The 72,089-nt window shown below is 40.5% G+C and overlaps 4 protein-coding genes across 10 annotated transcripts in view; 2 read left to right on the forward strand and 2 right to left on the reverse strand.

Moving 5' to 3' along the window:
• The window catches only part of LOC115175512 (chromatin accessibility complex protein 1), a 5,205-nt gene extending 1,142 nt beyond the window's left edge, over positions 1–4,063 (forward strand). Inside the window, exons 2-3 of the mRNA XM_029734789.1 lie at positions 1,941–2,064; positions 2,382–4,063. Coding sequence (XP_029590649.1) covers positions 1,941–2,064; positions 2,382–2,461 — 204 coding nt within the window. The 3' untranslated portion in view covers positions 2,462–4,063. The remainder of the gene's footprint in view (positions 1–1,940; positions 2,065–2,381) is intronic.
• Positions 4,064–15,151: 11,088 nt separating this feature from the next.
• Positions 15,152–38,108, reverse strand: LOC115175513 (protein argonaute-2). 7 transcript variants are annotated; one of them, XM_029734791.1, is made up of 20 exons: positions 37,778–38,108; positions 36,131–36,178; positions 30,641–30,836; positions 27,615–27,735; positions 27,160–27,341; positions 26,671–26,807; positions 26,170–26,322; positions 25,851–25,938; positions 25,463–25,610; positions 25,127–25,246; positions 24,778–24,900; positions 23,524–23,657; positions 23,100–23,284; positions 22,684–22,843; positions 22,098–22,188; positions 21,304–21,510; positions 20,851–20,985; positions 20,643–20,744; positions 20,118–20,317; positions 15,152–19,903 (listed from the first exon to the last, which is right to left on the reverse strand). In XM_029734791.1, the coding sequence occupies exons 1-20, from the start codon at positions 37,800–37,802 to the stop codon at positions 19,795–19,797; spliced, it is 2,664 nt and encodes an 887-aa protein (XP_029590651.1). In that variant the 5' UTR covers positions 37,803–38,108; the 3' UTR covers positions 15,152–19,794. The 7 variants fall into 7 exon arrangements, with proteins under 7 accessions (XP_029590651.1, XP_029590653.1, XP_029590654.1 ...); XM_029734793.1 differs by having other exon boundaries at positions 23,524–23,660; positions 30,641–30,821; positions 37,778–38,107; XM_029734794.1 differs by having other exon boundaries at positions 21,316–21,510; positions 37,778–38,107.
• Positions 38,109–44,175: 6,067 nt separating this feature from the next.
• On the forward strand, positions 44,176–46,673 carry LOC115175514 (homeobox protein Dlx5a). The gene is made up of 3 exons (XM_029734798.1): positions 44,176–44,673; positions 45,061–45,245; positions 45,499–46,673. Exons 1-3 carry the CDS (start codon positions 44,316–44,318, stop codon positions 45,808–45,810), a joined length of 855 nt encoding a protein of 284 aa, XP_029590658.1. The 5' UTR covers positions 44,176–44,315; the 3' UTR covers positions 45,811–46,673.
• A 3,208-nt stretch (positions 46,674–49,881) lies between these two features.
• LOC115175515 (homeobox protein Dlx6a) lies at positions 49,882–52,605 on the reverse strand. The gene is made up of 3 exons (XM_029734799.1): positions 51,815–52,605; positions 50,971–51,164; positions 49,882–50,650 (listed from the first exon to the last, which is right to left on the reverse strand). Exons 1-3 carry the CDS (start codon positions 52,125–52,127, stop codon positions 50,408–50,410), a joined length of 750 nt encoding a protein of 249 aa, XP_029590659.1. The 5' UTR covers positions 52,128–52,605; the 3' UTR covers positions 49,882–50,407.
• Positions 52,606–72,089: the final 19,484 nt, after the last annotated feature.

A 72,089-nucleotide genomic window follows, 5' to 3' on the forward strand; every position in this document is an offset into this window, starting at 1 on the left:
ACTAGACCTCCCCTGCCTCTTTTTCCCTCCATTCCTCATCTCTATTCCAAGTATACATATCCTTATGATAATACTGCACTACTCCTGACATACAGTTAAAGTCAGAAGTTTACCTACACTTAATTGGAGTCATTAAAACTCGTTTTTCAACCACCCCATAAATTTCTTGTTAACAAACTATAGTTTTGGCAAGTCGGTTAGGACATTACTGTGTGCATAACAAGTAATTTTTCCAACATTTGTTTACAGACAGATTATTTCACTTATAATTCACTGTATCACAATTCCAGTGGGTCAGAAGTTTACATACACTCAATTAGTATTTGATAGCGTTGAACTTGGGTCAAATGTTTCGGGTAGCCTTCCACAAGCTTCCCACAATAAGTTGGGTGAATTTTGGCCCATTCCTCCTGACAGAGCTGGTGTAACTGAGTCAGGTTTGTAGGCCTCCTTGCTCGCACATGTTTTTTCAGTTCTGCCCACACATTTTCTATAGGATTGAGGTCAGGGCTTTGTGATGGCCACTCCAATACCTTGACTTTGTTGTCCAAATGCGGCCAAGCTTTTACTTCCTGACTGACGTCTTGAGATGTTGCTTCAATATATCCACATTTTCCTGCCTCATGATGCCATCTATTTTGTGAAGTGCACCAGTCCCTCCTGCAGCAAAGCACCCCCGCAACATGATGCTGCCACCCCCGTGCTTCACGGCTGGGATGGTGTTCTTCGGCTTGCAAGCCTCCCCCTTTTTCCTCCAAACATAACGATGGTCATTATGGCCAAACGGTTCTATTTTTGTTTCATCAGACCAGAGGACATTTCTCCAAAAAGTAAGATCTTTGTCCCCATGTGCAGTTGCAAACTGGAGTCTGGCTTTTTTTATGGCGGTTTTGGAGTAGTGGCTTCTTCCTTGCTGAGCGGCCTTTCAGGCTATGTCGATATAGGACTCGTTTTACTGTGGATATAGATACTTTTGTACCTGTTTCCTCCAGCATCTTCACAATATCCTTTGCTGCTGTTCTGGGATTGATTTGCACTTTTCGCACCAAAGTACGTTCATCTCTAGGAGACAGAACACGTCTCCTTCCTGAGCGGTATGACGGCTGCGTGGTCCCATGGTGTTTATACTTGCGTACAGATGAACGTGGTACCTTCATGCGTTTGGAAATTGCTCCCAAGGATGAACCAGACTTGTGGAGGTCTACAATTATTTTTCTGAGTTCTTGGCTGATTTTCTTTTGATGTTCCCATGATATCAAGCAAAGAGGCACTGAGTTTGAAGGTAGGCCTTGAAATACATCCACAGGTACACCTCCAATTGACTCATTATGACAATTAGCCTATCAGAAGCTTCTAAAGCCATGACACCATTTTCTGGAATTTTCCAAGCTGTTTAAAGGCACAGTCAACTTAGTGTATGTAAACTTCTGATCCACTGGAATTGTGATTCAGTGAAATAATCTGTCTGTAAACAATTGTTGGAAAAATTACTTGTCATGCACACAGATGTCCTAACCGACTTTCTAAAAATATAGTAAGTTAACAAGCCATTTGTGGAGTGGTTGAAAAAAATGAGTTTTAATGACGCCAACCTAAGTGTATGTAAACTTCCGACTTCTTCAACTGTATTTATATTCCAGACTCTGACGTTGCTCTTTCTAATATATATTTTTTAATTACATTTTGGGGATTTTCGTGTATTGTTGGGTATATTACTGCACTGTTGGAGGTAGAAAGCGTTTCGCTAGACTTGCGATAACATCTGTGGAATATGTGTAGGTGACCAATAAAATGTGATTTGCCCCTCAACTTACTTTACGTGGCTGTAGTGTAGCCTCCATCAGAGCCTTGTAAAGAGAAGACTGCCCTCCATCCTAATGGTGTCACTGGTAATGATAGGGAACTGTCCCATGTAATAAGTTGATTCATCTCTCTTTTAGGAACTGTTTGTTCAGCATCTAGCTCTGTCCTCATTCAACAATGGTTCAGGGAAAGACCAGACCCTCTTGTACAGTGATCTGGCCAATACTGTTGAGGAGAAAGAGACTTTTCAGTTTCTCACGGGTAAGAACTCTCTCACAGAACCTTCTTTACTATTATGTATTGATTTTTACAAAATAAATTCACTCTTTATGCGATGCACAATGCAGAGAACACTGGAATAATTATAATTGAATTACCATAGTGAATTATTGTAATGTTTGTCAATTAATCCCATAAGGGATGGGTTGGTGATTTGACAAAACATTTTTTTGAATGAAATGTTATTTAATACATTCGTCACCACCAGTTGACTGTCCTTCTCTTCTCTCTGAATGAACATGGGCGATCATGACACTGAAAAAGCTAATATTTGTATCTGTTCCGTATACCGTTTGCAGATATCCTACCAAAGAAGATCTTGGTTCGGGATTACCTGAAGCTTCTAGAAGAAAATCCAATTGAGGAAGCAGACAATTGAAGCAAAACCCCTTGAAGCAACAGTGGTTGTGTTGCTAGCATGGAGTCTGAATATTTTTCTCCAGCTCATTCCTGAAGTAGACCACATTCATACCACTTCCATTCAATGGCATTGTGTAGGCCTACATCTTGATCTCTGAGATTTACTACAGCATATTATGTTTACTACAATTAAGTTGCCTAGTCATCTGCATGCTGAGCATCCAGTTTTGGGTCAGAAAGAATCAGTATGTGAAATTACTACAGATAAAGCGTTAAAATCATATTTATATGTTGACCATGATACCCCCCCGTCACAGCAATAACCTGCTGCCAAAGAGAAACATTTCTGTACTCCCCCAGGGTTTGATACCAGCTGATGCAATTAGTGCACAGAGATGAGGGCTTTCATTTGTTTTGGGCATTATGTTTTACAGGAGACCTTGAAGCAAAGGGGGAACAGATCAGGTGCTTTTTTTTCAACAATGTCTTCCATACAAGCGACGCAGTTCTCAGGTCGAAATAAATTTGCCGCATTGGTTGTAGCCTTTTATAAAGAGGAACACCTATGCACAGCCTTTGCTAATGGTCTTTTATTCATATACCCAATGAAATCTGCAGAAATATAGACATGCAAACTGATTTCTTACAGCATTTGAATGGGGTATGTGACTAAGGAATATACAGACTTTAGATTTTTGCTGTGTTTAGTGTGATCTATTTTCTATATTACTCATAAGTACTTTCAGTCCTGGGTGGCTGCAGGCAGCACTTATTTAAATCTTCTCTTATTTTTTTTTTGTAACAGCTCCTCTCCGATTGCAATGTAAGTTATGCTACAGTAGGCATTGCCATATTTTTAGGTTTTTCATGTGAAATTGTCATACTGACTTACTACATTTATTGAATCAAAGTCTAAATATGCTACTGTGTGTCTTTGTGTCAAGAAACTACAAAGCAAGGTCCTGTAATATGCTGTCTCAAGAATGCACTGAACTAAGTAGCCTAACTGTCCAATTAAAACACAACTTCATATTCTGTTAACTCATACCCAAATAAATGTTGTTGACTCATCCTATACTCATATTTGTGGCCAAAGCATAAATTGAAGAAACCCCCCCCACAAAATCCCCCTCCTCAAACTCAATTGCATACTCCTGACATCCTCTCTTCTCGCCTCCTTCTCAAATTCCATTGGATGTGAAAGCCAGAGGTCCCGCCTCTCTGACCTTCTCCAATGGGTTTTGAGAAGTGTGCAATTGAGATTCTATTGTATCGCAAACAGAAGTCAACATTTTTGGGGGGTTTCCATTTCCTCAGTGGATGACGTCATCTTCAGGAGGATGAGCTGGCCAATCTACTTGCACCATTCTGTTGTTCGGGTACTTAACTTGATAACCGTTAAATAACATTTTTTTGAAGGAAAACAATCACTCATATTGTAATTATAGGTCATATTTAATAGAAATCAGGAAACACTGGACAGTTTAACAGCTATGAATATATTTTTTCTACAAGAGTGAAAAACAGCAATTTCGATCCCACCTAACTAATGATACTTGCCTTTTCTATGTTTTTGTACCATAGTTTAGTTTTATTAATAAATTAAATCCTCTTCATGCTACACAGACTATTCATCATTCCCTATTTGTGTTGAAATACTGTAGATACAAGTTTGCCTCTACAACAATGTTATGCCATACACTGAGTGTCACACACAGCTGTACTTCATTCAATAAAACATCTCTTTATGGTACAGGTCTGAAGCCTGGGAGAATAAACAGATTTTATTGCCATCAAAATACCCCTGATGCTGTAGGCTTTGCATACAGTTTGGATTTTAGGTACATGTGACACCTAATAGGAATGTGACGCTATGGAGGAATAAAAGGCAAAGAATACAGTACATATACAAAGAAAGTGCACCTCTTGCTTTGTACAGGGTTTCCTACCCTGAATCTGTATGCATTGTTAGTGGAATATATTACATGGTACGGTTCATTCAATGTAAAAAGCCTAAAGAACATATTCGCTGTGCCACTTGTTTTTCAAGTCCGAGTTGCATGATATAAAGACCACTCTAGGCTAGAGAACTGTTTCTCTAGGAGGGATGCCACGTGGTCTTTCCTGTTGATTGAGTCCTTTGTGTTGGCAATGTGCTCCTTTATACTAGAAACACAACATCAATCACAAAAGGTTCTTATAAACCTAAAAACGGGTTCCTAGTCCAACAATCCTTTTGCACAACGATGCACTCATGGAACTTCTAAATATTTACATCTGAGAGGTTACCAGCGGGATTGGTTCAAGCTGTATCGTACTAGAAAGATGTGGGGAGGACTGAAGATGTAGAAAATTTGCAATTATTCTGGTGACGTCTGGATAACCGTTTCCGCTCTGTTTTTGGACCCCTCTCCTCCGTGTGACAGGTCCTGAACATAAACTGTTCTCTGCTTCTGCACGGCAAGCGGGACCGGTTCATCAAGTTTGCCACCAGCAGACTCCTGAACAGCTTCTATACTATATTGATTGCTGCACTCTTGGGTTTAGAGCTTGCAAGAATGGCATTCCATTGTACTTGAGCACGTGGCATTAAAACTTGACTAGTGGCTGATCATACATGACTTCATACGCTAGGAATTCAACAATGCTGGTTTGGAGCAGAAAGCTCAATATTACCTTTCCTCTTTGTTTTCTTACTCCCCTACTCTGCTTGCACAAGCCCATAGAGGAAGTTCACTCAATCACCTTTGATCAACTAACTTCTACAACCATTTCATTTCTCAATAGTATTACCTTCCCTATAATAAAATAACAATCACTGTGGAAAAGTACCCAATTGTCATACTTGAGTAAAAGTAAAGATACCTTAATAGAAAATGGCTCATGTAAAAGTGAATGTCACCCAGTAAAATACTACTTGAGTAAAATTCTAAAAGTATGTGTAAAAGTAAATGTTTAATTTAAAATGCAAGCCAAACAGCACAATATTTGTTTTAATTTACAGATAGCCAGACATAATTTAGTGAGTCTGCCAGATCAGTGACAGTAGTGATGACAGCGCGTTCTCTTGATAAGTCCATGAATTGGACCATTTTGCTGTCCTGCTAAGCATTTGAAATGTCACGAGTACTTTTAGGTGTCAGAGGAAATGTATGGGAGTAAAAAGCACATTTTATTTAGGAATGTAGTGGAGTGAAAATAAGTGAAAAACAAAGTACAGATACCCCAAAAAACTACTTTAGAGGTACTTCAAAGTACTTTTACTTAGTTTATTTAAACCACTGGTAAAAGGGCATTAATATGACTGCTTGAATATTCCCTCTAGGAGCAAAGCCTAGAACAAGCCTACTACTATCCTGGTCCCGCCCGCGCCGGGCGCCAGGGGGAAACAGGACAGGCAGAACTCAGCTCGTTGTTCTACCCTGTAGCAACTACACCACGATGGAACTGTACCAGTCTTGTTCCCCAGCCGTGTTCTATTAGCCTGGCAAGTGAGGCTGCTGGGCTGAGGAGTAACGTAAAGGGCATCATTATTTATATAGGCCTAATAAGTGCAGCTAGAAACAAACAAGGCCAGCACTGAATCATTCATCCAGGAAAACATGAGCCCATTTCCAAACCACAGGACTCTTTGTTTTGGATATTGCATTAAGTTCACAGTAACTTTTATCTGTTCTTCAAGAACTCTCACCTACATTTTCCTGTGTATTCTTTCTGTGTGCTAGTAGGGTGGTCTAATTAAGCAATAAGGCCCGAGGTGGTGTAGTGTATGGCCAATATACCATGGCATAGGGCTGTTCTTAGGCACAACGCAACAGAGTGCCTGGATACAGCCCTTAGCTGTGGTATACTGGCCATATACCCCAAACCCCAGAGGTGCCTTATTGCTATTATAAACTTGTTACCAACATAATTAGAACAGCAAATTGTATTTGTTTGTTATACCCATGGTATACGGTCTGATATACCACAGCTTTCAGCCAATCAGCATTCAGGGCTCTAACCACCGGTTTATAATAGCAATGTTTGGCATGGTCCCACTGAGCAAAAACTGGCTGAATCAACGTTGTTTCCATGTCATTTCAACACAAATCAAAATATTTTATATTTGAGATTCTTCAAAGTAGCCACCCGTTCTTTGCCTTGACAGCTTAGCACACTCTTGGCATTCTCTCAACCAGCTGCACCTGGAATGCTTTAACAGTCCTGAAGGAGTTCCCACATATGCTGAGCACTTGTTGGCTGCTTTTCCTTCACTCTGCGGTCCAACTCATCTCAATTGGGTTAAGGTTGGGTGATTGTGAAGGCCAGGTCATCTGATGCACTTCATCACTCTCCTTCTTGGTCAAATATAAATATATAAAAATGTAAATGAGAACTTGTTCTCAACTTGCCTACCTGGTTAAATAAAGGTGAAATAAAAAATAGCATTTACACAGCCTGGAGGTATGTTGAGTCATTGTCCTGCTGAAAAAAAAATGATAGTGGGATTAAGCGCAAACCAGATGGGATGGCGTATCGCTGCAGAATGCTGTGGTAGCCATGCTGGTTAAGTGTGCCTTGAATCCAAAATAAATTCATGACAGTGTCACCAGCAAAACACCATCACACCTCCTCCTCCATGCTTCGCGGTGGAAACTACACGTGGCGATCATCCGTTCACTTACTCTGCATCTCACAAAGACACGGCGGTTGGAACCAAACATCTCAAATTTGGACTCAGACCAAAGAACAGATTCCCACCAGTCTAATGTCCATTGCTTGTGTTTCTTGGCCCAAGCAAGTCTCTTCTTATTGGTGTTCTTTAGTAGTGGTGGTTTCTTTGCCCATCCAACCTGACAGAGCTTGAGAGGATCTGCAGAGAATGGGAGAAACTCCCCACATACAGGTGTGCCAAGCTTGTAGCGCCATTCCCAAGTAGACTTGAGGCTGTAACCACTGCCAAAGGTGCTTCAACAAAGTACGGAGTCAAGGGTCTGAATACTTATGTAAACATATTTCAGTGAATGAATTTTCTAAAATTTCTCAACACCAATTTTTGGGTTAGGGAAAAAACTATTTAATCAATTTTAGAGTAAGGCTGTAACGTAAGAAAATGTTATAAAAGTCAAGGGGTCTGAATACTTTTCAAATGCACTAAATATATGTATATATATTTTTGGGGTGTTTATGAACCTCCACAGTCACACCATCGGTTTAGTGAGTTTTTGTCAGTAAAATTGAAAACAAGGGATGTCTTTGGAGAAGTCTACCACTGACGTAAGTAAATAAGAATGAGAGAAAGACTTGACAAAAACAAAAGATGGTGACATTTGATGTGGTATTACTGAATGAATAACTTGCAGAATCGATGATGATGTCCACCTATAAAGAGCCATAACTAGTTATTCAAAACATACATAATAGAGACTAGATTAAACCATTCACATTTTAAGCAAATTGTTATATGCATAGTAAAAGAAAAAGACGTAAAGTTTCTTCAAACCTTTTTATTAATTAATGCAATTTACAGTCAAGCCAAAGTGAACTACATCAAGTAATACGTATTCACATTATTTCCTAACAGGGTTTACAGCATAGCTTGTGTTTGTAATCATAATGGTTAACAAAGTAAAATGGAAATCAAAGCTCACTTACACTTTACGACAACAAGAACGAGGAGCTTAGCAGTGGATCCGAACAAATAAACCAGCAACAAAAAGACATCTCCATGATTGGAATGACAGCAAATTCAGTTTTGGCATGTGGTAAAAGAAAACAGAGAGAGACTGAAAATCTAAATGACAGGCGAGAAGGTTTGAGTTCACAGGACTGTGCAGGGCTGACTTTGCGAAGAGAAACTTTGGTCACTTTGCTCCTCCGTGGCTTACATCAACATTTAAAGAAACAAAAAAGATCCTCAATGACGGGTTAAAAAACGGCACCCTGAAAATTGTGTTTACTGTGAAAATAAGTAAAGACAGGACATTTTGGGCTTAAAAAAAAAAAGTAAATTGATAAGAATTTGAGGATGAATGTCTATGTAATAACAACAGAACAAATACATTCATCGAGTGACTGCATCTTTAGGACACTTACATTCATAGGAGGTAGATATATGACAATGGGGCATGACATGGTTTCAAGGTGTCTATGGGAATCAAGCTTTTTCGCAAGTTGTGGATTCTAGTGCATAATTTCGTACTTAAGGCCAAATATACTAGAAGAATGTACCCCATTTGAAGTTCTAAGGCTATCTTAAGACAAAGGTGTGGGAGAGTAGGATAGGGAGGAAAAACAGTTGCAGATACAGCCCTTTTATGGCAATACCTGAGTCAACAGTCATATTGAACAGCATTGCGTTCCCATAGTTTTGTTGATGGAAAAATGACATGAATTCTTCATTGACTGAACCCATTGTTTTAGGTTCTATGGACACTCACAGCATCCTAACAAAAGCAAAACGTGGTAACTATGTGTGGATGCAACTATTCAGATGATCAAATGTTTTGTTAACAATTGCATACAAGACACACAAATCACAACATTTTCTTTTGGCGTCAGGTTCAGAAAATACCCTTTCACTTCTGACAGTGAACATGCAGAACATCCTACAAGACCTATTGAGTCAGAAAGCAGGTTTTGCATGGCATATGCACAGCCTTGTGTGACAATCAAACCTCCCAGAGGGGGGATATTGACATTTTATTGGACAATAGAAAAAGATTAAATGAGAAGTCAATGCAGCATTTATCAGGCTTATGAGGTACTTCATGAATATATATCTTTCCTTTATTTTTTTAGAAAAGATCTTCCAAGTCATATTATTCCTTATAATTCCTATTGATGGCATAAAATACCTTTATTTATTTTCTGTCTGCCCAGCCTTAAGCTGCCTTGAAAGTGCAAAACACAAATACTGATCGTTCTATGCAGCATGTTCACTCAAGGTTGCATGATAATTCATGTAGAAAGTATTTTGTGGCTCTGAATCAAAATGTGTAAGCAACCCATATGAGGTGGAAAAGAGCTCTAAAAAAGGCACACAAAACGATAACAAAAACAGGATGGTTTTAGCTCAGATGACCATAATGACAGAAGAATTTGAATTACATTTCCATACAACCTTTATTTGCACCTTTCCATTGAGCTATCAGATTTTCTTGAGTGACTGAAATATCCCAGCAGGCTACATCAGTGTGTGTGTGTGTGTGTGTGTGTGTGTGTGTGTGTGTGTGTGTGTGTGTGTGTGTGTGTGTGTGTGTGTGTGTGTGTGTGTGTGTGTGTGTGTGTATGTATGTATGTATGTATGTATGTATGTATGTATGTATGTATGTATGTATGTATGTATGTATATATGTATATATATATATATATATATATATATATATATATATCTCATGTCACAATGTACAATACATTGATCAAAGTATAGTTCAAATTTTGATTCCCTTTGTAAAATATAGCATGCAAAAAGACATTATCTTCATCAAAAACATTACCAAATGTTGATAATTTGTAGCTTAATAGTTTATTTTTCTGGGTTATTGCGATACTGGATAAAATCACTTAGAGATGCAGATCATGTCAGACAGCTTTAACTGTGGACCATTTATGTTTGGTAGTGTAGGTTTGTTAAGTATATTCCTTTTATCAGACATCCACTTGCAATCTCTTAAACGCCGAATGAAAGATGCCACACTAGACAACAAGCCAAGGTTCATGTAGCTCATTAGGTGAGACTGACATACACCTTGACTAGGCCCCCTAATAAACCTAGTCAAGCAAATCACAACCCTAGTTTGGACTTCAGTAGTTATTGCTCTGCATACAACATCCCATTGACAAGCCTCTTTCTCGCCATCTGCAGCCCACTATTTCTATTTAATACTACCAAAAACCTATTGCAGGAATGTCGATTAATCGTCGATCTAAAAAGCCATTCCATTGGCACGCCAATATATCATTCAGTCATGACTACAGCTTATATTGCCACATGAACGAATCCCAACTCATTTTGTTAGTGTTCATCGGTTGTTTTTGTTATCACTACATTTAAAAAAAAGGGAGGACTCACATGCATGTAAGAACATTGAGACTTACTCCAATTACAAAATTTGGTCCCTTGAACTTCACATACTAAAACAAAGTTCATCCGTAAATGTTTCGTTTTTTAATGTAAAATAATAACGTCTATATAATACACAGTATTGACTTGTGTTGTTTGGTCAGTATAAATTCTCTTTGTTTTCGTCATAAATTAGGGATATACAACGCTAGCACCCGAGACCGTTCTGAGGTAGGTTACTAAAGCCCTGTTTCCACTGGCACTTCAAATTAGGGCCACATTCGAGCTCAAATGGAATTCTCAAATTCAAGCGGGGGTCGAGGAAAACCTGGGCCAGCGCAGTTTCACAACTGGTGCCAGCTCGATTAGAATGCTGACACCACGTTTAGCTAGCTTGTATGGGCTTGTTGCTGTTAGCTAGCACATGGACAAGCAGTACTGCAGTAGTCAGACATTACACAAATTACCACCATTGCTGTATCCTTTATTTTTACACTACAAAATACTTTTGAGAACAGTCAGCAATCGAATGCTGGCTACCTAACTTTAGCTTGCAACTCAAGAGTTGAAACAAGCTAGCAGGAATTTTTGCTGGCCAGGTCGTATTGAAAGCTAGCTACATATCAATCCTGTCATCTGGTTTGCTTGGTTAGCTAGCTAGCTAATAGCCAATACCATGGCAAGCAAGGTAGGAATTACGCTAACTGTTTAGATAGTTAGCTAACTTTAGCAAGCTAAATACATGACTGAGTCTGGCTGGCACTGGCAACGGTATGGGGTAATGTTAGTTACAGCACGGTGAGGGTGAATTGAACTCTTCAACATCGTGATAGCTAGCTAGCAATATTAGCAAAGCCAGCTATACATTGGCTACCTAGCAACATTACATAATTTATCATTTCTGGAGGCACAGGAAACTCAATTCGAGCTAGCCCACCAATGTCAGCCCACCCCAGGCTGACTTCAAAGTGCCAATGGAAACAGGGCTTTAGTTGGTATATAAAAAGCCAAGTCACTCTGAAGCCCTCTAAGCTTTTAGAAGGATACAAAAATACCCATGTCAGTCTTGCATGTTATATGCACGAAATTCCGCTATATGGCATTCGTTTGGAGAACCTTCATAGAGCTTCACCATTCTCTTTTTATATAGGATCTCTCAAGACAGCATCGCTGTGGGTTATAGGGGGTCAAGGGTAGTATGACAATCGTGGGCTCGGGCTTGGAAACAGCTCAACCAAAGAATACTCAATAAAAACAACAGTGCCACCTACTCAATGGGGAGAGAGGACTGAGACTTTTCTAGCTGGGCATGCTGAAGCCGTCACACAGAGGTTGTGGAAAGAAAATACATCTATCTAATCCTAAAAACAAAGCTATATTTCCAGCAAAAATGAAAAGCCAACTCGTCAACTTTTGCATCTATGACTTCAAGAGAACATTCTGTAGACCACTAACAGCTGCTCATGAAGCATCATGTCAGAGGTCATCTGTGTCATAAGAACTTTGACAAATTCCAAGAAAAAAAATAATAAATGTTGGTTGAGGCAGCATTAGTCTCTAGTGCCTTCAAATTCACTCTGGACCTTGATCCCCTCTAATCAGGGACTGATTTAGACTTGGGACACCAGGTGTGTGCAATTAATTATCAGGTAGAACAGAAAACCAACAGGCTCCAGACCTTGTAGGAGAGTTGAATACCCCTAATCTAGTGTGTACTGTGGTGGAATTACAAAACTAAGACAAGCAGAAGCCAAAATCACTAATATTACAGCACCTCACGAGAAACAAATTAGAAAAAAAACACGACGACTGCACCTGTGTGATACTTTATGTAGCCAAAACGTTATCGTTTTATAGAAGTCTAAATGTTCCCATGATATATCCGAAAGTGAACTAAGTTCAAAGATATTATTAAATGAGAAAGAAAACTTTTGCATTCTGATGACCAGCGATAAGATGTACAGTATGATATTGAATCTGAGTAATAAATGATGACTGAAGTGGAATGAATGATTTGACAATATGTGCCGTTAGCCTATGCTAAGGATAAGTAACTTAGGAAAACAAAGACTGACTTGACTACATCCCACTTTCAGGAGCCAATCGGTTTAAGGTTTGTGGATTGAAGTTAATGAGCATGCATAACAATTATTTTATACAACCATATTACAGGTGGATACATTTCTTAATGACACACACTGGCTTTAAGTACATAAATTGTAACCTTTCAGTTAAGAAAATAAGTTCTACTCTACTAAACCGGGATGGTATTTCAACTGTAGACCTTCAAGAGAAGACAGGAAAAGGCAAAGGGGATAGGCCTTTCTGTATATACAAGTCTGATTTTATATTTTCTAAAGGTTTCGTTTGCCCACAGTATACAATAGCGCAAACAGATACATGCATCTGTTGTCATTTACATCGTCTGCATCACCTCTGATGCAGGAGCCATTACTGTATTTGGATAAGACAGAAAAGTAATGGATCCATACTACTACACTCAGCCCAAAACAAAGCTATACAATCTCTTAAGCAAAAACGAATATGGGGTAAAGCTAAGCAATGAAGAAACTAAACCATCTCAAATACCTTTGAAAATGTCATCGACACACACAACTCAAATAAGCATGATAAAATGAGAATAGATCCAACGTTTATCTTTATGTATTAGGCTGAGACAAAATACCAAAATATCAATTATTATTCACAACCTTTAGTTATCAATATCTGTGTTCCTCAAATACTCATACTGACAGTACAAATCAGGTGGCAAATGCTCAACATTGATTTTTATCAAAAATATTGATATCAACATTGTATTATAATCAAAGACAGTCCAATAGGACTCGTTGTCCCAGCCTTATAAAGGAGAGCACCTCTTTCTGCAAGGGCCTGGGACTAGAATGTACGGTCAGAATGTACTGGTCAGTTCCAATGATCTATTGACGTGATATGTCTTAATTCTAGAAAACGCATCAACATACTTGTTAGTCAGTGACCACGTTTACATGCACACCAATATTCTGTTATTATTCGGGATACTCAAGTATTCAGTTTGAGTTGACAAACATATCCCGTTTACAATAACCCAAAATGTCTTACATTGATAGAATTAATGCATTAGTAATCTAGTTAACACCGGTAAAGTTGTCCATTTAGTTCAGGGACCTGGGAGAAAAAACGCAATCACTTCAAAAAGGTGGAAAGATTTGTACATTTTGCACAGGACCAATGTCATAAGATTGACCGGTTTTAAGGAAATGAAAAGCTGAGAAAACATTTAAACACGTTTCTGATAAGACTTGTTAGTCTTGGGTACATATGTGGTGCAAATACTGTCTGCTTGCAGTACAGTGTCAAAGATAACACATTACACGTGCAGTCACATTTTTGTCAAGAGATGCTGAAAGAAATCAAATTTCTCCACTCCTGTTCCCGAGACAAAATTAACATTTGTTCTATAATTTTACTGCAATAAATGCATCATTCTGCAGGAGTTACTATATTACTCTACATGCGAGAGGTTATAGGCCTACAGTCAGTGTCCATATTCCACTTACTATTCCATTTAACCTCTATGAACTTAAAATAAGGAATATTCCGTTTATTCATGGACACAGTGATACTTGTGAGCGGGATATCAAAAGGTGCATGTAAACAGCTTATCCCGAATAAGACCTTAAGCAGGATATGAATACTGTGTGCATGTAAATGTGGTCTTTTCCCCAGAAAAGCGCTAGGCGGAGGTCAATATGCATCTTGGGATTTCATGTAATAATTAAGAACCGGAGATGGTAGGTGCACAATTGAAAATGTTATTTTGCATCATTATTTACTTGGGCTTGCCATTGTTATGTTCACTCCATCTCAATCTAGCCACTAGTGTACTTCTTGGTACAACACCACACATAAACATACCCATGAACTATTGAGTTCCCTATGGCAATCATATCTCACTTGTGTACATTCCTGATTTGGCTCAAAAAGACTGTAAATAGCTATATAACTACAGGGAACGGCCAAAATAAAGAAAACACCAACGTAGCGTCTTAATAGGGCGTTGGGCCAGCACAGCTTCAATGCACCATGGCATAGATTCTACAAGTGTCTGGACCTCTATCGGAGGGATGTGACACCATTCTTCAAATTAGAAATTCCACCATTTGGTGTTGGAAAACGCTGTCTCAGGGACCGTCTCAGAATCTCCCATAAGTGTTCAATTGGGTTGAGATCTGGTGACAGACAGCCATGGCATATGGTTTACATAATTTTCATCAAACCATTCATGCCCTGTGGATGGAGGCATTGTCATCCTATGGAGGCATAGTCTTGGTAGGCAAAATAATGGCCTTCCCAGAATCTTTATATATGACCCTAAGCATGATGGGATGTTAATTGCTGATTTTACTCAGGAACCACACCCATGTGGAAGCAGCTGCTTTCACTATACCTTGTATCCCTCATTTACTCAAGTGGAGAGTTCTCTTCTGCATAGAAGTCATTTTTTTTCAGGCTGCCTATGTCCAAACAGTAAAAAGAAAAAGTTCAGTGTAAACAAACTGACTAAAACCAGATAAAGTATGCAGAAAACAGACCTAGGGCTTGGGTTAAATGCAGAAGATACATTTCAGTTGTACAACTGACTAGGTATCCCATACACACTTTTTTTATATATAATTTCTTTGAGAACCAACAATCACCAAAATAAAAAGCTACAGTCAAGGAGAATCTAAGATCCCCAAAATGATGCTTTCAGGAGTATTTGTCATGGCATGAGGCCCCCATTGATTGTGTTATGTTTGAGTCACTCGGATAGCATAAGCCATGGCAAAATGTGTAGAAATGCAGAAAATGTGCCTAAAACAGCAACATTTTGTCACTGCGGCCAACAGGAGGGCCTCTAACATTTCCGGTTGCCACGCAACCACCCAAGCCCCATTTTGACCCAGAAAAAAACCCTGAAATGTTACCATTATTTTGGCAGTTACATGTATGTTGACAAAAAAATATTAACGTTTGCAGATAACTCCTATATACTGATATCACACTAGTTCTGCCACATTCGTTGATGCATGTGATTTCTCTATGGAAGTCGTATTTCTGGCGACCATAAACGCAAGTAATACATATCTAACAACCAACTTGCAGAACACTTTCCACACACAAACTTTGGCATCAGACTATAGCTACACATTTACACAACCAGTACAATATACAAATCAGAATGTTCACAACTATCAGACGTCCACCCAGTATCCTAATACATGGTAAGATGTCAGTTTCATCTTTGTTACTTTGCATATGCTGTTGTCTCACTCACAACCTTCAAGCTTTTTCATGGCCATAGAAACAAAAGCGCAAAACAAATAAATGCATGAATAGCACCCTCTTCTGGGAGGAGTTTCAATCACAACCCAGTGGCAGTTATTTATCTGACAAAGACGTTAAAAGGCATTATTTTCAGTGAATCACCCACTGTATGCTGGTTGGCTGGGAGAATCCCTCTCAACAAATAGGCCTAGGTGTAACCATCTGAATGTCTGACTTCGAAGTGCACGTGTGTTTATCTGGGACCAGTTGTCAATGCAATGAGTTAATGGTCTCACCAGACAAACTAGCCTAGTATTAAACAAATGTAAGCATCATGATGAATCAAACCAGCTGATCTGATCTCTCATTCCGTCTGAGACAACACTAGTGACTCAACTAGACAACAGCTCCAAAAGTATTTTTTATTGTAGTGCAAAAAAGAACATTATTAAATGTTTTGAATATTTTCAGGAAAAGCAATGCTGTACAGGTCCGATATAATCTAAGGTGCTGTGTATAAATAGGTAACTTAAAACACATATAAGCAGTAAAAACAAGACCACATCTCCCAAGAAACAAGTTTAGGATGAACAAAGGGTGGGGCAGACTTCAGGTTGGGAAAACTGATGAAAAATGGTAGTATGAAACATTGAGCATTATCCACATTGAAAGGGAAATATTCACATTTCAATGGACAAGCACACATCTTGTATCATAGTTTCCATAGCAAAAAACATCAACTCAAGTTTTAGCAATAACATCAAGTCCACTTGACTACAACATGTTTCTGCCCTCTGTACGATTGACTGTAGCAAACAATAACCTGAATAAATGTGAAGCAGAGCTTAGACGATGCATTCCAAAACAAAAATGTCAATATTTCATTGAATAGCTACATTCAATGAACCCAATTAAAGCAACATGGGAGATGCCTTTCCATGTACCCCATGTGTACCTATGGGAGTACAGCAGTACGTGTTGCATATTCAGTATCAAGCTAATAGTTTAAAAAGACAGATGACATAGGCTACAATAGTAATCGTCAAATTGTGGGTGAGCAGCTATAATTGTTATTAGCCTTGGCTTTACCAACATGTTTCACAGCAGTCAGTTTGGTAACATACCATCCATCTCCAAGGATATGCAATGAAGTTATTGTGATATATTTTTGTATGTTTTGCATTGGTTGGTTTAAAACATTTTACCACAAATAAAAAGGTGCTAAATGAATGCTGTTCCATGGGCGCGAAAAAAAAAAAAAACAAGTCAAAAGCTTGGTTGGACCAACATAATTTCAGCTCAACACTAAAGATCATGTAGCTCTCTAACCACTTAGGGAAAAAAAGCTTTAGGATCGTGCACAAGAACTATGATTACAGAACGCAGGTTCACCAACTGTCACATGACAAACGTTCAAAATCATTCAATTTCGTGACAATGTAAGATTCAAATGATGCCTACCAGATATAATATCCTGTGTAATTATGAAGAAATGACCAGCAGTGTGACGTTACCATAACACTTGAACAGGTAACAAGAGGTAGAACACACAGCCATTTCAACACAATTGCACCAGACTCATAATGTACGTTCGAGTTTCCTGCTTGGATCGACCAATCAATGGAATTCATACCAAGTTCACTTCTATGAAAAGTGCATCCAAATTTACAAGTCACAAGACCAGCACCAAATAATAATATTGACATAACAGTAAATATCAAGTACTTGATTTCTAAGAATGCCCAGTCAGTCAGTCAGATTTCGGGTTTACTTTACAGGGAATTAGAAATGAAAGTAAAGTATATCGTTAATTGAGAAAGAAAAAAAAGTTGTTAAAAAATGCTTAATCTATTACCATATTACGGCAAGTGAAGTCCATGGCGGATTTAAGGTGACATTACAGTGAAGGAGAAAAAACGTCTAGCACCTGTAATTAAGCTGTCCTTTTGTGCGTCAATGTACAACATGTGTAATCTTGTTTGGCTAAGAAGAGAGATTGTAAAACAAAGTATATACCGAATTTGTACTAGCAAACATACAATACAAATGAAATACAATCCCTCATACCATTACAAAGGTATAGGGAAGAAGCACTACAAACGCTATTAAATGCACCAAGCAAAAAATAAATACATTTGAAAAAAAAGTTACTACTACTCTACAAATACCCTAAATTCATATTTGAGAAACATCACTGCTAAAAATCTCTTGTTTAAAAACAATGCATAGTTAGAAAAGAGAGGGATAAAAGCCAGCCCATCTAGGCTACATAAAGAATTCCCTGCTAAAATCGAATTATTCAGGAGAACAGAAAAGGGAATAAAAATAAATATACTAAAGATTAGTATAATTTCAGTTTTGGAAGGCATTACATTTTTTTTGCATGAAAGTTCTGCGTATACAAATAAAGCCAATTTGACTTAATTTAATTCAACTACATATGGGCCATTAAAAAATGCTTCTATTATAATTTTAACAACCTCTTCTAAAAGCTTATTCAAAATATACCTTATGTCCCTCAAGGCTATGCTACAAAGAACCACAATTAAAAAACAAAACTTTGCTTGACTACGAATAATTGCCCCCCTTTTTTGCTGAGCAGTAACGAAGAGAACATATCCATCTCCGGAATTATTTTCCGCCCAATAGAACCCCACCCCATTCTTCAGTCCCTAAGCTGTGTGACACTTGGAGCATAGGCTCACTCTACTGTACCGATTCATACACCAACGCCTGTACTACAAGAAGCCAGCAACACGACTTGCCCCCCAGCAGGGAGGAAACCATGATTGAAACCATTTTAAAAAGATCAAAACTACAGATAGGGTTAACATATCCAATTGCCTAAATCGAATGTGTGAGTCATCTACACACATTCGTTTTTTTATTTTTTATTAATTTTTTTAGAAAGACAACATGAAAATAAGGGGATACAAAAATGTAATTTGAAGAGACTTGACCTCCCCCCTAATGTAGATGTCTTAACATGTAACAAGGCTCAGAGAACATAAAAAGGTGTCTGTTGGGAACCAGTCCCATTCTATTTGTAAGTTTCTCTTGCAACACTGACCATAGATTGACAAAACGACTCAGTCCAAGTAAAAAAGGCAAGAGAGCAACAATTGCCGACAGTTTAGATTTCATATTATTAATTTGTATAGGTCTTGATTAAAAATAAGTGTGAACAGGTTCAACGTCAAATGAAAATCTAATGCTTGCTGTCATCAGATGCAGCATAAAAACGTGTGTTGGTCACCAGTGTTGACGGACAAATACTCTGCGGCTGGTACTGTACACAGGCCTGTTCAATTCATAGCTGTACATACAAATGAAAAGACAACATGTTAAGTACTTGTGTCCTGGTCAAAGTATCCATCTGGTCAGTGCACTTTGCTTTGATTGGCTGATAAATAATAAAGTTGTGAAGAGAAAGAATGATTATAAACCTTCCATCAGACCCTTATCTTCGATATGCCCACCTCCCTTTAACCCTATAAAAACAACTATGGAGAAAACGGTTTAGTGTGACCTTGTGTCTAGATTCTAAACAATCAAAGTGTGAGGATACTGCCCTCTAGTTTTTGATAGAAGTATTTCCTAATAAAAGTTTTTCCTTTGCTCAAACTCTGTAAACTACTAATTTACAAATACAAACAAAATGTACAACATGTCAAATAAATGTGTTCACCCCACCACAACTGATTTCTGAGGAATAATTGGACATATTACTGCCTAGTAATGACCAGGGTTAGGCCAGGGAGAGGGGAAGAAAGTGGTTTTGCATGTGTGGGTTTGAAAACACTTGTGGACATTTTGGAAAAGAAACCATTCCAATTTGTTTGGGATGACACTTATCATTCCCCCTTACTGGTGAGGAGAGACGATAGACGGCACGAACCCACTGATGCCCACACCTGACACAGTAAGGGGGTTAGATGGGAGGAGTGAAGGCTTCTTCCCTGTGGGGTCTGTCTCACCCCTGCCGACCCCGGTGCTCAGGCGAAGTACATTGTGCGCAGTGTGTCCTGGTGAATCTGAACTGCCTTGGCCAAGGCCTGCTGGTCACGCCCGTTGCTCTGTCCCGACGTGTGACTGCCCTCCGCACTGGAATGATCACAGGGGAAAGAGTTAGTGAATTCTTCAGTCTGAATTCTTTCAAAAATAAATACAAAAATAAATAAAAGACCTTCATCACCTTCTGGTAATCACTCATCTACCACAACTTGAATGGTGCAGTGATATGATGGAAATAACAGTTACTTTAATAGGGTATCAGAACAGGGCCATGGTCTACAGCAGACATGGTGATGTCTCTTACCTGTCGTGCTCCTTGTCCACCAGGTGGTAGCGGGCACGGAATGCCACCAGGTGGGCGTAGTAGGCCGGTGCTGGGATGGAAACGGAGCGGGTGCAGCGCACGTAGGTGTGGCACAGCTGGTAGGTGAGCACCTGCAGCTCGTCTGAGGTGAAATGGTTGTCGTCCCACAGAACGTGGTAGTGGGATGGCCGGCTGGTCCCCTGAGGGGAATTACAAATTATAGAAATGTTTATTGAAAATGGATTAGTCATTTACTTTTTGTCTCTACTATAACCAACATCTAGAAATTTGAAAAGATCCAACTATAAAAACGTTTAGAGCAGAGAAACTACAATTAGATTCTCTCAAAAGCACATAATATTAGTAAAGCTGGTGGTGGGTCCATTCTCCACGACCTAGCTCTATAGTGTCCTGGGTTGTGTCAGACATCGTACCCTATTCCCATATAGTGCACACAAAGTAGTACCCTATATAGGGAACAGGGTGCCATTTGGGAAGCACCCCTGGACGCTGGCTGGTTCCTACCTGAATGCCAGCATGGCTACACAGATAGAAGTCAAACTCCGATGGGTGAGTGATTTTGGTGTCCACTGTGGTGCCGGCAGGGATGTTGCCACTCTTACCAACCTGAACAAAACACATTAGGAATCATATAATATACCAATGGAGGCAATTAACATGCGTATTTCTTTTACAGTAGTAGTGGTCAGTATGAATTGGAGAGATTACGAACCCTCTCGTTTCTGTCCATGCAGAAAAGTCGAGTGTGGTGTCTCTTCTGCACCACCACGAAGGTGATACCAGGCTGGTAGTCTTTCTCCAGTTTGATGCAGGCCTCACGAATCGCCAGTAACTCATGTTGGAGCACCTGGATAAACCCCAAAACGACAGCATGTCCATTTATACCAGTTCAAAACAAGGAGTCAGAACGGTAACCAATAGAAACACAGCAGGGCAAACCAAATAGGAACAATTACAAATTAACTCCCAAACAACCAAAATATCTGATTTGATCTCAGTAAAAGACAAAGACCGGGCAGTCAGAATTAAATTGGAACAGTAACCAATAAACAGAAACCAATAGAAAAACAAAGACCAACATTTTTTTTTTACTCACGCCCCACGGTTTGTACAGTACAATTACAGATCATGCAATTGAATTGAAATCCTATTTCCTCAAGTCTACCTCAAGTCTAACCTGGTTGAACTGGCCCTCAGATATGCCGTCGCGGTAGTAGATGATCCGGGTGGGCTTGAAGCGGGTGGACTTGTAGAACTGGATGAGCAGCTCTCTGACCATTGTGGCCAGGTCCTGGATGATGTCCTGGCGATGCTGCTGCACCCGCACCGTGGCACAGTAGCGGCTGGGGTGGGCGTCCATGCTCCCCACCACCTAGAAAAGAAGAACAGGGATGTGATCTGGACTATATTACACATCAGGGATTTTGGCTAGGGGAATAGGTCAATCTCAACTATATGTGAATGGAGGATAGCTAGAATTGCTGATTAATCATGAAGAATCACATCTCTGAGGAAGCACAGGGCACACTTAGGAGATTTTTTTGCTAGTCAGATGGAAGCCCATCAGTGAGCTTGGTGGAGTGGTAGGTAGACTATAGTTTTCCTTAGTCCTCTCCATTTTAGATGTTGGACATAGTCAAATAAACCACAGTAAACTATTGAAATTTACCCCTAGACCTTAAGAGTATCAGTGCCATTGCTTCCACCATTTCAGATGGTGATGTTTGACATATAGGAAACCACAGTAGACTATTGAGATGCACCCCACCTCCCTAGCAGAACATGGTTGTGGGTATAGTAAAATAAACTACTGTACACTATTGAGATGCACCCCGCCTCCCTAGCAGAACATGGTTGTGGGTATAGTAAAATAAACTACTGTACACTATTGACATGCACCCCTACATTCCCTGGTAGTTGACACAAGGCCCTATGGAGAGTCTGGTCCGTCTGACTTACTGCCGCGATGGAGGGTTTCTTCCCGTCTCCAGCAGGAGGGTGAGTGACGTCAGCACCCAGGAAGATGACTGGCTGCTGGAACACCAGGGGCCTGGGAAGAACAGACACCCACAAGGTTAACCAGAACCATCCTTAGAGAAGTGTGAACAGAAACATGATAGTTGAAACAAATTAATCTCATTTACGGCATGTCATGGCTCTACAGTGCAACCATATCACTTGCATAGGCGCCAAAATAATTTGCAGTCCAACCTTTAATTTATATGTAGGAGCACCAGAGCGCCTAGAATACTTAAGGATTCTAACATTATTACCTCAAATATTTTTCACTGTGCTCATAAATTCCTTTGTGTGCGCCTATATTTTTCAACTTAGGCGCACACGTGCTCCTTGTAAAAAAGCTTTGAGCCCTGCATGTGGATGTATAGGTGTATGAGCATGTTGAAACAAGCCATCAGTCTCAGATGTCATGGACAAATGTTTACCGGTTTATACATTTTGAACAAATGTACAATACTCCATTTGATTGATGACAACAACCAGCAAGCACTCATGCCCATGTTAATGAGAGAGGTTCTACACAGACCTGCCCTGTGGGAGGAGGATGTTGTTGACCCCGCCCAGCTTGACGTTGATCTTCAGGCAGAGGTTAGAGAGGGTCTGGGGAGTGGTCTTCTGAACGTTCTTCACCTGGACACACTGGGTGGCCATGCCCAGCACCGTGTCTCCAACACGCTTCACCTCAGCTACACCCCACAGGGAGGGAGACAGGCCATGTCAGCACAACAGGAGAGATATACAGCTAGTGATGTGTGTGTGTGCGTGTGTGTGTGTTAGAAAGTCTACATATGAGATTTGATACAGTTGGAAAGATAATCCAGGAAACATACTAAAAGCCCTTTAAGAGCACAGCATTCTAGCTGAACCATGAGGATTTACAGGTTGATCTATAAAAACAGGAGACAGCCATTCACTCAGGAACATAGTTTCCACTTTCCTCACCATAGACAGGCGTTTTCCCAGGCAGGATGACCACCACCAGTTGCAAGCCTTGATAGGTGTACTTGAGATGTTTGAACATGGGCTCCACGCTGTCTGCCCCCTGGGCATATTTACAGAAACAGGGTTGGCCCTGGATGGGCATCCCCGCGTCACGAGAAATCTTACGAAGCTGGTCTGTAAACGCCCTGAGAGAAACAGGTTTATCAGGGGTTAGATGGGGAAACAATAGTCCTAAAATATGTTAATCAGATTCAGAAAATATGGAAATCATAAAGGGCAAACATGCAACGAATATGTAGAAGTAATGAATGTTTTTAATACCATCAAGGAATTGGTAGAAGAAATTAATGGTTCTTAATACTATCAAGATTTCTGCAACAATAACTTGATAATAGATCCCCATCCTTGCAGATGCAGTTCTTACTTGAGCAGGAGTTCAGTACACTGTCTCTGTGGGGCGAAGCAGGCGATGGCCCACACCTTGATCTCTATGCCAGTGTGGAACTGCTTGTTCCTCATGTCCCACACTCCCTGGATGGGAGTTGCTATTGCTTTATTCTGCTTGAGTAAAAGGGAGAAGAGGTAAGGGTCAGAAACAAATAGTTGTCTGTAACCACTTTTCCAGCCAACCATTTCATGCGGATGAATTACCTGGCAAATGAAAAAAAAGTCACGACTAGATTAATGGAAACATAAAATATCGGTACAATTTTATAAATGCCGACAGACAATTTGTTAGTTCGACATGGTGGGATCTTTTTGTCTCTAAGAAATGGCGGTGGAAACACCTTTATGTGCAAATATTGATATAATAACCATCCTATCGAAGCGAACTTGGAGTCACACGATGATATGTTCTGTGGTCCTCCCACTACAACTCAGGAAAGCATGCAGTTTATTAATTATTAGGCCACAAATTAAACAAGTTATGATGAACTTCACAGGGTGATGAAAGTGCAAGGTGATGATGCTCCTTTCCAATAAATATTGAGGGTCTTATTCTGGTGACATGATGATCGATGCTTGGGTGCTGTTTGACAGATACAAATATCGCTCTTATCCATAATAATCTCATGTAGGTAGCCTACCCGCACTGTATCTGCCAGCTGTTGGCTAGAGCGCATGTGCCAAGACCAGAGTGGGCACATTCACTGTATAACACAACAGTTTGTGACAAAACCATCAGTAAAGTTGAAAATGCGATGGAAACCCATTTAACTTGCATTTTTCATTCGGTACATGGGAATTTAATAGCAAAAGTTATTTTTTATGTGCACTACTTCATCATGCATAGCCTTTGATATGCAAAAAGTCAGTTTGATCAAAACATCTCTGGTGGGAAAATGCACATTGTTTATTAAGATTTTTAATTATTTGCATGAAAATCTGTTGCAAATTGGATGGAAACCGAGCTTGTGGTTAAAAAAAAAAAGTCTACACGGGTTAAGCAATAAAAAAAGAGGACAATTACACCCAACTGGGATATGTCTCACATTCAAAACACAAATGATATAACGTTAACACACCAAAAAGCTCAGTACCAAGTTTATTTTTGCATAATATACCTACAGAACTGTGGTTCATCAGTGCACTGTTCTTACACATCAGAGGCAACAAGTGGTTTTGAATGATCTAATCAAATCAGTCAATCAATCCAGCTTAAATGGCAGAAACCTACCCGCCCTCCATAGAGGATAGATGGGGCCTGGAGGACTCGGCCGTTCACCTCGGTCATCTCATCCCTCACCATCACCCCAAACTCACGGACGTAAGGATCATTGTTAAAGTTGGCACTTCTCATCTGAAAAGGGTAAAGGTTCAGCGGTAATAATTCAGAGGGGTTATTATACACTAGGACTTCAGAAAGACTGAAAGAAAACATTTACATATGGTCAGGCCACCAATGGTTCAATAACAGCAGTTCAGGCATTGTACATTCAGTTACAACCAAATACATACTTTAAGTGCATAAAAGCAGCTTTCAAGACACTCAGTGCTAGAGTTCATTCCAGTAACAATAACTTTACCAGTTTGCTGATCTCTTCCTGGCGGTCAGGTGCCGATCGGGCTGTGGCACGGATCATAGTGGACGTCTGATTGTCTGTCAGCTTCTTGATGCACCGCTGGCCAGCTACTATGTTGCATACCTGGACACATACAACTTTATTAATACCCTCAGGGACACATTAAGAAGGCATCATCGACCCGGAGATTAGTCTCCCACACCGTAGAGGTACAAGGCATTTTCACTGTTTCAATGGCAAACTGGAGTTTCTAAAATACCGCCCAGGACCTCATTCTTTGTAACAATTTGAACCCAGCAGTAAACCATCTGAGGTTGTGAGGGTAGACTGCAGACTGACCTCAAGGGGGAGGTAGGTGTGTTTCTGCTCCTGTCCAACCTGTAGACAGGGGAGGTGAGGGTAGCGCAGTATGAGTTTGTACTTGTCTTTGAAGTACTGTGCTACTGTGCATTCTATGGTCTGGCCATTCTCCTGCTGCAGAGGAAACCTGAGGTCAAACAGATGAGAGAAATAAAGGGAAAAAAATTGGATTTTCAAAGGGATTCAAGATCCCAAGTGCCGATTTCTGTTTGTCTTGATTAACATCTGCTCTTAAATCTGTATATGAAAGATGTGTTAAGCAGTTTTTTTTGTTTTACATCCTTATGCAAACCATTCCTGGTTATATCACAAGATACTAAAGGAATTGAGGCAGTAGTTGTGAATCTTTTATGGTGTCCTTTCTTACGTCTGGTGGCTGGCTGGTCTTCTGGTAACATTACATACTCTGTACTTCCTTTTCATCTGACCACAGTGAGTGATCTCAACCTTCAGACCTGAGAATCACAACGGCGAAACAATGGTCGGATTCACACATACTGTGAACAATAACATTTTCCCATTTTATCACATTCTACTTCGAAATAACAGAGTTCAAATCAGATTTTACTTCAATACACAAATAGATATCAATATTTATTATTATAATACAGAATTGTTGGGTATAAGTATTAAAGCATTTCCACTCAGACAGACAAAACAACCAACCCAACGCAACTATTGATTACCTGGTAATGAATGATTACCTTTGATTTCCTTGGTAAACTTTACTCTCTGGGAGTCGGTTAAAGGCTTCTGTTGTTCTTCAATGCTTTTGAAATCCAAAACCTCACACATGAACTCAATCACAGGCTGAGCCTTGTAGAACGCGGTGGCAGACACTGGAACAACAAAACACCAAGCACAGCGATGAGATTCACAGACCTATCCTCCAGCTTCAAAATACATACTGTAACTTACGATTATGTTGGTTGCACTCGATTGAAGATAGTTGGTTGGGTTTACCTTTTTAGGACCAATGGCATCACCTCAAAAGTACAAGCCCCACCCAATCAGCACTTTAGGAAGAATTAAATGTATTTACTGCCTGAAACATATTATGGAATGAGATTCTATCCTCCTTCCAGTCACACACCCCACACAGAGATGTACTCTAATCTGACACACTCCCTACTATTTATGGAATAGGGTGCCATTTGGGACGCAGACATTTCCTGTGTGAAACCTACCGTCAATGTTTAGCATCATCTTCCACAGGGAAGGCCTGACTGATTGGTGGAACCCAAACCAGACCTCCCTGCCCCCGCCCAGGGGGTTGGAGCATCCCTCTGAAGGGGTGAAGAAAGAACGTCCGACGGGGGTGTACCTGGTGGAAGAGGGTGGGAAGACAATGTGATTCACCTCAGTCAACAGAATCTGGCTTTACAAGGAGCCTGACAGAGGAATTTGAATAAACAGGGCCAAATACACTAGATGTAAATGGTGTGTACATAGGTATACAGAAAACAGTGATTTATGAACAAATTTGAGGGAAAGATTGAAGAAATGACTTGAGGGTCATTAAGTATGTGGACCAATGTATTATAGCAGACATGGTAAAGCTAAGCCTATTTGCACATTTTGTCTGAGAACTTTGTATGCAACTCTAAATACCACCATTAAATACCAATATTACTTAGCAAAAATATACTGGTCGTTTTCAAGGGGAAAAGACTGACCTCATAGAGGGCAAATGTCTCATGACCACGTCCAGGGCCTGGATGGTCTCGAAGGGGATGTTTGGCAGTCGTCCAGACAGGGCTTCTTGAAGAGCTTGCAAACTGACGCAGGACACCCACTTTATGGCCACTTTGAAGCTCCTGTCCTTCCCTTCGCCTGGGATGGTCACTTCCAGCTCCACCTGTGAGTGTGCATGTACAGGTGTTATAGTGTGTTTAAAATTGGCATGACTACCCAGTCAAAGCATCAAAAAGCTTAATCAAATATATTTCTCATACCACCAGGCAAGTCAAGACCTTACATGGAATATGTAGCCTATACACAAGGTAAAACCACTCTCCATCCAATATCATGGATGTCATTAATATAGTATCACATTGCATGTAATCACATCGATAGTCCCATAACATCACAATTACATCACAAACACCTTAGGTCAAATGGGGAGACTTACTTTTTCCCTCCCTATGGGTAAGGGCATGGCTGTGTAGAGATTCTTCCTCCCGTCATACACTGGCTTTCGATCCCCAAAGATCTGCGTTTTAAAGTGCTGTACCATGTGCTCCACAATTTCACTAAGAACAAAAATGGAGCATATGAGACATTATCAACACAGTACACATTCCTTATCAAAGTCAAGACACCTATTTTATAGCATAAAAACTATGTAATATAACAGAAGTGATGTGCATCTGGAACAGTTATTCTCAAAGAGTGATCATTTGAAACAGGGCTCAATTTGGAGAGTTGAAAGACATTTCTGGGTTACAAACCAAAAATCGGTCTTTTCGATATTGACGTTTGATTTAGTTTATTCTGTTCTTTGGAGTTTTCTAAACGGATTAACAATTCCACAATGAACATTGCATGGGGATGAATTGTGGCCACGACATCTGTTTGGTGATTAGACCTATGCTTAATGTATCTGATCTTTGTCTTTATCAAACTAATGTTTTTTTCATATTTTCAGTGTGGAACCTGTCTATATTTTGGGGGTTTATAGCCTAGGCTAACCAATTGTAAATGGCACTAGCAGATCGCAGACAAGGGTCGTCACTGGTTACCACAGCCACAAAGTCATAAACCGCAACTGTTTCTACAATTTCTCTTCTTAAAAATCAGATGTTAAACCTAACCCTTAACCACACTGCAAACCTTATACTAAAACAAAAATGTTCCTTTTGGTTTTCATGAGTTTTTACGATATGTGACACGTTTCAGGAAACTAGGTGAATGTTGCGCATCACTACTTCACAGGAAAGGCATTTGAGCATTAACATTTTTCTTTTTTAGCAAAATGCGTTTTAGAGCAGAAACGTCTTCTGGAAAACGTGAACTTTCATGTGCCTTATTAACAAACTTGTATGCCATCTGTAAATACGAATACAATTACAATTACAATAAATTACGAGCCTAGTTGGTTTAGCCACGTAGAAAACAGGAACCTTCCCGCTTTCCATGATTGGCTGAGATAATGGATTGGACATGCCGAGATGAGTTCGGATTGGTCTGCCATGTAGCACGCTTCGATCTTTAATGAGCTGCTTAATATGTGTAGGTAATCCTTTCTAACGCAGATTTTGAACGATAGCTCTCCACTTTCTGGAGGACCGAGTTTTGAAATCAGTAGAATGCCTGTTGGAAGCAAGAGTATGATAGCTAAGGAGAAAATGTAGGTGTTTGATTACAAGGGAGTTGAAAAGAGAACACAGAAAGCTGTTGTATAAAACATCTCTGGATTACGTCTTCAAACGAAGGGCAACCATGGCATCCATGACAGAGGGAGAAGCGTTAATTTGTGTATACGGGTAAGAGTCTCGCTAGCTACAATTGAATATATTATACATTTCTAATTTTGTCCAAAAGTAGGTCTCATTGCAAGTTAAAGCATACAGTTAGATAGCTAGCGAGAGAGCCAGCCAACGTTGGCTAATGTTACATGTATGTATATTATTCGTATCTCAAAGACATTTGCATTGCTAGCAATAGCCTAATGTTAGCCAGCTAACGTTGAACCTAGTTGGTTAGCGTTTAGCTACTTGTAGATTCATGCAGGGTGGTAACGTTCTGAGTTGGGATTATGGTTCATTATTTAGCTGCTACACATCTTAATTTATATATTTTTTTAACTCCATTTTGCAAGTAACCATTTCACTGTACCGTTTACACCTTCTGTATCCTGTGTATGTGACAAATAAACTTGGGATTTGATAGTGTGTTTACCAGAGACTAAATGTGAAGAACATAATGACTAGCACCAAAGTCAAATTACGATATAACATTAAGCCAACGAGACAGTGTCCAAGTTCTAAAATTATCTGATAGAATGCCCTGCTTTTATTTCGTCACTCACAACCGTAAGCTATGAAAGCTTTGGTGGTTTAGTACACGACCGTACTCACTGTTTAGCACATGGGCTCACATGTGAATCCTTACAAAGTTGGGTGGGGCTAAGGCTTAAGGGTGTGAACGATGCTGAATGAGTGTAGACAAAGAGCTCTCCAGTAGGTGTACCAAGACATTCAAGAGCCATTTTCTCAAAAGTGGGGTTACAAGTTTATCAACTTTCAAAGCAGAATTACTTTTCAATTGTTCCTCAACTGTAGTGTGACATACCATTTTCTAGCTGAGTCTCTACTTTTATCCAATGTAAAAAAAAAAAATACTATTTCAAATTTGGCTGCATAGGACTGAATCAAGCCGGTCGGTCACATATAGCGATTGACTTTGTGGCTGTGGTAACTAGTGACAACCGCTAAGACCCCAAGCAGAAAATTATGCAATTGTTCCATAATTTCAGCTCATTATTTAAACACATATTTCCCACCTTCAGTCAGCCAGTCCATTTTGAATTTGTGATGAAACTGTCGTCATTTGGAAAGGAATGTAGCTTGTGTATCCCATCAGTTAGAGAAATAAATGCCTATTAAAAACGTCTCTAAGTCCACTCAGCACGCATGTGTGGAGGGAGCAGTCAGAACGCAATTGAGTGAGAGAGACATGGAAGGGAATTTAGGGAGCAGAATTGTGTGATACTTGGCTTCTTTCTTGATATGACGCCCAAATGCATATGTATAAATGGAACTCTAGAGTAAAAGCAAATTAACGTAGTCTTCAAGAAAATACACCAAATAGTTGTACAGCATTTTTTTTGTTTTATCATCATCTCTGGTTAAAGGTAAAGTTTTGACGTCCGTTCAAGTACTTGATTACTCATGCCCATCCCTAGCTTACATGGGGTAAGTGGCGCAGCACACCTTCCAGAAAAACACTCTCAAACTAGGGATTTCGTAGCTAATTGTGGTAAAACAAGTAATTCTGCTCATAGATTATGATTTTATGAACTACTCATTAACACCACCAGCCCAAAGCGGGAGGTTAAAAAAAATACTTAGAAGTTGCCAACGTTCCAGAGTATATCCAACTAGATAATTGAATACTCAGGTGAAAGCCTGTAAACCAAATAAAACGGTTCCATACCGGTTAACCCTTCTGGGGCATTTCTCTGGCTTGATGTCGATGTCGTAGTGGTAGACCTCCAGTTTGGGGATCTCCATCTCAAAGAAGTTGGCCTGCAGTTTGATTGTCCTGCCCATGGTGCCAAAGTCTGGCCGTGAGGGGGGTTTGAACACATACTCTGGCACTGGAGGAGACGGGGGATCTGGATCAGAGGGGTCAGGGGTAGGAAGCAAACAAAGGAACAAGTTAATAACTGTACAGATGGAATGGGTTTTGCCTAGTCCCAATGTGTTTGTGCAGTTTTTCCAACTCCTATGTTCATTATCACAAGTTAGCAAGACACCCTGTTCTAGCCTGGTCCCAGGTCTGTTTGCGCTAACGCACAACAAGATTGTTCTAGAATATTATTTTTAGAATTTGAATAGTTGGATGTTCAAAGCATTTGACTGCATGAAACTATTTGGTTGGTGAGCCCTGACCAAGTTTGGACACCTTACTGAACACTGAGGACTGTGAAGAGACACACACGATAACTCACACCCACATACACATGGATTTCATATTGGAGTAGTGGCCTGAGAGCACACACTTACTGTTGTGAAGTTATGAAATGTAATGTATATAACTGCCTTCATTTTGCTGGACCCCAGGAAGACTAGCTGCCGCCTTGGCAAAACTGGTTCAAAGTCAGTCTTTTCTTTAGCGGTCTGTTAATCCTAGGGATTATGTGCGTTTCCTCAGATAGCTAAGCTTCTATGACGAGAGGGTCAAATTTTCAACTTCTAATCAGCATGTCTAAGAATAACTGGCATCCCACGTGATAACCAGCTTTGTTGTAATAGGTAGAGAAGGGTATATCAGACCACTGAAATTCGGGACATATGATGTAAACAAGTCCCTTTGGAAAATAATGGTTATTCGGACACGACCTGACTTGCGTTCTAAATAGTAGGCATTTTAGGAATGTGATTTTTTTTTTTTATAGTATGTGAATCTTCAAATCGAGTATGCTTTAAATGCCTCAATGTTCTACTCATTTTGGTTAGTCATCTATTAGAATTCACTGCACACTTTTGAAGAAGAGAATCGTTATTCCTGAGTCTGTTTGACAACAGCTGATAATCAGATAAGGGGACACCCTGTACCCAAATGAATGAATGGCAGGAATCAATACAGTTGTGCATTACATGACGCATTCTCAGGATGGGTGAGCTTAGTATCTTGATATGTTACCTACTGCATTAGTTCTTAATAGGACGCAGTAAAATTAGTACACAGTATGTCGTTTTAGTAAGTAGCAGGCAAGACAGATTTCGGACATGGCCGATGTGCTCCAGTGCAGTCAGCTGTTGTCCAGTGTTTCTTGCCAGTAAACACTACCTAATTGATTCCTACAGTTATACTTGCCCTATTTTATATCCAATTTTCTTTGCCTGCCAGAATCAAGACATTTAAAGATGTGTGAAGCTCTAAAGGCTAGCAAAGGCCAGCTACTCTTCCTTGCTTTCACAAAATGAAAAAAAATTAAAATAAATACAAATGTTTTGCCATCGCCCCCTTGTAAATGGTAGTGGGACATCATGTTACCAAAAGCTGTTCGCTGCTCTAAAATTACCACTCCACCCCTGGGCACGCAAGCGCGTAGATCAACGGAATGAAGCTTGTAGTAACCTTAAGGGTGTTTTCACACATACAGTATCAGTAAAAAGTTTGGACACACCTACTCATTCAAGGGTTTCTTTATTTTTACATTATTTTCCACATTGTAGAATAGTGAAGGCATCAACACTATGAAATAACACACATGGAATCGTGTAGTAACCAACATTTTTTTATTGTTAAACAAATCAAAATATGGTATATTTGAGATTCTTCAAAGTAGCCACCCTTTGCCTTGACAGCTTCACACACTCTTGGCATTCTCTCAACCAGCTTCACCTGGAATGCTTTTCCAACAGTCTTGAAGAAGTTCCCACATATGCTGAGCAGTTGTTGCCTGCTTTTCCTTCACTCTGTGGTCCAACTCATCTCAATTTGGTTGAGATCAGGTGATTGTGGAGGCCAGAGCATTTGATGCAGCACTCCATCACTCTCCTTATTGGTCAAATAGCCCTTACACAGCCTGGAAGTGTGTTGGGTCATTGTCCTGTTGAAAAACAAATGATAGTCCCACTACATGCAAACCAGATGGGATGGCGTATTGCTGCAGAATGCTGTGGAAGCCATGCTGGTTAAGTATGCCTTGAATTCTAAATAAATCACAGTGTCACCAGCAAAGCACCCCCACCTCCATGCTTCCGTGGGAACCACACATGCAGAGATCCTCCGTTCACCCACTCTGCGTCTCACAAAGACACTGCGGTTGGAACCAAAAATCTCAAATTTGGACTCATCAGACCAAAAGGACAGATTTCCACCGGTCTGATGTCCATTGCTCGTCTTTCTTGGCCCAAGTAAGTCTCTTATCATTGGTGTCCTTTAGTAGTGGTTTCTTTGCAGCAATTTGACCATGAAGGCCTGATTCACGCAGTCTCCTCTGAACAGTTGATGTTGAGATGTGTGTTACTTGAACGCTGAAGAATTTATTTGGGCTGCAATTTCTGAGTCTGGTAACTAATTAACTTATTTTTTGGACTGCCCTTGAAGAAACATTCAAAGTTCTTTAAATGTTTCACATTGACTGACCATCATGTCTTAAAGTAATGGACTGTTGTTACTCTTAGCTTATTTGAGCTGTTCTTACCATAATATGGACTTTTACCAAATAGGGCTCTCTTTTGTATGTACAAGGGCCCCTACCTTAATGGAAATGCATTCCAGGTGACTACCTCATGAAGCTGGTTAAGAGAATGCCAAGAATATGCAAAGCTGTCAAGGTAAAGGTTGGATACTTTGAAGAATCTCAAATATATTTTGATTTGTTTAACATGTGTTTACTACATAATTCCATGTGTGTTATTTCATAGTGTTGTCGTCGTCTTCACTATTATTCTACAATGTAGAAAATAGTAAAAATAAAGAAAAACCCTGGAATGAGTAGGTGTGTCAAACCTGACTGGTACTGTAGTTCTGTGCAATAGTTCAATCACTGTGGTTATTTGTAAAAAAAAAGAAATAGGTCCGATTGGTTTCACATTGCCAAATGTCAAACTAAAATGGCTTAACAAAATCGTGTTCATACCAGTCATTTGTTTAGAGAAAAGTCTCACGTTAAATCCATGTATTATCATTAACCAGCATAACTTGTGTCCCAAACGTCATATTACTTTCTCTTTGGTCTTCCAACAACATGCGGGAAGAAACAGCGCAATAGCTGCTCCATCGTACAACTTGAGTAGGCTAAATTCAGTAGCCTATAGCTCCACCCTTTGAGCGACCCACGTTGTGTAATTTTGTGCATTCCCAAGTGCAGATAGTGTATTCACACTAGGGCTGGGACAACACCAGTATTGAGATACTCGTTAGCATTGTAGAAAGGAAACAAAACAGATTTAAATTCTTTAGGAAAAACAGCCCTACTGTTGGAAGAAAAAATTAAATAAAAGATTAAAACATTGTCATCCAGTCACATTTATTTTCCAAGCTATAGCCAGTGCTGAGCGATTAACTGAAACTGTGGTTATTTTTTTACTAATTGACTGGTGTCAGTTCAATTATTTGAATTCCATTTGTGTTTCTCTCTGTGAGCTCAATGCACACAGTTTCTCTAGAGATAAATCAGATCCAGCCTGAACTGTGCGATGTAGTAGGGAGTTGTAGTTTCCAACAGGCCAATAGTCTACAGATTTAAGCACCTAAAACTTGGTAATTAACTACGATCATAATCCATTGTGCATCTACATTACATGACCAAGAGTATGTGAACACCTGCTCGTCGAACATCTCATTCTAAAATCATGGGCATTAATATGGAGTTGTTCCCCACTTTGATGCTATAACAGCCTTGAATGTCATTGAGCTCTTCAGCAAGGCCATTCTACTGCCAATGTTTGTCTATGGAGATTGCATGGCTGTGTGCTCAATTTTATAAGCCTGTCAAGCAACAGATGTTGCTGAAATGGACACTAATTTGAAGGGGTGTCCATATACTTTCGTATAAAATATATCATATTTATTAGGGTACTAATTCAATCGTGAGGTGATAGAGAGCAGCTGTTGCTTCACAAGGCATCTACCTGAAAATACATGATCTAAGTGATTGATAGTTGGTATTCAGCAGTCATTAAAGTATGACTACTTTACTGAACAAAAATACAAAACGCAACATGTAAAGTGTTGGTTCCGTGTTTAATGAGCTGAAATGAAAGACCCCAGTATTCTTCAATACACAAAAAAGCTGATTTCTCAGATTTTGGGCACAAATTTGTTTACATCTCTATTAGTGAACATTTCTCCTTTGTAAAGATAATCCAGCCACCTGACAGGTGTGGCATATCAAGACACGGATTAAACAGCATGATCATTACACAGGTGCAACTTGTGCTGGGAACAATAAAAGGCCACTAAAATGTTCAGTTTTGGCACAACGCCACAGATGTTTCAAGGCATGCTGACTGCAGAAATGTCCACCAGAGCTGTTGCCAGATAACCGAATGTTCCCTTCTCTACCATAAGCCCCCTCCAATGTCATTTTAGAGAATTAGGCAGCACGTCCAACCGGCATCATAACCGCAGACCACGTGTAACCACGCCAGCCCAGGACCTCCACATCCGGCTTCTTCACCTGTGGGATTGTCTGAGACCAGCCTCCCGGACCGCTGATGAGTATTTGTCTGTAATAAAGCTCTTGTGGGGAAAAACGAATTCTGATTGGCTTGGCTCCCAAGTAGGTGGGCCTGTGCCCTCCCATGGTTGCACTCTGGCTAGTCATGTGAAATCCATAGATTAGGGCCTAATGAATTTGTTTAAATTGGATTTCCTTATATGAACTGTAACTCTGTAAAATCATTGCATTTATATTTTGTTCAGTATACAAAATTGTGATTTTGCCAGACAGAATAGGCAGAAGCTCTATAGAGATGAGATGCTGACTTGGAATGAAATAAAGTCAAATAAAACAAATGTAATATACACAATTTAAATATTTTATTCAAGTGAATAAATGATGGTTAAGTGACAAGTAAATGGGCAGTCACTACTACCATCATGGGACTTCAATTGTTTTATTCTGTGTTACAGCATTCAACCCACATAATGCAATTCATGTAAAAAAAATAAAAATAATGACACCCATTTGTTATTTTTATAATCTAACATAAACCTCAAAATGCACTAGTCGCTCAACACTAGCTATAGCACACAATATTTTACATACAGCAGATTAAAGGACCAAAGAGCTTGTTCTGCTTTGTGTTTTCATTTTTGCCATGGAAAAAAATATTGCGATACTGGTATCATCACAGCCCTGGTTCACACCAGTCCAAACAAATTGAACTAAAGGGGGGAAAACATGCCACAGTTCAAACTCCAAACCATAATAAGTACACTAAGACTGGTGTGAAAGAAGCTTACCAGAGCCAATTGACCCCGAGGAGTGAGGTGGTTCAAGCATCTCAGCAGCTAGAAGAGAAAAACATTTGTCAATTAACATGACTCACAATGATTAAAATGAAGGCTGCATGGATCATAAAATGTTCTGTAATATTCTTAGAACTTCCTCCTATACATAATGCCCAAATAAAACCTTGTCACTTCATTCTCCATGTTCATTTTCATGCCCTATAGTTTATTGCTGCATAGCTAGCTACTACAGACCCTACCAGTACACTTGTTTACACTGGAAAACTAGCAGTATTTCAATCTTCGATGGAGTAGTGTGGATAAAGGTATAATTTGGACTACAGTGGAATCCCTCATCCCTGCATTGAGGTAGGTTTTCCAACCCATATATCGTACCTGCTTGCACCTTCTGGCACACTGACTACCCATTTCCAAATGCCTCACCCTCTTATCAGCCTTAGAACAGAATCATGTACAACTGCTGAGCCAATTTTTCAGCTCCCTTATCAACAAGTACACACCAGCAGCTCAGCAACCTGGCAATCTGACCACTCCTATAACCACCCATCTTCCTGAAACTGGTCACCATCATTCTCAGTAAGTGAAGGATTGGAAATAATTAACTGGAAATAGTCAACCAGTGTATCAGTGGTGCAACCTTATTTTCTAGCAAATATTCAGTTTCACATAACTGGCTCCACTTTGAACAACTTAAGAGTAATAAAAAAAAAAATTAAAATCACCCACTAGTAGTATAGCATAAAATATCTGTTCGCTAACGCTACTAGTCACCATGGATGCTTTTCCCAACCTAAATACCAGGCCATGTTCCCACCTGCACAAACTAAAACAGCATGTTGGGAGAGGATCTTTTCTTTAATTGGCCTTCACTTAACGGCATTTTGTTAGTGATCAAACAATTAGTTCCCAATTCTCAATGTCAACTCAATAGCCAGTTAAATGTAGCTAGCTAATGATGCACAACTTAAGGATTGTTGCTTGCTCAATATATAGCAAGCTGACTGGTCCCCATAATGGTAGCTAACGACAAAGAGAATAACTCGGTGAAAACAGTCTCCGAAATGTAGCGGGTTAGTCAGCTAGCAAGTTAGACAAGAAGCAATGGTTAACAGGTAGCTAACTAATTAATTACAACGCAAACCAAGTTAGCTAGCTAACATTTGAAAAGGTTAACAAGCCGCCGTTGGATAACAAGGCGACTACCCGTTAGCAGGCTAACGTTAGCTAGTCTACTAAAAATGAGTTCTGAGCTAGCTCGGTAGCTAGCTACTGGCCAACCATCTATTTTAAATATATTTTTTTTAACTATTTGTTATTTGTACAAATGTTTCCTGCTTAAGGATTGGACTTGAACAATATTGAAGTTTATCGACTTCAACTATCGTTAGCCAGGTCAACAGGCTTAGCTAACATTAGTTAACTAGCTAACAACAACAGGCCGGGCAAACGGTGGCAAGGCTTGCTAACGCGAGAGCTAGCTAACTAGCTAGGGACGAAATGTTAAACTGAGCTTGGCGAACAATGTTACAAAATGAAAACAAAACCGTGAAAATGATTGGAGGCCCCAAAGACCAAACTATCACTATCAGCACATTTATTCGCTATCCGTCTTGCTAACTAGCAAAATGCTAAACTTACCTCCAGCTGCTCCACTGGAATACATTTTATCGTTTGTTCAGCGTGCACTCTGTGGTCGTACGTACGGGTACTCCACTTTACTCAAACGTCGCCAAAATACATACGTAAATGGGTACTATATATATAAAACAGTGTGGGCGGCTCGGTTAGGAAGTGGAAGGTTTTAGCCAAGCAGTAAATTACAACACCACGAGAGCTTTATCATCCTCGGCACGGCACCATCCCCCCAACACACAAACCGGAGCTATGCCGAGAGAGGCTAGCGAAGGATCTGTGTGATGTCACACGCACAGTCCACTGTCTTATCCCCGCGCGGTCTTTCCTTGGCCGTGTTCATTTTACAACATTGCGAAATTCAGAGGAAGATGAATCAACCAAAGTGCAATGAATGTATTTAATTTAGGCCCTGTAAACACTACAATATTAAAATAGCTGTAACGTTACCAACCAAATGTGTAATTTTACTTAATTTTGTCGCTGCCGAATGCCTTTCACTGGAAGAAGAAACAGCAGTCATTTTCGGGGCATGTTGTATTTTAAATAAATGCTCACTGATAAACCCATCTCGTAGATTCCACAAACGTCCTACGAACTAGCTTAACATTCATTATTGTTACTGGATGATTTTGTATTGGTGTAGCTAGTAGGCCTAGGCCTACTGTACACATTGGCAGAGAAGATTTGTAGGCCTAGGCAGCCCAGCCTTCTCATGCCATATGTCCTATGTCCCCCTGCTTATCCTCCTCAAATATGGGCTCCCGAGTGGCGCAGCGGACTAAGGCACTGTATCTCATTGTTAGAGGCATCACCACATACACCCTGGTTCAAATACAGGCTGTATATCCAGGCTGTGTAGGCCGTCATTGTAAATAAGAATTTGTTCTTAACCGACTTGCCTAGTTAAATAAATAAAAAATGTGGCTTGACCAGTAGGGGCAGCCTAACATGCTAAACTTAGTTTAGGGGCCCAGCCAACTCCTCAAAAAAATTCACTTCCACTTGTAAACTTAGGCCTACCAGAAAGAGATCAACATCAATTGGGTGGCAGGTCGCCTAGAGGTTGGAGAGACCAGTAGCCAGAAATTTCCAAAAAAAATACAGAACTGAACTGGCAAGCTGCTGTGTTTTACCCCTGGCACCATTTCCTGCCATTGTGCCCTTGAGCAAGGCACTTAACCACCTAAAACTGCTCTTGATCCAGGGGTGCTGCTCCCTGGTGGCTAACCGTGTGCCTCTCCAAGTGTGTGTATTTGGTGGGGTTGAGATAGACATATTTCTGTATTTCACAAAATGGACACTAATTCATTCTGTTCTATTCAGAGGACTCATCCCATGAACTTATTAGGTCAATATGAACAAACAAATCCAATCATTAGACTACCTCATAGTAATATAGGCCTATTTACACTTCACTCCATAAGTATTTGGTCAGTGAAGTTACATTTTGTTATCTTACTCTATACTCCAGCATTTTAGAATTGAGCTAGAATTTTTCATATTAGGCGACAGTGCAGAATATCACCATTTATTTTAGGGTATTTTCATACATACAGTATGTGCCGAAGACGTGGATGTCGATTATGGCAGCCCCCCTCTGATTCAGAGGGGTTGGGTTAAATGCGGAGACACATTTCAGTTGAATGCATTCAGTTTTACTACTGACTAGGTATCCCCCTTTCCTATCTGTTTTACCATTTAGAAATGAAAGCACTTTATGTATCTAGTCTCCCCATTTGAAGTATTTGAATAAATTCACTTATAGTGTATTAAAGAAGTCAACATTTTAAGTGTTTGGTCCCATATTTCTAGCAAGCAATGACTACGTCAAGCTTGTGACTCTACAAACTCATTGGATGCATTTGCAGTTGATTGTGCTTTGGATTATGTTTTCCCCAATAGGAACAGAATAATGTCCTGTGCCAATTTGGTGCCAGTTTTATTGTAAGTAAGAATAAACTCAGCAAAAAAAGAAACATCCTCTCACTGTCAACTGCGTTTATTTTCAGAAAACTTAACGTGTAAATATTTGTATGAACATAACAAGATTAAACAACTGAGACATAAACTGAACAAGTTCCACAGACATGTGACTAACAGAAATTGAATAATGTGTCCCATTAAAATCAAAAGTAACAGTCAGTATCTGGTGTGGCCACCAGCTGCATTAAGTACTGCAGTGCTTCTCCTCCTCATGGACTGCACCAGATTTGCCAGTTCTTGCTGTGAGATGTTACCCCACTCTTCCACCAAGGCACCTGCAAGTTCCCGGACATTTCTGGGGGGAATGGCCCTAGCCCTCACCCTCCAATCCAACAGGTCCCAGACTTGCTCAATGGGATTGAGATCCGGGCTCTATGCTGGCCATTGCAGGACACTGACATTCCTGTCTTGCAGGAAATCACACACAGAACGAGCAGTATGGCTGGTGGCATTGTCATGCTGCATGAGCCTGCAGGAAGTGTACCACGTGAGGGAGGAGGATGTCTTCTCTGTAATGCACAGCGTTGAGATTGTCTCCAATGACAACAAGCTCAGTCCAATGATGCTGTGACACACCGTCCCAGACCATGACGGACCCTCCACCTCCAAATCGATCCCGCTCCAGAGTACAGGCCTCTGTGTAACGCTCATGCCTTCGATGATAAATGCGAATCCGACCATCACTCCTGGTGAGACAAAACCGTGACTCGTCAGTGAAGAGCACTTTTGCCAGTCCTGTCTGGTCCAGCGACGGTGGGTTTGTGCCCATAGGCGACGTTGTTGCCGGTGATATTTGGTGAGGACCTGCCTTACAACAGACCTACAAGCCCTCAGTCCAGCCTCTCTCAGCCTATTGCGGACAGTCTGAGCACTGATGGAGGGATTGTGTGTTCCTGGTGTAACTCGGCCAGTTGTTGTTGCCATCCTGTACCTGTCCCGCAGGTGGGATGTTCGGATGTACCAATCCTGTGCAAGTGTTGTTACACGTGGTCTGCCACTACGAGGACGATCAGCTGTCCGTCCTGTCTCCCTGTAGCGTTATCTTAGGCGTCTCACAGTACGGACATTGTAATTTATTGCCATGGCCACAGTCCTCATGCCTCCTTGCAGCATGCCTAAGGCACGTTCACGCAGATGAGCAGGGGCCTGGGCATCTTTCTTTTGGTGTTTTTTAGAGTCAGTAGAAAGGCCTTTTTAGTGTCCTGAGTTTTCATAACTGTGACCTTAATTGCCTACCGTCTGTAAGCTGTTAGTGTCTTAACGAACGTTCCACAGGTGCATGTTCATTAATTGTTTATGGTTCATTGAACAAGCATGGGAAACATTGTTTAAACTCTTTACAATGTAGATCTGTGAAGTTATTTGGATCTTTACGAATTATCTTTGAATGACAGGGTCCTGAAAAAGGGACGTTTCTTTTTTGCTGAGTTTAGAATATGTTTTTGAACAGTTCTATACTGAACAAAAATATAAACGCAACATGCAACAATTTCAGCGATTTTACTGAGTTGAATTTAATATTAGGAAATCAGTCAATTGAAATAAATTAATAGGCCCTAATCTATGGATATTAAATGACTGGGCAGGGACACAGCCATGGGTGGGCCTGGGAGGGGATTGCCCCACCCACTTCAAATCAAATCAGATTATATTGGTCACATTCACATGTTTTCCTGATGTTATTGCGGGTGTAGCGAAATGCTTGTGTTTCTAGCTCCAACAGTGCAGTAATATCTAACAAGTAATATCTAACAATTTCACAACAATACACACAATACACACATCTAAAGTAAAGGAATTGAATAAAGAGTATATAAATATTTTGATGAGCAATATCGGAGCAGCATAGACTAAATTAAAGTAGAATAGAATAGAATACAGTACATACATGTGAGATGAGTAATGCAAAATATGTAAACATTATTAAAGTGACTAGCATTCCATTATAGAAGTGGCATGCAATTTCAAATCTATGTATATAGTGCAGCAGCCTCTAAGGTGCTAGTGATGGCTATTTAACAGTCTGATGGCATCTCGGTCCCAGCTTTGATGCACCTGTATTGACCTCACCTTCTGGATGATAGTGGAGTGAACAGGCAGTGGCTAAGGTGGTTGTTGTCCCTGATGATCTTTTTGGCCTTCCTGTGACATCGGGTGCTGTAGGTGTCCTTGGGAGCCAAGCCCACCCACTGGGGAGCCAAGCCCAGCCAATCAGAAGGAGGTTTTCCCCACAAAGGGCTTTATTACAGACATAATTACTCCTCAGTTTCATCAGCTGCCCGGCTGGCTGGTCTCAGATGATCCCGCAGGTGAAGAAGCTTGATGTGGATGTCCTGGGTTTGTGTGGTTACACTTGATCTGCGGTTGTGAGGTCGGTTGGACATACTGCCAAATTCTCTAAAACAAAGTGAGGTGGCTTATGGTAGAGAAATGAACATTCAAATCTCTGGCCACAGCTCTGGTGGTCATTTCTGCAGTCAACATGCTAATTGCATGCTCCCTCAACTTGAGACATCTGTGGCATTGTGTTGTGTGCCAAAACTGAACATTTTAGAGTGACCTTTTATTGTCCCCAGCAGAATGTGCACCTGTATAATGATCATGCTGTTTAATCAGCTTCTTAATATGCCACACCTGTCAGGTGGATGGATTATCTTGGCAAAGGATAAATGCTCACTAACAGGAATGTAAACAAATTTGTGTACAAAAATTGAGAGAAAGCTTTTTGTGCATATTGAAAATTCCTGGGATCTTTTATTTCAGCTCATGAAACATGGGACCAACACTTTACATATTGCATTTATATTTTAGTTCAGTATACATTCATGTGGATGCTACCATGATCATGGACAATCATGAATGCATTGTGAATAATGATGAGTGAGAAGGTTACAGAGGCACAAAGATTATACCCCCGCCCCCCAATGTTTTATTTTATTTTTATAATAATGCTAACCTCCCCTGTTAGGTAATGGTGAAAAGTGTGCATGTTTTGTTGTAGCCTCTGAATGGCATCTAACTCATTAGGCCTATTCATTTTTCATGACATTACCAGGATTCATGTAGAAGTGTTCAGAAACATCTTTATTATAGACTTAGAAAGAAAATTAGTCCAGTCATCATTCACCATTCAGTTAATATTGGGCAACATTTCTAAACGGTAAAACAGATATGTATGGAAATACCCTCAAATAAAGTTAACATTCGGTACTCAAATCCAAAATGCTGGATGGAGTAGGTCTACAATGAATAGACCTATAACAATTAAAGAAACCTTCATTATTTTGGATTTGGCATTTTTTTGTCTTAATTGATTGATTACATACAGTATGCAACAATAGCCTACTACGTTGAGTATCCGGCTACGAATGATGCCCGGTCCCCAAATATTTTATTGGAATGTCTTGTCGCGTGTGACTGACGCTAATTCCACTGCTTCGCACCAAGTAATGATACATTCCCTCATTCACCACCGAGCGGCGCCATTTTATACTGATTCCACAGCTTCGCACAAAGTGATCATACGTTCCCTCATTCACCACCGAGCGACGCCATTTTACTACAATACGCGCGTTGTTCAGTTGCGTGCAACATCCACAGACCCTTCAGAGCTTAGTGAACATAGTGATAAAGTAAATGAATGTTGTCTGTTTCCGTTGTTTCAATGCATTTTCGGTGTGGTTAAACGTGGCCGTTGTTGAGGGACAAATAATCGAGTTTAATTAGGTCGTTTCCATAGATTTTGACCGTGGTAAGAGAAATGTGTGATATAGCCTAATAATTCATTTTATGCAGAAATGTTCATCTTTCTGAGGATGAGGTAGACCTTGCTGTGACGTTAAAATTAACATATGCCTACAAATGAATGGGCATATAGGCCTTTAGGCTGACAATACGGGGTAAAAGCACACACAAGCACTTGTTTCTTCTTCATTTATGAATAGGCAAGTGAAACACAGATCTAGTTTAATCTGTTCGTTGCATCACTTGCATTTTATGTTGTGGCAATCGAAACTGTTTCATTTCTGTCTCTGCATTAAGTCCAATCATGAGACATTTTAAGATAAATACTGTAGTAATTTCATTTTTTGTTTCGTTTCTTGTCGAAAGCTGAATTATGAATGGCAGGCAACACAACAGTCGTGATGTTTTAATGCTGAAGCTCATGATAGACTGATATATTCTTGTAGACGTTTTGGATACTGCAATTTACCACCCTAAATTGTCAATCGATGACATGACACCCAATTTAATTGCCCGTTTTGATTGATAGTAAAAACACAACAAAGTAGCCTGAGTCGTATATCGCCTATGGCAAACTGGTCGAGCGAGTTGGGGTGTATGCTGTCTGCGCGCCTTGGCCAATGGAACCAGATCCTCCCTGCAGTGCGTAAGAGCGCAATTTAGGATTTAACCAAGTCTTTGCTGAGGGGCTGACAGAAGTTCGAGAGACGCCGTCGGTGTAAGCACATATCACACAATGCAAGTGTAGTCTTCAGTCAGTCTTCAGACGTCTCATTGGAGTTAGGCTGCCATTTAACGTTGCTGCTTTCGAACTATGACTGGAGTATTCGACCGAAGGATTCCGAGTTTCAAACCTGCCGACTTCCAGAACCCTTTTCAGGTTTCCACCACAATGCACCACCCTTCTCAGGAATCCCCTACGCTACCCGAGTCTACGGCCACGGATTCTGGCTACTATAGCCCGGCTGGAGCAGTGCACCATGGCTATTGTTCGCCTAATTCCACCTCGTATGGGAAACCTCTCAATGCCTATCAATACCAGTACCACGGCGTAAACGGATCTGCGGGAAATTACCCTGCAAAAACATACCCAGACTACAGCGCATACACAGCCTCTGCTTACCACCAATATGCTGGAACTTATAGCAGAGTACAACCATTAAGTCCGCAGGGTAATTACACAATGTTTTATTGTATTTGTATTAGGCTATTATTATTAGTGAATCAAATTTGTGTCGTGTTCGACCTCACACAATTTTTACATGCGTGTATGTCAAACTGGGATAGCCTATTTTTCCATTATGGTAAAATTCTTGAAATCAAATTTGGTAAAGGGGCACAAAGTTTTCACCGAAGTTATTCTGTAAAAAGGACGTACTTTTCCTCTACCCGTTAGATTCTTTGCGAGACGCACTGACTTCAATATCCGCCCATAAATCGACAGATGTCCTCTTGATTTGATCGCTCTGAAATAGATGGAATATCCAGGAAATATGGCTGTGTTATGCAAATACTTTGTTAGTACACCACAGATAAAGCAATTGATTTATTTCTTTCAGAAAAAGAAGTAGCAGAACCTGAAGTGAGGATGGTAAACGGAAAGCCCAAGAAAGTCAGAAAACCACGGACAATCTACTCCAGTTTTCAGCTAGCTGCCCTGCAGCGGAGATTTCAGAACACACAGTACCTCGCGCTGCCAGAGAGAGCAGAGCTCGCCGCTTCGTTGGGACTCACGCAAACGCAGGTAAATAGGTTACTTTTCTCCAATTTCATTGAGTGTTCAGTTTCATTCTGTTTTAGTTTTTTAAATAAAAATGATCAGTTCAAATTTGCATTGTGTTTACAATATACATGTAATGCGTAAAATGGGCGTAATGAATTCTTAAAAAATTATCGAAAGCTTAATTCGTATGCGTACTTTTGTATAATGGCATTTTGGGATGTTAATATGCTGTTATTTATTAACTCACTTTGACATATTTCTCATCCATCCCCAGGTCAAAATCTGGTTCCAGAACAAAAGGTCGAAACTGAAGAAAATTATGAAGAATGGTGAGCTTCCACCGGAACACAGTCCGAGCTCCAGCGACCCTATGGCATGCAACTCTCCGCAGTCCCCCGCCGTCTGGGACACGCATGGCCCGTCCAGGCCTCACAGCCACCAGGCGCAGAACATCAACTCCGCGGCCTCCACCTTTTTGGAAAACTCCGCGTCTTGGTACTCCACGGCTGGTGCCATGAATGCTCACCTCCAGGCCCCCAACTCGATACAGCACTCTTTGGTTCTTGGATCTGGGACGTTATACTGAAACCCAGTTCAACAAATATTTACATTGTATGGGACTCGTGTTTAAAATGTCCAGAGGAATATGCAATGTATTGATGACAGTCATAGAAGAACGTGTATAATGTGTAAATGTGTGCATGTAATTTATTGCATTTTGGAAGACTAATTAAACGTTTTAAATCGACAATGCAATCCAGAGACTTTTAATGGCGCCCTCCTGAATTATGACTTAGACAAAAACGATTGTTGGTAGCCTACCAACAAGTCCTCCCTCATGATTAGGCTATTCGCACTGAAAATCAATGACCCCATAACATTACAAAATGTGCCCACATTCTGAGACACTTTAAATCCATGTACAGATCAAACTCGAGATGAATTGCCTGGGCTGTCTGTGTGACATATTTGGTCAGTTGTGCACATTTGTGATTGACTTTAAAAATTAATTTGGGGGCAAAACTATCAACAGGGAGATGGGTATACTGACCTTAAGCTAAAGGCCTACAATTAGGATATTTTTCATTTTCAACAAGCGCGGAATTCTCAGGGGGAGTTACCTGCTGCTATGCCAAAAGGTTAGGCTAAATTTGTTCGTGTCATGTCATGTAGTTATTCATGTTTGGTACTACAACCTGGTTTATGGTTATGCGCATATTACATGCCCAGAGTACATTATGTTTTGAGCGGATCCATAACGGACTAAAACAAAACCGTAGGTTATGAGTGTCTATTGGTTTTGACGTCCAATTCAATGTGGATGAATTGATTGCAGGTATAGGCCTACTATTGCATTATTAGAGTTGTCAATGATGTTCCTCTGAAAGACAAATATTCAAGGAATGGTATGCGATTGTTACTACTTTATTAAACAGTCATAACAAAACATATTATTTAGTTTTTTCTTGTTGTCTGTGGTGAACGAGATGTAAACCAAACAAAATAATCAATAATTCACACGATTTAAATCAGATTATTGTAAAGATACAGACATTGTTGATGATACTATTTTCTTGCAGGTAAATTCTAGTATACATGTATTATTATAATGCCTATTCTTTAAATTATGTTAGCACATTTCAGTCTCGTGTTTTGGAGTTGCATCTGGATTTCAACCTCCCCCAAAGAATATGGGTGTCGGTCTGGCAGACAGTCTGCAGCCGTGCTGTCTTTTTGTCCCCTAGAATTAGTTGCTTTGAATGGCAGAGAGGAGGCGAATGGGCGGTACGAAGATCTGAGACAATTTACATTCCTGTGGGGGCAGACCGGCTCCAGAGCTCTGCCGCTCCCGGCCACAGCCCACCTCCGTCAGACCTTCCGGGTAAAATAAAATCTTCAACATTTGAACATATCATTAGCTACCAGCAGTAGGCCTCCTACAACGAGTGTTGCTACTGAATAGCACTAAACAAACTATACTCCAGTGAAGCGAAAATCAAGGCCTATGAATGTGTTGTAATTGGGTTCTTGTTCCAGACTTTACATTAAACATGTTATCATTATGCATATATAAACGAATCAACCAAGAAACAATCACACACGCGCGCGCGCACACAGGGAGAGGACACGTTTACCACAAACTAAATCTGGCCTGGACACAAAATACTGTTGCGAAGCATCTGACCTAAGGATACACAATGCATAATACACAATACACCAATGTTAACATGGTGTGCATGCAACTGAATGCCCGTCTCCTCTGATTTCCCCACGGACCTGAATGTCCTGGCTCAACATAGCCGTAGCAAACAACTAATCAGCTGAAATCATTGTGCAAAAAATAAAATGGTTTGCTGAACGCTAATCCAAAACCTCGACGTAGTGCGCGTGGTCACATAATTACACTGCCAGTGCTCGAGAACTCTACGTTTGATTTTCATATTACTGTTTATGCCCCCTCCACCCCAAGTCCCCCAACACACACACACACACACACACACACACACACACACACACACACACACACGCACACACACACACACACACCATGCCATTATATCAAGAGCCCCGTTAAATTCCAACTGAACATGTTCCACTCCCCTACAAATCGAGTCTAAATAATGAAAGTTAGCTTTACTGGACAGCTTCAACCGTAACACTCAACAATAATTATACTCCAGGATTAGGCCCCATTATCATAATCTGGACATTGACAATTATCTATAATTTGCAAAGATGCGCTTGCTTCTTGATGGCAGAATGCTTTTTTTCTAGCTCACCATCACTAAACAGTGACAGTAATAACAGCTAATTTTGCAGGCAATATATAAGAGGTAGCGGGGTGTTGAAGCACTTTCACACCTGGATATGCTTACTCAACCACGAGCACTAGTGTACTGTCGCAGACAGTGTTCCCTACCGAAGTCCAACCTTTTTGACCACTGCTAACACTATTGTAGGCTAAAGAATCATATGAAGGTAAGGCTGTTTTTTTCTCTGTGAATCACTTGATGAAAGATTGTTGGATACTTTCGTTTTAGAATTTTTAAATTTGTTTTGTATAGCCTAAGCTAAAGGCTTTAACCTACCTTATTTTAGGTTACATTTTGAATATATTTTTCTAGTTAATTTGTGATAAATAACCCATGTCTTACGCGCTAAATAAAACAACGAAAATGGATCAAATCTGAGAAGCATGCATTCAACACAAGCCCGTAAATATTGACTTTCATTCTAGCCTATTAATTTGTCAGGCGATTCGGACAATGTTATTTCCATAGGCCATAATCAATTGCAATCAAGAAGCCAAACTGATCAAATATGATCAGGTTATCCAGGAACATATTGCATCAATCTATATCTTGGCCAGAAAGCCACACAGGAGTGTTGTCATCTCCCTCATTGTGTCTTCTGTTCCCTCTGTCACTTCCAGCCGCTTTCTATCTGAGATTTATATTTTTGTTCATATAATATTAATCAATTGAGTTACATAATATTAAACATGTGCATTGTTTGAGCCTTTTCACAGTTCTGATGCACATTGACTCTTCCTATTGCAACGATTTTCAAAATAGCCTTTAAAATGCATGACAGATTTATGACGATATAAGCTTATTTATTGTAAAAGCTAGTGATTTGCGGGCAGTCCTTTGGGTGTGAAAATACTTCTTGGTAGAAGAAGCACGCACTTTTCTGCTTTACGAGTTACTCTCGGTAAATATAGGAACTTTTTAAGTGAAAGGTTGTTTACGAGAGTTTGGGCAATAAATCAGACTTTATATATATATTTGCAAATATAGGCATATAGATATGGTGGTGATAGGGCCTGTAGGTTTTAGTTAAGTGGGGCCCATGCAGGTATACTGTGTGCTAGTGGGGCATCCACGATTTGACAGCTGCAGACACTTTCACATTCTTCTTTTCAACATTGTAATTTCAGATAATATCCCAACCGTTCACTGCTCTCAGCAATTTGTATATGAATAACCTAATAATTTCCCTCTTTTGTTCCGTCTGTGCTACCTCAAATCCAAATAAAGATGCCTTTTAGTATTAAAAGTGGTAGAAAATTACAGGTAATTATCTTTGACGGTAAAAACGTTGTAATCAGCGGGCTTGCATCAAAAATTACCCTAATTATGCCTGCATTTATGAGAATGGAAAAAAAGCCTCACTTGGATAAAACACATAAATTGTCCCAAATATCTCCTTCATATTGAACGGGACTGCAGCTGGATGCTTTGTTCAAGATCGATCCCGTGGAGCTTGGCATTTAACGTCTTGCTTTAGGACAGGCAAAGGGGAGAAAAACATTTTGTCAATACTTGTAATAATTGAGGCAGAAAATCACAAGATTAACTGGACATGGAGCGACCATCTTTTTCGGGATAAATTGATAAAGCGGAACAGGGTAAGTTAATTTCCTCTAGTGTTTTTTTTATGTATTTGACTATAGGCTATTTTGTTCGCTTGCAGTGCATTGGACATTTATATTTTATGAGGAAACATAGTGCTATGATGGATAGCCTGTAATATTTTAATGAAAAACCTATGGGACCTACATTTTAGAACGTCCATAGGACCTCGACAAGGAATGGCTCATCAGTCATGTATGACATATATCAATCATGTTATCTTTCAGTACAAAACACGAAACTTTGTTTTAAGTCAAGGTTTACTCCATTTATGAAAGACAAAACATAAAAAGTGTATGTACAACTAAAATTGATGAATATATATACAGAGAGAATGCTTTGTTTTGCATGTTCGAGAAAAACACTCAGTCAAAGTGAAGTTTAGATTTCAACAATATAAGATGGCATAATGTTCAACCCGCAAGTGTAGTCCATTCCGTGCCCAAGTGTTGGGCTAAATGTCAGTGATAGCCTATATTTGGTATATTGACAGTCAGATGTTGACATGAATGAAAGCATAACAAAGGCAATCCCACTGAACAGTCATTGGTAAGTTAATACGGTTAGTTCCTTTATCGTGTGTCATATCACAGAGACTTTGTCCCCAAGTATCCTTCACAAGCAGCCGACCCTTTCGCCAAGGAATCTCGCTGTTCGAACGGGACAACACTTTTGTCTCGAGGCTGATGGAAATCAATTGTGCAGGTAAAACTATGAAGGTTCGAAAGTCTCGAGTCAGGCCTCGGGCCTCCCCGCCCTTTGCGCAGTCTATCTCTGCATTGTCTCTTGATGTGGGGAGGAATACCAGTGAGAATAACCGGGCATGTAGCCGTTGGCCGCCATGTTTACTCCTTTGCTGGACGCTGAAACGTCCCATATGGGAGGAATTGCTGGAGAGCGGGGAGACAGGCCGATGGAACTAGGCATAGTAGGGTCGCTCTCGTGCGGGTTGCCACCTGCCTTCAGCAGCTTCTTGAACTTTGACCTTTTATTCTGGAACCATATCTTTACCTGCACGAGATAACAGGAAGGCAACGGAAGACCAGATAACAGATAATGTTACAATCATTAATATATTTATTCATTAACATGTTAATAAATAGGCTTATAGACCAATAGAAATGTTGAATATGATTAGAACATCTACAAGACATTATTACAATGCAACACAACACCCAGAGCAATTGTTGGGTAGTAATAATAATAATAATAATAATAATACATGCTAATAATATGCCTAATAATAATACGAGTAATACATGATAATAAATGGCTAATAATAATACCATAATATATACCCTTCTGTATAATAATTCCGGTGTTGAAAATACCTGTGTCTGTGTTAGTCCGAGAGATGCAGCCAGCTCAGCGCGTTCTGGCAGGGCGAGGTATTGTGTTTGCTGGAAACGATGATTTAAAGCTTGAAGCTGCAAACTAGAATAAATCGTCCGAGGTTTGCGAATCTTCTTGCCTTTCCCGTTGAAACGAATTTCTCCGTTTTCAATCACTGTTGTTTTTTGCTGCTCTGCAACAAAAAAAGGGCAATGTTAGTCCACTACATAAGACCAAGAATATTACACAACAAATCGTAAAGAATTCCCCAAATCATGTTTTTTAATTTCGTAGATTATAATAGGTTCCAATTTAAATGGCTAAATAGGCCTATCTAATAATGAAAATATGATACATTTAGTTATATTAAATCCAGAGCACTAATACATATTCACATGTCACATTTGCTCAATCTGATTGTAATCATCCTTGAATCCTCTGTCATATTTAGGATATTGCTCATAATGACATGTCAATGAAATGCTAATTACAACTTCCAAAGCGAGTAGACCGCCTAATTCCAAGAATAATTCGTGAGGATTCCTCTTTTGTCATTATACCCCGTGCAAAGCATGGCCATAGAATGGGATCTGGGGGAGTGTTCTAAAGCAAGAGACACCATGAAATAAACATCGATGTAGAAAAATAAACGAGTCAACAGATAACATGTAATTCAGACATCATTTCAAAATTAATTCGAAACTCAATGATCTGCTGGACGTTTATTTGGCTTTATCTCGTTCTTGACCGATTTGATAACAAATAAATAGCATTCGCATTTTTATCGCTGTTCATGAAAACGACATACAGCATATTTCTTCTCATGAATGGAAAGCGTCTTACCTGTGCCGTCTAACCTTGCCTGGCCGCCAGTGGTGTTATTGTGGTAGGACGGCAGGTACGGGCTGTGGTGGGGGTGGCTCACGTAGGAGTACGGTAGCGACCTGTTGTAGGAATTGGAGCCGGAGTACGAAGAGTTATCGTGCTGATGGTGAGCTGGGTGCGAGCCGGAATGGAGACAGTGCAGCGGGTAGTGGCTGGCGGCCATCGACGGAGAGCTCTGTTGTGAGTGAGACTGCTGACCAAACTCCATGAAAGCAGACTTTGACGAGTCCTGAGCCTCCAGACCGTCAGCCATCGTAGTCATGGTCATCATCAAATTTTCTACCTTGAGAGCACTCACCCCTCTCTCTCAAGTCTAAATGGGTTCTCTCGCTGTGTTGTTGTCTCTCTCTCCTCAACGGACAGATAGTGTCCCATTAACACCTGAATTTCTCAGTTTGTTCGATTTTTTTCCTCCTCTGATTTTCTCACTAGGTATGGCGCAAAGTGGGTATAAGTTAAGGCAGAGATTTAAGGTGGATTCTGTTAAAATTGAGTCCTTGCTTCCAGACTTGATGCAGACACTACAAGTAAAATGGTTTGTCTCCAAAGGGCAGCGCCTTCCGATTGGTCATTCAACCCAACGTCATCAGTTGTGTGCTTCACGGAGACTTCAGCGCAAGTTAACCCACCTTACCAACTCCCACCGCAGCCACAACTAGGATAACCTAATTCCTACAGACAATAGTCAAACGCAAGAAGCTTGTATAATAATTATAGAAGCCCTTTGGAATAGTCATTTTGTTTAAGGATTAATTCTCAACCCCAAATTACGCACAGCCCACGGTTTGATTTAGCCTAACGAACGAATATAATTTTGAACACACCATATCATCACCCTGGAAATATACTGACACAATTTCCGTACTGTCGTAATGATCAGGTTATTGAAAGAAAATGACATGCAACAGATCAACAAGATGACAACAACAATGCAGTCCTATTGCAGATAGGAAGAGTGGATGTCGTGGTGAACCGATTGTATCCTTTATTCAGTAGGCCTGCACTCTTAGAAAAAAAAGGTTCTGGATAGAACCAAAACGGGTTCTATTGCTTGCTTCATATATGGCACCCCTAAATGTTCGATATAGAACCCCATGTGTTCTTCTTCACTGAACCAAAATGGGTTCCACATAGAACCCTTGGATTCTATATAGGGTTCTATATGGAACCAATTTCGGTTCTATATAGAACCTAAAGGGCTGCCATATATGAAGCAAGCATAGAACCTTTTTGGGTTCAATTCAGAAACTTTTTTTTCTAAGAGTGTATAATATACATGCAAATTATACAGTTTGCGGTTTGGCAAAAACTGTTGCGATATAAACTATCAATGCAAATGCAATAAAACGGTCTTTAAATTTACTTTCACATCGGCACATGATTTATTTTTTCATTATCGTCAACACGTTTTTTCCCAAAGTGTGGCATTCATTTATTTCAAAATGGTGATGAAAAAGCAATTATTGTCGCAATCATTTAAAACCAAAACCTCTTTGATTAAACACCACACATCATTCAAATTGGAGCTATAAAATGAAGCACAATTCGCCTGTAATGATTATGGACTGGGTTTATTTTGGGAAGGAGGAATAAAATTGTATATAGCATAAATTATCCCCTAATTATACGCCAGTGTCGCCTCAATTATCCTCTTATCAAAAATGGTTGTCTAAATGCAGCGTTTAGTTTCAATTTTCTCCATTTCTATAACAAGAACTTGGTACCTTGCTATTATTGCCAGGCTTGTTATTTACTTTGTGGCATTTAAAAAGTGCACAACCCAGCCGGATAATCATTTTCCAGCAGTGGACCAAGCGAGAAGCACAGAGATAGTTGGTAGATATGAAATATATGAAATGCCTTTTGATATTGGACTTTAAACCAAGGCCTTCATAAAAAAACGAGACGTTTTAGGATACCTCTATATGGACATCATATAGGTAAGAGACCCCAGAGAAAGACACGTCTTCTGCATGATAGATTTTACAATTTTTCGTATTTTTCTTGGTAACGGCTATATGGGGATTTATGTATTTGTTCAGATAAAGTAAATCAGGTAGGAATCAATGCAATTCTTAGTAACCTAAGTAAGGGAATTAGAACAGGCTTTACCTGAGATATAACAGCCTAGACGTCGCCATCCCTGAATGATCTAACCTACTGTATGTAGAATGCCTCATCCCGAGTTTCACGTCAACACGCAGGACAGAAACCAGATCCATACCTTATCTAATCGGATTTGAATGGCACAAGCCAAACATTCAGGGGCTTTTCCGTGCTGTTGCTTCCCTATCGCGATACTTTATTAGTTGAGACATTATAATTCATTACCTTTTGGAGAGACCGAAGCATCACCTACCTACCGTGACAGTTGTATGACCTCCGAAAGTGTTTTCTGTGAAATGTGGAAATGTAACGTATAGTGTCCCGCAGGCGTGATAGGAAGCTGTACACCAGTGGAGATTATTGAGGTGATGAAAATAATGAAATATCACTGGATTTTTGGTTTTAAATGGTCTGTGGACACAGTGTGATGCTGGACGTAGGATATAGTTTTTTTGGGGGAAACATAACATTTCAAATATGATGATGTGGTGCATTCATATTTCTAAGTAGTAAGCTATAAATGCAATGTTTACAATTGCTATAATCATCATTGTTTTCAGATTAAGTATATTTGCTTATATTGATGCTGAACAATTTCATAAAGTATACATACTTACATTCATACAGTACCAGTCAAAAGTTTGGACACACCTACTCATTCAAGATTTTTTCTTTAATTTTACTATTTTCTACTTTGTAGAATAATAGTGAAGACGCCATAACTATGAAATAGCACATATGGAATCATGCATTAACTAAAAAAGTGTTAAACAAATCCAAATATATTTTAGATTCTTCAAAGTAGCCACCCTTTGCCTTGATGGCAGCTTTGCACACTCTTGGCATTCTCTTAACCAGCTTCACCTGTAATGCTATTCCAACAGTCTTGAAGGATTTCCCACATATGCTGAGCACTTGATCGCTGCTTTTCCTTCACTCTGCGGTCCAACTCATACCAAACCATCTCAATTGGGTTGAGATTGGGTGATTGTGGAGGCCAGGTCAGCTGATGCATCATTCTCCTATTTGGTCACAGCCTGGAGGTATGTTGGGTCATTGTCCTGTTGAAAAACAAATGATAGTCCCCCTAAACGCAAATCAGATGGGATGGCATATCGCTGCAGAATGCTGTGGATGCCATGCTGGTTAAGTGTGCCTTGAATTCTAAATAAACCACAGAGTGTCACCAGCAAAGCTCCCCCACACCATCACACCTCCTCCTCCATGCTTCACGGTGGGAACCACACATATGCAGATCATCCGTTCACATACTCTGCGTCTCACAAAGACACGGCGGTTGGAACCAAAAATCTCAAATTTAGATTCATCAGACCAAAGGACAGATTTCCACCGGTCTAATGTCCATTGCTCGTGTTTCTTGGCCTAACCAAGTCTCTTCTTCTTATTAGTGTCCTTTAGTAGTGGTTTCTTTTCAGCAATTCAGCCTGATTCACACAGTCTCCTCTGAACAGTTGATGTTGAGATGTGTCTGTTACTTGAACTCTGTGAAGCATTTATTTGGGCTACAATCTGGCTGGTAACTCTAATGAACTTATCCTCTGCAGCAGAGGTAACTCTGGGTCTTCCTTTCCTGTGGCGGTCCTCGCGAAAGCCTGTTTCGTCATAGCGCTTGACGGTTTTTGCGACTGCACTTGAAGAAACTTTCAAAGTTCTTGAAATGTTCCGTATTGACCGACCTTCATGTCTTAAAGTAATGATGGACTGTCGTTTCTCTTTGCTTATTTGAGCTGTTCTTGCCATAATATGGACTTGGTTTTTCACCAAATAGGGCTATCTTCTGTATACCACCCCTACGTTGTCACAACCCAACGTATTGGCTCAAACACATTAAGAAGGAAAGAAATTCCACAAATAAACTTTTAACAAGGCACACCTGTTAATTGAAATGCATTCCAGGTGACTACCTCATGAAGCTGGTTGAGAGAATGCCAAGAGTGTGCAAAGCTGCCATCAAGGCAAAGGGTGGCTACTTCGAGGAATCTAAAATATAAAATATATTTTGATTTGTTTAACACTTTTTTGGTTACTACATGATTCCACATGTGTTATATCTGATGTCTTCACTATTATTCTGCAATGTAGAAAATAGTAAAATAAAGAAAAACCATTGAATGAGTAGGTGTGTCCAAACTTTTGACTGGTACTGTACATACATACACAGCTAGATCACCTGTGATACAAATCAGTATTCGACGTCCATCCACGTCTGAGGACCTCGGGCGATGACGTGGAAACCGGCCACTAGGGGCAACAGTGAGTGCTGTTACCTTCAAGTAGGGTTCGGTTTTGCCAGGGCCTTGTGGACGGGGATGGTGGATGGGCACAAGCATCTGCCTCTGATTCCAACATTTTGAGTTAATGCCTAAACTTAAAATTAAACACTTCGAAATTTGACATTTGGAACGAATTTGAAATGTGAAGTTTGAGAAACATGGATGAATTTCTAATTCTGACATGAGACTGTGAGAGCACACACATATGCATACGTACATAGCTACATACACACATACATGTACAAAATAGATAGGCCTATGTTGCTCTCTTTTCAATACCTAAATGGCTATAGCTATTTCTATTTTGGGGCCTAATTCAGGGGAGATTATGCCTCAAATTGACCAAATGTTTATATTATAATGATCAAATGGCAGCTATGAAAAACTATTTTAGCTTTGGCCTGAGTAGTAGGTGATTGACCTCCAGCTTGAAATCAATGGTTGTGATTATTTACAGAAGTGGTCTTTAATTCAAGCTGTCCTACAAACGGTAATAGATCACTCTCTAAAATCACTCAAACATCAAACCACTGGGAATAGGCATGGATTCCTAAACTGGAACTGCATGGGTTATGAGTTACTTGCACAAAAAGTCTGCCTTTTAGAGAAACATAATACACAATATGAATAGCCTATACAACACGTACAATAAATACTATAGCCTACTAATAATAATACTAATACTACAAATATGAATACTACTACTAAGACTAATAATAATAATAACAGTGGTTACTATCAAACATTATTACTGAGGTAAAGGCCTATTGCCTTATAAGTCTCTTCGAAAAGGAACTGTGTGTGTGTGTGTGTGTGTGTGTGTGTGTGTGTGTGTGTGTGTGTGTGTGTGTGTGTGTGTGTGTGTGTGTGAATGCGTGCATGTGTGTATGACAATGGCTGCCGGTCTTTATGCTAGCCTGTCTGTGTGTGGGCATCTGTGTGTGTCTGCGCGCGTGTGTGTGTCTGTGTCTGCATGTCTTTGTGTCACAAGTGTTTGTGACGATTTTCTCTTTGTTGAACATATCGACATATGTTTAATCGTAACTGAGCGTTAACATGTAGCCCGCAGAAAACACATTCATATCTCTGCAGAGATATGTACGCAATGTCACCTCCTTGATTGTAGAGCTCTGTTTTCATAAACGTCTGGGACGTGGGGACTTGCCAGTCTAGTCCAGCAGAAGCATTTAAAAGTCTCTCTCTTCTCCAGAACTCAAACCCATAGGCTCTTCACAGACTTACAGGCGTCGATGGATTTCCACCGCTACTTTGTGAGGGAAGTGGCGAGGGGAAAGCGAACGCAGATAGATACCACACGCAGCTGTCTTAAATGGGTCACCGAAACACAGCTGTCTAACAAGGGTCACCGACCGTAATATCCATCAGAAGGGGAGCAATGAGCATCCGCAGTCCCCCAATCATCACCAGACGGAGTTCCTTGTTTGCTCATAGCAGAGCTAGGCTAACCCTTCACCAAAACCTACGCACTTTTACGCACAACGACTCTGCGTAAAAGCTTGGAACGTAAATCCTCCATATAGACTATACAGTATTACGGTCACAATAACAAAACATTGCTGTTTATTTACATGTTGAAATGAATAGGCTACACCTGGGATGGGCAGCAGTCGGTGAAGGCCCTCGGATCAACCCCCCACCCCAAAAAACTAGAAATGTTCCTCTCCACCCATGGCGAAATGAATATAATTGCACGAAATGAACTCTAAAAATTTAAAATATGTAGGAAATTAATTATAAAATTGCTATATCTTCTCTCCGCCCCATGGAAAAATGTGTAGAATCGCCGCAAACTAGATTTAAAACAGCAAAAAAATGTCTACACTTAATGGCAAAATGTGTAGATTTGCACGAAATGAACTCTACAGCTTAAATATTTTGAGCAACTGCGGCCCCTCATGAGTTCAGATGTTTGTGTCCTCCAACCCCATCAAAGTTGTCCATCCCTGCGTTAGACTGATCTGACTCATTTCAAGTGAAGCCAAGGGATCTTTCTCAATCATCAGAATCACATAATACAAGGAAGACTCAACTCAAACATGATGATTTCTATAAGGCCATAACAGCAGGATCGGTAGGTGAAGGTATAGGCTACAACTAGGGACTGACTGGCAATTAGTGTGGTTGAAAAAAAAAACTCGTTTTGGCCTCAATTATAAAACATTAACAAGGAGCTGCACCATTACCCTCTATAGTCAAATTGATTTTATTCAACACAGTCCAAACTACTGCACTAAAAGGTGACTCACACACACGAACCACATTTTTTGATTAAGCTCGCCTGTTTCTTCTTCTCGCCATCTCTGGAAACACTCGATGTTTACTTTTTTAATGATTACTCCGTTGACTGAAACAGCCTGAAGCTAAGACCGATCTTTGGAAACGAACGAACAACTAAGAAACATCAATAAAGCAATTTTCTGATAATTTTCTCCAAATTGTGAATGACCGAAACACTCAGAATACATTGTTTTGTTGAGGTTATTCATGGTCAATATGAGAAAGTGGTCACTGCATGAACACCATTTGTTAGGTGCCAACCCAACACCTAACAAACAAGCATTTTTATCAAATTAATTTATCATGAGGTTGACTTTCTCACTGATGGTATATATCAAGTGAATGTCTATCTAATAGTAAAAACATAGCCTATACTGAGGATAAACATTTACTTATTGTGATGGTCATATTGGTTATGCAAATACAAACCCATCTCACAATATGGCCTAACGTTATTTGCATAGTGTTTTTTACAGGAGGAGCATAATGAGTCAGGCCTATCACTAATTTACAAATTGGACGATTTATTCCACCAAGATGTCTACGCAGCAATTAATCGTAATTAAGCTGCTGGCTGAGCCGAACACCTTTTATCTTCGACGGGGACAAATAAGAACACTGTGGCTTCCCTCTTGGTGCGTTTTCTCTCTCTCGACTTAATGCGCGGCATTATTAGGTCTGACAGCACACAGCTCGGGTTTGAAGGAGAGGATTTCCCCGAGAGATGACAGACAGGAAGGCCAGCAATCATGTATTTTTTTTTGTCAGAATGTACTGTTCGATGCCGTTTATCCCTGATGATAGAAAAGTGTTATGTTGCTAGGACGCTGCTGTCGAAATAGAGGGCAAGAGCAACATTTCCATTTTCCAGTTTGAAAGCCATTAAAATGAATTAGTAAAATGGGAGGAAGAAGTCCTCCTGGTAAACAAAGGGTACAAACAAAGATTCCTTTTCTTGCCGTGAGCAATTTTTTCATTTCGTAATTTTTTCGTTTGCAGCCACAGTGGTAAGGCCTTCGGTTTAACACTTGCAAATCACATATCCTTCTAATATACTTCAAAGGCAATAGTTAAATTATTTCCAAACCTCCTGAAATATAATTGGTGTTATATGTCTTTTATCCTCTATATCCATACTGTAAATATATATATATATTTTGCCATTGAAGAATAGTAAGCATGCATAGCCTAGTATGTGGAACTTAAAAATGTCAACAATAAATGCAAAATATGGACACAATCACGTATAGGCCTATAGACACTAACTTTTGAAATAGATACATAATAATATAACTCAGCTGAATGAATGAGGAACAACATCACATAACTGCAGCTTCTAGCTTTGGTCTGCATTGGCACAATTTGTCAGATGAAACATGTAGTGGAGTTGAATGATGGGTTAGCATGTCATCTCGCACATAGAGGCCACTGTTGTTTAGGCGTGCAGAGGCCGAATGACATATTTTGGGGGGGGAAATTCCCATGTGTGCGAAAATCCTAGAACTGTCAATGGTGCCCTAAAAGTCAAGGCTACATTCATATTTTAATGCCTCAATACAGTCTACATCCCAAAACAATATATGCATATTCACAATTTCACATATATTCACATAGAATTGCTATCGAATACATTATTTGCTATTAATATAGGCTAATTATTTTATGCATAACATTAACATCAGAATTATTACACTGTATTATGACATTATTACATATGATAGGGTGGTTAGCCCCCGCACGCAAACGCACACACACACACACACACACACACACACACACACACACACACACACACACACACACACACACACACACACACACACACACACACACACACACATTCACATATACACACGGGTGACAAAGCAGAAATCATGTGACAATAACAGGCCTATTTGCATGTAGGCTCCCCGTGTAAACGTTTTCCTGGTTTGAGTTTAGGCTAATATGGTGCTGCAACTGATCATATTTGAAGAACCCTTTAATCCACGCAGGCTACGATACTGCACCTTTGATCTTCAACTATAAAACAAAAAAATCTACATATTCATCTTGGAGATCCCGCGGCGGGGCCTTCCACTGAAGAGGAGTTATTGTGCATATTTGAGTCTGAACAGGCAGCAGTGGCGGTTCTAGACCATTTCAACCGGGGGGGCCAAGCTGGGGCCAGTTGTACTGTTAGAGGGGCCAGTTACATTAGACGTTATTGTTGTCATATCGTTTTCTTCACTGCATTGCAGGCATTAGCAGGCAAAAGACCATGTTCATAATCATTCAACAATTTATTTGCATTTTCTGTCTAATAACGGATGTAAAAAAGAACCGCTAGTGACAGGCAGGTGGCCAACAGGGTATTCTTATACAGTTGTCCGCAATGCCATCTCTACTCCATACTGCGATGTCAATTACAATCACTGGAGTGTATTCATAGTTAATACACTGTGCAGCATGGCTCACGGTGCGAGAGACAATACTTTTATGACAAATCACGGGAGGCTCAATGAGTTCATGAGCTGGTAATTCACGAGATAGATAGATCAGTGCACACTTTGGCGTTTGATAAAGTAAAGTCTGCTGTCCTCATCTCAGAAAATAGAAGTAATTACATTTTTAGTAAATACAAAACAAACGAATGGGTAACAAACGTTGGGAAGAGGGTTATGGAAGACTATGAAACATATTTATGCAATTTAGTTGATGGGGACTGGGATAGTGAACATAAATAAATCAACATTTCAGTTTTCACATTAGTGTGCTGTAGTTAAAAAAAAAAAAAACTAGGCCCAATTCACAGTTGCTGGGCAGGTAAAAAAACAACAACAAAAAACCTATAAAACCTTTAAATTCTCACTAGAAAGTTATCATAATGAGTTTTTCATCATAATGACTGAGTTGCTTGTGCATGCATGTCGGCTGGTGGGTAAAATCCTGTAGCCTGCACCACGCTGTTGTGGGTAAAGTAATCTACATCACGCTGTAACCACGAGAAGGGATATGTGAACAGATGTAATGTAAAAAACCTCAGACCTAATGATATATGTGGCATACAGTACGGAACATAAACATATTACACTATTCAGTAGAGAGGATAACGGCTAACAGACCGTTATGCAAAATTACTATGAGAATCGCATTTCTGTATATTTTCAGAAACAAAGGAGCCTAAAATGCGTTTCTAAAAAGTAAAATAAGGAATATTCCTGTGGTTAGGAAAGGCTTACATTTGAATAACATCGAAAATGAAAAATATTTCAACAAAATTGAGAGAAATTAAAATCCTTGATGCAACAGAACAGGAGTTGCACATAGCAGAAAACACAATTCACAATAAAATTTGAGCAAATTGACCTACATTTGCTTAAACAAGAGAACTTGCACTGACTAAAGTGGGAACCATTGAGGAAGTGGCACACACAATGCATTTATGCCTATAACAAAAGGAACATGTAATTTAAGAGCACAGAGTGACCTGAGGCGGAAAAAAGAAAAGAAAAAAATGTTCACACCTGGTCATGTGCACTGTGACTGACAGCCCAACTCATTCACTGGACTGCCATGGTTCTCATAAAAGCCACAATGCAGGAGTTGTCAGATTATATTTCCTAACTATTGTCTACACCGCCCCCCAAACACCTACCTGAAACTGCATTTTGAACAAGGGGTTTACTCATGGCCAATGTTTTGAAAGCTGAATTAAAGTTACCATGGCTTTGATTGCAAAATGCATTTATTGTCTTCACGCACATTCTAGGAGAAATAGTCTTATTTTTACATATCCCAATGTTTCAGTAAAATGCTAAATATACATTTTCCTAAAATACATAAGCCACAACAAAATGGATGGAGATGACAATACATTAATATACAGTCTATTCCTCTTTATAGAGGTGGGTTAACTGGACTAAACATGATCTGAAGAAAATATGTTCAATCGAGTTTAAGGCTTTATCGTTCATTAACTGAATGAACAATAGAGGCAAAATGCAATATGAAATAGTTTGGGGAATGGCCTCATCTCCGAGCTCGGAGCCAGATGCTGTTATGGCAGCTAGTCCTATGAGGGGCAGCTGGAATCGAATCCCCCCGCGCTGGGAGAAAGGAGTTCCAGTGATGGGTCTTAGCTGGTGATGGTGGTGGGGAGGTGGAGGGTTGTTTTCCTGTAATGCAGCAAGTAAGAAAACATGGGTACATTTGACATATAAATACATTCCAAGATTTATGCCCATTGGTTGAGAGAGAGAAAGGTGATATTTGCAAAAGTGTGACCATTGGTTAAACAGCAAGTGTGAGGAATGTGCATTATTGTGCCTTGCTTATAGGGTATATAAGGTAATATAGGTGAATGACATTCTGCACGTGGCTAATATTAAAAGAGGAAGAGAGACTTGATGCTATGCAGATGATAAAGTTTGTAAACACTTATGCCTGTAGAATAGGAAACTATGTTCATTATATTATGCCTTACTGTATGAAGTTAAAGCGAGCTAGCCATTCTGACCAGCCTTACTGTATGAAGTTAAGGCGAGCTAGCCATTCAGACCAGCCTTACTGTATGAAGTTAAAGCGAGCTAGCCATTCAGACCAGCCTTACTGTATGAAGTTAAAGCGAGCTAGCCATTCAGACCAGCCTTATTGTATGAAGTTAAAGCGAGCTAGCCATTCAGACCAGCCTTACTGTATGAAGTTAAAGCGAGCTAGCCATTCTGACCAGCCTTACTGTATGAAGTTAAAGCGAGCTAGCCATTCTGACCAGTCTTACTGTATGAAGTTAAAGCGAGCTAGCCATTCTGACCAGCCTTACTGTATGAAGTTAAGGCGAGCTAGCCATTCCAACCAGCCTTACTGTATGAAGTTAAAGCGAGCTAGCCATTCTGACCAGCCTTACTGTATGAAGTTAAAGCGAGCTAGCCATTCTGACCAGCCTTACTGTATGAAGTTAAAGCGAGCTAGCCATTCCGACCAGCCTTACTGTATGAAGTTAAAGCGAGCTAGCCATTCTGACCAGCCTTACTGTATGAAGTTAAAGCGAGCTAGCCATTCCGACCAGCCTTACTGTATGAAGTTAAAGCGAGCTAGCCATTCTGACCAGCCTTACTGTATGAAGTTAAAGCGAGCTAGCCATTCAGACCAGCCTTACTGTATGAAGTTAAAGCGAGCTAGCCATTCTGACCAGCCTTACTGTATGAAGTTAAAGCGAGCTAGCCATTCCGACCAGCCTTACTGTATGAAGTTAAAGCGAGCTAGCCATTCTGACCAGCCTTACTGTATGAAGTTAAAGCGAGCTAGCCATTCTGACCAGCCTTACTGTATGAAGTTAAAGCGAGCTAGCCATTCAGACCAGCCTTACTGTATGAAGTTAAAGCGAGCTAGCCATTCTGACCAGCCTTACTGTATGAAGTTAAAGCGAGCTAGCCATTCCGACCAGCCTTACTGTATGAAGTTAAAGCGAGCTAGCCATTCCAACCAGCCTTACTGTATGAAGTTAAAGCGAGCTAGCCATTCCGACCAGCCTTACTGTATGAAGTTAAAGCGAGCTAGCCATTCCAACCTGCCTTACTACTGATTGAACCATTATAAACTACATTTGACTTTCGGAGCTCTGGATCACAGAGCAAGGAGAGCATTAGTTTTATGGTCACTCTGGAAGATAATTTGTATTGCTAGCCATATAATTTAGTTATTAATGCATTGCCTTAGTACCCAAACTCTTATTTCCATTAGTTCCAACTGCCATTTTCAAGTTGAGGGTTTTAGACTTTTAGACTTCTGGCCATTTGACCCAACTAGCCAATCATTGTGATCAGTGTGTTTTGAAATGCAACAAACCTCACCAAAGGGCTCATTCAAAAATACTCAAAAGAGACTGAATGGGTGCTTAACTAAGGACCAAAGACCTGAAATCATGACTACAATTACCCAAAAGTCAATGATGCAACAACCAAAAATGACTCATTCACCTCCCTCATATCAAATATTTCAATACTACATACATGTAGCTATGGCACCATTGGTCTCCGTTGGGTTGAAACATGAGTGGTTGCATTGGATCAGCCTGCAAACTAGATACTATCTTGATGCATTCAACAAATTGGTGACCATCTGTCCTTGTATTCAGAGTGGGGTACACTGTATTATATAACCTGTAAAGCTAATACCTGTCCAGATAGATGCAAAAGAAAGCCAGCCAACTTCTGATATGGAGTAGGAGTAAGCTATGTCTAACCACATTTATTAGGGCTGGTTGTTTTTCCTGTCACGTGAGTACTGTCATCATGATGGCAATCACGTCCAATTGCAGCTTCAATCATGAAATCTTTAGAAGTCAGAGTGTTTTCACATTTTCTTAAATTAATTGACCGTTTTACAAAATAAATATTGAGCACAACTCCACTTGAATTTGAACAAGAACAATGAGGGGTGAAATCGTTACAGGAAATGCAGTGATTGAAATGGAACAAAGACATTTTGTTGTTTCAATATCATGACATAAGAAGATAAATGGCAAATACTTCAATCAAATTGTATGATTAACCGTTTGTATTGCATTTCCCTCTCCTCATTGTTGTTTCACCATCTCTCCACTCTCTCTTCTCTCCGTTTCAACCCCGGAATGTTTTTAATTAGTTCTACCCCACTACCACCACCACTACCTGTCACCCTCCCTGACCCTATATTTCTCTTTCTCTTCATCACCCAATCCTCCTATCCCTCTTTTCTCCCATCTCCATCCTATTTCTCTTCCAACCACCCCCTCATCCCCCTCTCCATCTACTCCTCCTCACCTTGCCCCCTCTTTCTCTCTCCCACTCTCACCCAGACCTCCTCGCCCCCCACTCCCTCTCTCTCTCGCTCTCTCACTCCATCCCCCACCCTCCCCCACCCCCTCTCTCTCTTGTTGGTTTCCACAGCTGCAGAGAGTGAGGGGAGAGATGACCGACCAGAGAATTGGCCCTTCGGAGAGCGGCGGGCCATCCTGGTGCTATTAGGCTCGTGGCTAATAATAGGCGTTTCAATCCGGGAGGAGATCAATCAGGGGGAATCATGGGGAATGTTCGGAGCAGCACTTTTACACATCAGCCCAGATGGATGAAATTACACTTGTCTGTTTTTAGTTGCATTACTCCCAAATTGGTTGTCTACTTTTTTTCTCTCACTTATTCTCTCTCTGCCTCTCCGTCCTTCCTCTCTCTCTTTCTTTCTCCAATCATTCATGTGTCACTGGGCTACTAAAAGGATTCAGGCGCAAAATTCACTGTCATTTTTGTCTTGTCCTTTGCTTAGCCGCACTCTCTTTCTCGATTCTCTGTCACTTGCATATGGACTTAGCTGACATCACTTAAGGTCTCGTCTTATATGTTGTTTTACTTCCAGTGATTGGACTGGGTTATGTGCAATGTTATTCTTTGTAAAAATGAACATATTAGTAAAAAATAAAATGATTTGCACAGTGAAAGGATAAGTATTGAATACCTGAGTAATGAGTAATAAATACCCTTATTTCAGTGCACATTTGAATGCAATATTGTGTCTATTCTACTACCACATATACTTTCAATCTATTTGTGTAGGCCTGTGTAGAATGAAGACAAACTATTTTCTGACATGCTTTTTCTTTCAATAATATCACAGCTCCTGAAATGCATTGAATGTAATATTTAATATTTCAATCTAATTGTATTAAATCTAAATAAATAGTTCAGAAAAGAATGTGATACTCAGTTCTCTTTACTAAGACTGGGCATGTTGGGGCCGTGTGTTCTGTGGTTCTATATGTGAACAAAGACAACAATGGTCCAATGGAAGCAGACTCTGAGGACTCTTGACTGGAACAAAGGACAACTCCAAAGGTACTATACATTATGCATACCAATGGTAGAGACATAACAATGAAGATAGACCAATATCAGGTACACACAAAGATGGAGATATACTGTATATTACTTCCTCTATCCCTGTAGAGGGAGAACAACTCTCTTGATATTCATGAGAGTGGAAGTATGCGTGCTATGCCATGTGTCATTTCCAACCTCCCTATACTCCGACCTTTACAGAATGTTCAGTGGCAGCTCGGGGCAGTCAGAGAGGTGAAGTACGGAGGGCTCATTTGAAGGCAGTGCATAACAGCTATTTGTGTCACTGATTTCCACCTTTGAACGTTTGACAGCCTGAAATGTTTAGTGTTTACAATAGCTCCCTAGCAACTTGTCTTGAAGTTGACAATTTCCCTGCTGATGTGTCTCTCTCCTTGTCAGCGTTTTGATACTGATAACTTAAAGAAACTGAGCCGTTGCTTACTGTATGTAAGGGGAAACGATAACTATAGCCTACCATCGTCACACCAGCATGACAATCCCAGTGAGAAGGCACTCCGTAAAGGAACTACTCTAAATAGGCTTGCAGGGGGGACGTTTTCCACCATTAGAAAATCAGTAGCGGCCTTCTGTGTCGGGTCTCAATGCCTACAGAGAGAACCCCTGATTTGGAGATGTTCCTCTGTATCTGATTGCACAACACAGAGACAGAGATTTCTGCATCACTGAGAACACTGTCCACAGAAAGAGTCCTTTGACTGAAAGCTGCGGTGACCAGGGGGAGGAAATCATCGCCCTCTCAGAGAGTGTCTCCTTAGCGACGGGGAGAGAATTAACATTGACATCCTGACTTCCAAGCAAAACTAAGCTTCTGCTAGTTGATATTTCCTTGGTGAGCATAAGTGATGTTCAAAAAGCCGACATAAAAGGCACACATGTCTTCCATTTATATTGAAATTAGTTTTATCTCTGTTGTGTGCTGGAGTGAATACAGAGAGTCTTAATGTATGTATTTTGCTCATTTTACTGTGTCTCACATTTCCCCGGCTCTCCTCTGTGACTCCGTGTTTGCCTCCCACTGCGTTAAACACGACGTCGATATGATAGTGAATGCATTTCAGAGAGCTCAAAACACCACCGCTGGTGAGACAACACTCCTTATCTCACAGACCACACGCACACACGCGTGCGCACACACACACGCACGCACTCGCACACACGCACGCACTCACACACGACAGCAGCATTTCCCAGGGCCTCTGAGGCATCCTGGTCTCCTACTGTTGCAGGGGCTTATTCTGTCATCACCAGGCAGGAAATAGGGCGGGCGGCCGTCTGCCTGGGGAGAGCTTTGGCAACGCAGACCAGAAGCTAGCTGTTTTGGTTAATAAAAATGAAGCACAAATTGTGTGTTGCTTGTAGGCCCTATGCAAAGGAAGAACAGCGAGGTGCTTCCTCCCATTAAGATCTAGGCAGCCAGGCAGGGAGAATAGTGTGGAAGGCAGCTAAAGTAACCGTGGATACATTAAAAAGTAATGAGGGAACATGGAGAAGAGGGTCAGAGGTCATCGCTTGGCTCCAGAGGCCTGGCGGTGGAAAGCTTTCAACAGCGTTACGCGATGGGCTTGTCCTCCTCATTTGAAGAGTGAGGGAGAGGTGGAGGTCAACAATGTTACACATAGCAACAGTTGCTAAGACTAGCTATGGGAGAGGCTTATTCAGTTTTTCTAATATGCACAGTTAGTGCTATATCTACCTGAGGTAGTATGAATAGGTGGATAGAACTAAAAGGGCTGTTTTGTATATCAATGATCATCACATTCGTGACAATATCACATAATTTGCTAATTATCATAATATGCCCCAAACTTCAAGACTATGGAGATACTGTTGTTGACTAAGGGTTTGATAATCTGAATCTTAATATGGATAATGTTTTAGCGTATCATGCATGGTAATGAAATTATTCAAACAAAGTGAAACTGATATTTTGAATTTGAGGCATAGGCTTTATGTAAAATAGATCCTGCCAAACATGTAATAATGCTGCACCCCAAAAAAATCTTACATAAAAATCAAAATCCATACTACCTTTCACTTTCATGGCCTTGGCCCTATACATTCAGACAATCCTATCCACAATCCATCACACAGCGCATAATTGATCTAATTGAGACCCAATCAAACACAAGCATCATTCAGCAGCACGTGGAGAATCGACAGAGACACACCTAACATCAGTGAGAAGCCAACCCTCCAGTGGCTGATGCCTCCTCCAGCCATCACATGTCATGATGCACTGCTCCAGAAGATGAGGATGAACGTTCTAGAACCACTCAGTCCCTCCTCAGAACCCTCCCTCTGGCATTCAGCTATTGATGAGGCTCTATGGAGTCACCTAATGGAATGCCATGGCAACAACACCTGGTAAGAGTTCATCCAACCAACCCCTTCTCTTCTCCTCCTCCACCCCCCTACTACCCCTCGCCTCCCCCACAGAGATAGCTGAAAACGCTGGAACATATTTCCCTGAGACAGAAAGCTTTCCCTGTGAACAAATAATGTGTACGAGTCAGTCTAAATAAAGTGAGGTTTATGAGTTGCGGTCAGAAACGTTTTCTCTCTCTCTATTTCTGTCTTTCTCTCTCTTTTTTATGTTCTGCACAAAAACGGCAGCCAACATTTCTTTCCGCCATAGGGTTGGTTAGTTATTATACAAAGCCATTTCCCCCCCACATTGAATAGTCAATAAAGGGCGGCCGGTAGACCAGTAATCTGCAGCTCTCTGGAGAATGGAACAAGCGCCACCCAGGCCAAAACAAACCTGATGTGTCCCTTTGCCATTTTTCAACCTCGTCTTCTCAATAATATATTTATTAGCCTTCTGTGCTGAATAAATCTACTGAAGCGTGGCCTGCTGCACTTGTGGTATTAATTAATCAACAAAAGACCCAGAGGAGGGGGAGGGTTCACCCGCATCCTATCAGAATCAGATGCTTCATAAACCTTCAGACTGAATCTTTGTTTGATGTAGATTTGACCATCAATCAAATCCATTGATGAAGTACTGGAGTTGGGAGTGTTTTGTTTTGGAAGCCGACCATAATACTTCTTCTGGAGTTGGGAGTGTTTCGTTTTGGAAGCCGACCATAATACTTCTTCTGGAGTTGGGAGTGTTTCGTTTTGGAAGCCGACCATAATACTTCTTCTGGAGTTGGGAGTGTTTCGTTTTGGAAGCCGACCATAATACTTCTTCTGGAGTTGGGAGTGTTTCGTTTTGGAAGCCGACCATAATACTTCTTCTGGAGTTGGGAGTGTTTCGTTTTGGAAGCCGACCATAATGCTTCTTCTGGAGTTGCTGCCAGACAAGAACAGTGTTAATAGTTGTAAGACACAGTAGCTGAGTACATACTGTACTGTTCTGATAACAGCTTGGATTAAAACTAGCACTTGAGAACTGGATCAACTGGTGACAGCTAGCCTCCTGAGGACCCAATCAGCAACATCTCAGGGACCAGAGGTAGTCAAAGGACCAGAGGTAGTCCAAGTACCAGAGGTGAGTCCAAGGACCAGGGGTAGTCCAAGGACCAGAGGTAGTCCAAGGACCAGAAGTAGTCCAAGGGACCAGAGGTTAGTCCAAGGACCAGTGGTAGTCTAAGGACCAACGGTAGTCCAAGGACCATGGGTAGTCCAAGGACCAGGGGTAGTCCAAGGACCAGAGGTAGTCCAAGTACCAGGGGTAGTCCAAGGACCAGAGGTTAGTCCAAGTACCAGAGGTAGTCCAAGTACCAGGGGTAGTCCAAGGACCAGGGGTAGTCCAAGGACCAGGGGTAGTCCAAGGGACCAGGGGTAATCAAAAGACCAGGGGTAGTCCAAGGACCAGAGGTAGTCCAAGGACCAGGGGTAGTCCAAGGACCAGGGGTTGAGGGGCACTGACTACTGATTATGATGATTCCGGCTGCCTTATGTCCTATATTTCTCCTCAGTCCATCTTCTTATCGCTCTCTTTTTGTCTCTCTCTCATCTCTCTTTCTCTCTGGATAACCTTATTGTCCCCTTCTGTCTTGGCTCCAGGCAGGTGAGTGAGGAGTGGGATTAAGTTGCTCCTAGACCCTGATCTTGGATCAGTTTTGTATTTCCCCCAATCCTAACCGTTACCATTTGTGGAGGAAATGCAAAACTGACCCAAGATCAGGATCTAGGAGCAACTTCATCTCACTCCACACTCACCTGACTGGAGCCCAGACAGAAGGGGATAATAAGGTCACCGGTTAGGATTGGGGGAGGGGAAGCTGATCCTAGATCTGTACCTAGAGGAAACTTTACCTCAGAGCGGTGAGCGCTGCTATGGGAGGAGCCGCTTGGGTAGTGGTCTAGCCTGGACTGAAAACGTGTGTAAAGAAAGAGACAGTAGCCAGCCAAAAGAATGTTGAACAGTTGTTTCCAGGCCTGGAGCGGCTAAGTGGATTAATAGAGTGCTAAGTGCTGTGAGAGAAAGCTCTGTGTTAATGCACCAGTATCAGTTTCACCTGGATTTAATGCAAGAGACATTTGAAATATCTAAACTTAATTTAATGCACACCCATTCACCCATGGTAGCCAATAGAGTGTAGAAATCTGACCAATGAGAATGAATCTGGGTCTGGGAATTTCCTGGCCACTTGACCTGACTAAGAAAAACTCCAGTTAAAGGCTATAAGTAAAGCCAAGAGTCTTTCTTGGTCTGATCACATGGTCAGGAGAAACATCAGACCATGAGAGTGACATACAGTATCTTGATGCAACTTCCAAAAACAAGTCCAAGAAACAGAGAGAAAACCATGAAGCCTTGTGTTAACCAAGGGAAGCACAACAGGCACGACGGCCTTAGTTGGTAGCAGACAATTTTCTAAGTCCCCTGCTGATTTGGTCTGTTCATAAATACAGCAGCTATCAAGAACTGGTTTAGCACCCTGTGATTAGTGGGCAGGTCCATGTTATGGTTTGGTCAAGCCCTTCTCCATGTCTCAGGATCTGGCATCAACGACAACACTCTTTTTGACACTCAAAACAAATAGAAGGAGGGCAAGGCTGCAAGGCTACCATTTCTGCTGCGCAGAGAACTTTCAAGCTACCGGCTCTTGCTAATTCAACTTAAACGGGAAGGGTCTGAGGCTTTAGGGGCGAAGTGTCATGAATCATATTTTAGACTCTGTGTAAGGAATTCTGTTTTTATGGATTTCTGTTAGGATTATTGACCAACACAGACGGAGCCCTTTAAGAATAATACTTTTTTTAATCGCTCAAATGTCTCCAGTGAAGTATGCAGCAGCCAGCAGCAAATGATTTATTGTAAATGAAGAGAGCTTTAGGACGTATAGCCGTGTGGAGATTTAAATTCAGCTGGGGCTGCATTATACTGTGGCTCATAAAAAGCTAAGAAAAGCCATACATTTAATAACGTAATAGAGCTTTTTCTAATTTGTATATACCGTAGGTAATCATGCTGCTTTTACCATGATGACATTTATGCATTTACACTCATTAACACCGTGTGGAAAATATGTGCTTTATGTGCTTTGAAGGCCACGGCACTGTGCTGATGACAACAACGTTACTAATATTAAACCATTATGTCATAGTATCTTAAACGTGAAACTCAAGTAGAAGAGGCTATTTGAATGGAATGGATGCACAGTAACTTGGACACAAGTGCCATTGTTTGTCTAAAGACCACACTCTTAG

The sequence above is a fragment of the Salmo trutta genome, chromosome 36, assembly GCF_901001165.1.
Source record: "Salmo trutta chromosome 36, fSalTru1.1, whole genome shotgun sequence".
Classification (NCBI taxonomy): Eukaryota; Metazoa; Chordata; class Actinopteri; order Salmoniformes; family Salmonidae; genus Salmo; species Salmo trutta.

Bases quoted from the DNA above. Each gene is read 5' to 3' on its own strand.
- LOC115175513 (XM_029734790.1), bottom strand. From the start codon at position 37,802: ATGTATTCCAGTGGAGCAGCTGGAG. The intron at 30,837-36,130 runs GTAAGCTTCTTT...TTCCTACCCCTG, and splicing joins CTCGGGGTCAATTGGCTCTG to ACCCCTCTGATCCAGATCCC. The intron at 26,323-26,670 runs GTAGGTTTCACA...TTGTTGTTCCAG, and splicing joins GATGATGCTAAACATTGACG to TGTCTGCCACCGCGTTCTAC.
- LOC115175514 (XM_029734798.1), top strand. From the start codon at position 44,316: ATGACTGGAGTATTCGACCGAAGGATTCCGAGTTTCAAACCTGCCGAC. The intron at 44,674-45,060 runs GTAATTACACAA...TATTTCTTTCAG, and splicing joins ACAACCATTAAGTCCGCAGG to AAAAAGAAGTAGCAGAACCT. The intron at 45,246-45,498 runs GTAAATAGGTTA...ATCCATCCCCAG, and splicing joins TGGGACTCACGCAAACGCAG to GTCAAAATCTGGTTCCAGAA.
- LOC115175515 (XM_029734799.1), bottom strand. From the start codon at position 52,127: ATGATGACCATGACTACGATGGCTGACGGTCTGGAGGCTCAGGACTCG. The intron at 51,165-51,814 runs GTAAGACGCTTT...TTTTTGTTGCAG, and splicing joins GGCAAGGTTAGACGGCACAG to AGCAGCAAAAAACAACAGTG. The intron at 50,651-50,970 runs GTATTTTCAACA...TATCTCGTGCAG, and splicing joins TCGGACTAACACAGACACAG to GTAAAGATATGGTTCCAGAA.